This window comes from Paramormyrops kingsleyae, chromosome 5 (assembly GCF_048594095.1).
Source record: "Paramormyrops kingsleyae isolate MSU_618 chromosome 5, PKINGS_0.4, whole genome shotgun sequence".
NCBI classification, from domain to species: Eukaryota; Metazoa; Chordata; class Actinopteri; order Osteoglossiformes; family Mormyridae; genus Paramormyrops; species Paramormyrops kingsleyae.
The window spans coordinates 28,279,860-28,351,406 of record NC_132801.1 but is presented as its reverse complement, the minus strand read 5'-3'; the positions used below and the strand labels follow the sequence as shown (position 1 = coordinate 28,351,406).

Genomic DNA, 71,547 nt, shown 5'->3' with positions numbered 1-71,547 from the left:
AACTAGGGCCGCCGCTGCCTGGAAATCTATACACTGAACACTAGAGGGCACTAGAAATCATCGACCATTGTGACGCTGAAGGAAAATAACGTCTGAAAGACACAAAAATATGCCATTCCTCTCGTGTGCCCTGTTTACAGAGGTAAGTTGTAAGAATGAAATAAACATCATTTATATAAAAAAAACCCCCGCTACATTCATCAAACAGTCATGATTGTGCCCAAAATGTAATTTGCACAATAAAGGCTGTGTGTTAGGATACAATATTAATTTAAAAACAGGAAATACTTAAAATAGGTACCATTCAGATGACATGTGCACAGCTGTTTGCTACTGTTATGCCAAAAGGTTTAATTAAAGCTCAGCACAGAGTCTGCCTGGTGTGGGTGTGGATTTTCTCTCACAGGGATCCACGTATTCCTTATGTTCCCTGGAGAGACTGATTATGATAAATCCTATCCTGTCTTTTACGACACCCATTTCTGTTATAAAAACTTCCTTGCATTGTGGGTAAGTTCTGTGAGGGTCCGAGGGCAGGATGTGAGGCTCCCTGCTTGTGGACAGGAAGAGACACATTCCCCGCCCCCAGAGTGATTTTTCCATGTGGGCAGTCAGTTTGGCAAAAACCTCCAGCGGGCTGCTAATGAATGGGTGCCGGGGGAGGGGGGGTTGGCAGGGGGGTCTCCCAGCAGGTCCCTGTGCCCGGTGCCTGCTTGCTGCTCAGAAGACTCAGCTTCCAGCTCTCTGATCTCGTAAACATCTCATTAGCATGGGCGCTGTTTGGTGATGCAGCACATACTCTGCCGGAAGGCGGATGCAGATCACAGGCCCCGCAATCGGAGAACAGCTTCCTGCCCCGCCGCTCTAATCACGCTGCACTCTCCTCGTTCATCTCCACGACGGATTTACGTAGAGGCGCATTCTCTGCGAGGCGTCGATGCAAGTGCGTGTGTGAGGCCGTGTATGAGGCCGTGCGTAAACGTGTACATCTCACTACATGCCGGCCTCTCATTTAAAGAGGTACGTCCAAGCTTTGCTGCACCACAGGGCGTCAGGAGAAGACATTTCCAGAGAGGACTACTAGTATGTCGGCTGCCTCGTCTCGTATGGCTGAGTAGCTGCTTTTCATGATCTGTAAGAAATGCTGAGAGCACCACGGCCATTAGACGCGGTGTGGCTCACTTGTACCGACAGCCTGCATTTGTTTTCACGCTGGAGGTGAGAACAGGTAATAAGTAGAGGTGCCCTTCAAGCTAAGATGGGAGATGCGAAACAGTCATGTGTTTCCAGCTGCCCATGAGCTCGTCTCTGTCTCCGGTGGTGAATTTCGTTCCTGCACCTTACTGTGCGTTAGACCGAGGCTCATTACAGCCGAGGTCACTCTTGAAAGGGCTTCAGAGCCGCCCAGAGAGCAGCAAGTTCCTCTCACCGCGCGTCTGGATTTGAGCTCCTGTGTGCACTCCTGTGTGCACCCCCCACCCCCCCATGCAGGGGTCAGATGAAGGTCAGATTCCCACGTCCCTCTGCACTGCCAAGCTTGCCGGTTTTGCACAGATTAATCAGGGCTGCACTTGAGCTCCTGACACTCCTGTTAGTGTCCGTATGGGGGGGGGGGGGGACGGTAAGAGTGGCGGATACTCACAGATGGGGAGTTTCCTAGGTGACGGATCCCTTTGGTTGTCGGAGTACTTGATCTCTACTCAGAAATGAGCACCTGCAAGATGAAAAAGCAGGAGTTATATGCAAATTACGGCGCATTCCTGTGACCATGGACATTTAGCCTGTTTCACATGTTGAAAAAGGGACACAGTTTCTCATATATTCTGACCTCCAACCAGTTAAACAATTTAATGTATAAATGCAACCTACAGAATATTCAATAATTATTTTACCAACTTATCAAGAGATTAATTAAATGTGCAACCCTTGGATGCAACAAGGCAGACAGTTCCAAATCTGGGCTTTTTAGCAGGTGGCGTGTGAGAAACATCTTAAATGGTGGGGTTCCACACAGCCCTCACAGAAACATGCTGGCATGAAGAGCTGAATGGTAATAGCTGTAGATGAGAAATGTTAATGTGTCCATCACAGAGATGAGATGGTTGCCTGCCATCAGACAGAGCTAATCAATCCTATTTTCAATGCTCGTGAAGATTAACCTCAGGGTTAAAGTCATACTCTGCTGGGCACTGGCCCATTGTTTCATTTTACCACATCCTCCCACCGCATAGCAGAAGTACGCTGTCCGGTCTGGCCCTTCGCATGTTCTTAATCCCCCTGTAAGCAGAATGGTTAAGTGGGACGATGCCACACATGTAAGTAAACTTAGACCTTAAGGTCTAAAACATAACAGGTGGCCTGAGTCATTGGATGATGACAAACAGGCAGATGAGGACCCGATTATTGCATTGGTGCAAATGGGCTTCAAAGAAAGGATGCAGGGATAAAAGTTACCTCCAGGGCGGCGCTCTTGATATGCATAATAATTACAGGAAATCATATCATTGTGTGGGCTCAGATTGTTCTTGTCCTCCACAGAGTTCATTTTGCAACCTGGACTGTCCACAAAGCCTGCTTCTAAAAGGCTGCAATCTCAAAATTATATTTAATTACCGTACCCCATAATCAAGACTAATTAAGCAGCCTCTCAGAAGTAAAGCATTTGCAGACAAGCTATTAATTGCCACGGCCAGACGAACAGCAGGATGAATGGGGCCCTCGCTGAGTCTTGCCCGTTTGCATGTTAAAATGGCCACTCGAGGAGAAACAGCCGTTTCGCTGTGTTTACTGAACAGCCTGCATCGCAATCCAGATTATAAACAAGGTTACAGGGAGTTAAGGACGTAATGGTTAGTTGAAAGGGGCCAGTGTTACAAAAGGGTGCAGTTTCCCCTCAGACACGATGGGGAAACGGAGGCTGTTTAACACGCTAAATGTTATCTCATCTTCAAAGCCACTCTTCTGTCTCTTTGCATGCGTAAAGTGAAGATGGGACCCACCCCCTATTCTTTCATTTAGGAAGGATTTGGGAAGGTAGAACGGCGCCGTCGACGACGGGTCCAGCTAATTGGCTGGATGCACACCTTCTGCTCCGGAACTCCTGCTCAGTGGCTGTCAGGAGCGGATGACCTCATTAGTGCGTACGATTACACATGGCGGAGTCACGGGAGCGCGGATGCCGGCGTCGCTGGCTGCTGACAGCACGGACATATGGGGCCCGGAGCCTGTCGCTTTGGCCCTGTGTCAGCACCACGATCAGGGAGGCGCTCTGGAGATGTTCGCTCCTAATTACAGGCCCCCCCCCCTCATATGGGAGTCAGGAGCCAGTTGTCTGCATCCCTGAGCCCGGAAGGCTGGCCTGCATAAGACGCCAGAATCAATTACGGGCCCGTCATACAGGCCGGGGTGACCAGGAGGATGTGCCAAGGCCAGAAGGTCAGCAGGAGAGGGACTCCTAACAGGAAAAGCCAGGAGATCCCAACATCTCCAACAAATACGGAAGAGAGATTATTAATACCTTGCAGCAGGTCCTTTTAAAACCATTAACTTGAAAACGTTTAAGATATTTTCAGATAAAATAAATTAAGACCAAGTAAAGCCCAATGCTGGGAGACCTAAACATACCAGCTGGGCCAAAGATAGAGCAAAACAAAAGGTACGGCTTAGCAAAAGACGGCTTCTTCTTGGTCCTGTGAAGCCAACCCAGCACATGCAGATGGCAGAAGCTGGCACCGACCCAGCTGGGGTCTTGGCCCCCTCCAGAGACACTGGGATGGTTAGGTCTCGTTCCTCAAGGAGACATGCTTGGACTAGTGCCAGGGTCATAGCAAGTAAGGCTTTGGGGGTCAGAAAATACTTCATATTTAGTGGGAGCATAAGAACAGGATGTCTGATGTCTTTTGAGTAGATGTTAGAGCGTTTCTGGTGGCAGTGAGTCTCCCGGCCAGTCAGGAAATCCCCGTCACAGCGGGAAGGGGAGGTGATGCCAAACATGGTTCTGAAGCACATTGAAAGCAGCTCTGATCATTTGTGAAACTTACAAAATGACTATTATATTTGCACCCCCCAGCTTCACAGCCTAACTGTAACCGTCGAGCGCAAGAAACATGCACACCAACAGACAAATAAAAAAAGAAGGCAGTCAAATAATTAAGGAAGCCAAATAACATCTGTCTGAAGAAGCAGCCATGGACAGGTGGAGGTGGGAGGTAGATGGTGACGAGGTGAGGAAGAGGAGGGAGCTGCCCCAGGCCGTCACACCACCTTTCCGTGCCAGGATGTGCCACGGTGCACGAGAACGCTGTTGCTGGCATCCTCTTGACAAGCCACATTTAGAGGAGATGTGATTTCACGCCAGTGATTTCCGTATCAAAAACCCACATGCTGTCGACAGCGGGTTTGGCAAACACGCCTACACGCGTACGAGACATGGGAATTCCCCAGCAGTCACTCCTGGCCGGTCGGGGGGGCGCGGTGAATGGCGGTTTGCAGCTGCCGTTAGCCTGTGCATATGCTTGAACTTAATTAGTGCCGCTTGGCACGGAGCCTATGCGATAGTACCAAACAGCACACTGACAAAGGGGGGGGGGGGGCACTGCAGACGGGGAGCTGGGCAGAAATGGGGACACAGACACGGCGATTCTTCAGCGGGTTCCAGACGAAGGCCGGCTGGAGGGGCCCAGAGGGGGATCCGCCTCAGAGAACAAATTAATGAAGACAGCAAAGGAATAAAGAAGGACGGCATTTCCTCATGGCCGTGTCCGCACCCGTTTGTGTGTGTCCCAGCCCCCGGAGCCCCTCAGAAAGCAGGCTGAGCCAGAGGCAACGCCCCAACTGCGGAAATCAGGCACATAGCAATGGTCCTCAAAATGCATGCTGATCAAGCTCAGTGGCATCCATGAGAACCATGCATCTCTCTGCACGCCAACATCAACCAGAGAACTTAGGAGGAGCAAAGCAAAGAGTAATGGAAGTAGCCCCCCCTTCAACACCTGACAGCTTATGCAGGAAGCCTGGCAGAGACGAGCAGGAGGACTGCAGTTCCTCGCAGCTGCTTTTGTCAGGGTCAGTGCCTGTCTGACCCCATCCCATGTGTCTTGTCCCCATTTGGCCAGCAGATGTCGCTGGCCATCCTGCGTCCCCCTTTTTATCTTGTAGCCGCTCAATACCTAGTGTGTTTCTCTGCTCCCTGGGTCTCTGCGTAGCTCAATGAGTTGCGTGTGAGCCAGAAGCCAGCCTCACCTTTGGTTTATAGGTTTTATTTTATCCTTTGTGTTTTGTATTGTTTTTCTGTCTTTGCTTTGTGTCCCTGATTTTGCTCTACCCTGCTCATGCCCTATGTTCTGCTTATATTTTTGCTCCAAGTCTGTCCTACTGTTCTTAGCCCTCAGTGTTTGTTAATGCTTCCTAGTTCCACTGCTTGTTAATTGTAATTTAATCCACCTGTTGCTTGTTGTCCTGCGCATTTACCGATTAGTTTTTTTTGGTATATTCCACGCCTGCCCCCCACGTTATGTTACTTTTAGTTCATTCTTATTTTTCCTGTTTTATTCTAGACCCCTTGCGATCCCTTTATTTTCTGTTTTTCTCTTTGAGTTCTGTACAATCCCTTATGCTGGAGCCACTCTATGCATCGTCCTTCCCTTCGCCATGCCCCACCATAACAGCCTGGCTGTGTTCTTGAAGTGGTTGAAGAGGCATCCAAATGCAGCGAGGTATAGGGCGGTTCGCTGTGCTATGCAGCTGGCAGCGCAGACCCCAACACAAAACAAACAGCTCAAGAAATGAGAGCAAGCGACTGCAGAATGCTGGACATCTGCCACGCCTGCGTCGCCATGAGTCAGTGCTTGGATGGTTTCCAAGGACAAACACAGACTATGGAGCATCTGCACTCGTTGGCATGCCCCCCCCCCCCCCCCCACAACACACCAAAGCCAGGGTACTGTCAAATTCACAACAATAACCCCCCCCACACACACACACACATAAAAACAGGGAGTCCTGGGTGGGACCAAGTGGATGTCTGAGGAAATGGAAGGCTGAGGATCTCTGCTTTCCTACAGTACAGTGGCCAGGAGGGGAGCCAGGGAGGAGTGAGGTGGAAGCCTTCAGGAGAGGAGAACGGGGCTCTGGGCACAGGCAGGGAGGAAGGAGCCAGGGAGGAGAAAGGGGGAGTTCACAGACAAATTAAGATGTAGGTGTGCAGATCAAGGCAGAAACAAGCCCCCCAACTGTGGCAGCAGCCCTAGTCCTGGAAGGGAACATACTGGAAACCAGTCAGCTTAGCCATTTCAAAACCTCTGCTAAAATCACCACCAGCAACCGTCCAATACACCCACGTATTTTTTGACTCGGCCAGTAGCACACTTTGTATAGATAATCAATATCTTATTGACTTTTTAAACTAATTAAATTAATGGATGAACTGAGCTGGTTGTGAAATTTAATAAATACATGGAATAGCAAGGGTGCCACTGAGGAGAGGTTTGGGATCAGAATCGGGTGGGGAGTGGTGGCTTAATGTTTAGGGAAGCGCCCATATAATTCAAATATTGTTGGTTCGAATCCCTGACCAGCAAGGTACTGCTCCCCAGGTGCTGAATTAGCTGCCCCCTGCTATGTCATGATATCATATATGAGTTAAATGCATTATGTTGTTGTGTGTCAACACTGATTATTAAATTCTAAAATTCATCAAGATATGCAATTAGACAGCATCAACTTTTTGGAGAGTGGAAGAAATTTTTACTACTTTTTATTGTGTTACTCTTAATATGCATATGTTTTTTGTTCTGAATAAATGTGCATTTATTCGGCAGATAAATAGCATTAAACATTTCTTTTGACTGCCGAAGAATTTTGCACAGCAAACTTACTGTGCTGGCAGTAAAGTCACGATGAATTAAAGCTTATTGCTTCAAATGGTTGGAATATCTCATTCAGTACATGTTTGCATGAAGTATTTTTTTCCTGCGTAACACCTATGCAAATTTAAACTGGAAATTCAATGTATAGATGTGCGTTACTGTCTGAATGCTTTATTACATCTGATTCATATATCCAGAAAATGCCAGTTGTTACATCATTTAATTCTGGAAGGCTTTTCTTTTGATGGCTAAGAGGGATGCCGTATGTATGCCATACAGGAAATATATCCATTCAGGCAAAATGTAACGTATTAGCAAATCCATTCTCATGACATTGTGCTGAATACTGAGGATGACTCTCTGATTCACTCTCCTTAAGCAGCTATATGACCTTTACCATTATTTTTAAAATTACAAAAGGAATGAGAGAATTGGAATAGAAATAAATTACTGAATATGCAGACAGCACATCATTTTCACATGAATAATTAGATGTGGATCTTAAGAATGGAAGGAACACTTAACTGGCAGGATGGAAAGGTGTAGCGATGACACAAGTACTATGCTTGGGGCAGAACGTGGGATATTGCCTCATAAAGTCACGTAGGTGGCAGGTAAGAAATCCACAGTAACAGAAAACTGCCTGAAAGCATTCAGCTGAACAGAAGTACTTTCTGTAAACAATATCCTGGGCAAAGTGACAGAAATGCAGAATATAAAGTGAAAGCTATGCTAATATACTCTACTGCAAATGCAGACAGCGCTGGATTTGGCTCTAATAATTCAATTTTAATTGTACATATTGCTGATATAGTAGGAAGACTGAAATAAGCTATTTGCCTTGCGGTTGTCACAGCTTACACAGCTTGCCAATTTACACATTCATTTACAATTATTTATCTGGCAGACGATATTGTCGTACAAGGTGACGTACAAATGAGGCAGATACATTAGAAGGGTATAGCCACCAAGGAGCCACTGACTGACCAGAAACAAACATAAGAGATATGAGTGGGTATACAGTAACATCCATACAAACACTGTGTAGAATCACACGCACTTGTTCATATAATTAAGAAATATAGGTAAAAAGCAGAATGGAAGGGCAGTACTGAAAGCGAAGCTTATGTGACACCGGCTTTGTTGCACATTAGTTGTATGGGGTGGTATGCAGCTTAGTGGGTTTGGGGCTCTGACCTCATGTCTGGAAGGTTGCAGGTTCAAATACCATATGTGCCAGAGTAATAGAATTACTATTGGGCCCTTGAGCAAAACCCTTAACCCTGATTACTAAAGGGACTCTGGCTGACGCAATCCTCACTCGCGTCGAGCTTTCATTAAATATAGAAAAACCTAAGTTTAGTTAATCTGATAAATCTCCAGAGCAGGGTACCCCAGTTCTGGTCCTGGAAGGCCAGTCTACCACACAGTTTGCAGATTTCCCAGCTCAAACATTCTTATTCAGCTCACCGGCCAATTGCCAAATTTAGTAGGTTCATTTGAACAGGGAAATCTGCAAAGTGTGGTGCGGACTGGCCCTCGAGGAAATCGGGGGACCCTGCTTTAGCGCGTAACCATTGTGTTATAGTGAAACCTAGGAAACCAATTAGCACTAAACATAGACAGAGGAAGGAAATGTGTTAAAACACCCAGCAGGTACATAATGACACTGGCAATGTATAGCTTTGACTAAAGAGCTTTCAAAAATCAGCAACATCAACAGCTCCTTTTTATCAAATAGCACTGGAGGAAGCCTAGTAAAGCACTGGAACTTTATCATCCAGTGATTTATACCACAGGATGAGCTGTCCAGTGAGGTTTGGCTTCACGGGCTGTTTAAGAGAATAATGAAAAGCGAGCAAGCCACGGGTGAATAATGTGTGCAGTCTGACACCACTAATGGAAATTTCCTAACATATGCAACTGAGTAATTAAACAGCCAACTCATAAATTACTTCACAAAGGATGCAATTTACACATTGGCTTAGAAAACGATGACAGCCAAAGGAGGAGTAAGAGAACATAATTTATTTGATGATGAGCATTAGCACTATTGCTCTTAATTTGCTTGTTTGCGATTAGGACACTGGCCTGTCAACAGCGTCCTTATCAACACCAGCGAATCGCATTAGCCGATCCAGCGCTTAATTGCTGAATCCATGACACACATTACTGTCATCAGAAAGAAGTGCTACATGACAGGATTTCAAACTGGGAGCTGGGGGACCCCACTAACCATGACTTCTGGGTGATTGAACACCTTTCAAAGGAAAACCAAATCCCCAGGGGAATCTCAAGCCATCTTGCTTATAGGTCAGTGTCTTTTAGTAAAGTTGAGCAGTATTTTATTCATATGATAATGATTGGGTATTTTTTACATGTCCCATCCATCTCTCCATGACAGAAACAGACACACATATATATAGAGCACAGGTAAGATCACGGGCTGAACCCACAACCTTCAGGTTGTGAATGATGTCATTTTTTATGGGAAATATTGTCTACACAATAGGGTGAGAGTTGAGCAGGGGAAGCAATTGCCCCCCCCCCCCCCCCCCACCACCTCCAAATTCAGGCTCACATATGAGTTTGGTGATCAACAGCTGCTCTGAACATAATGCAAGTCTGTAGCTCTTTAATAAGGAGACCCAAATGCAAATGTGACCATTAACCCAAATTAGCACAAGAGACAGTTAGTGGGGCCAAAGAGAGACAAAATATTCTCCTTGGCAGCAAGATGCCAGCAATGCTTGGAGACGGAAGAGATTAATTGGGAAAGAGGGGAACGGCAGGGGGGCTGGGCTGACTGGGCCACTCAGCGGGCAACACTGCTGCCTCACACCTCCAGGGTCGGGGTTATGGGATTAAGAGCAGACATATGCTGACAGACTTCATTTACATATATGTTAATGATCCATACTGTGAATAGCTCTTTTGTTCAGCCCACAATTCTTCATTGATAATTTTCTAGACTCTCATATAAAGCAGTAAATTCACAGGCACCGTCAATTTTCTCGTCCAGAAGTTGGGTGATGTATGAGCCAGTGGTCTGTACCTACATCTAAAAGGTTATGGGTTTGAATCCCCTGGCCCTTTGAGCAAGGTCCTTAACCCCAACTGCTCTGGTGATGTTGGCTGACCCCAAACCTTCCTCTTTTGTTTGTTGCTTTGGACAAAAGTCTGCTAAACAACAAACCGTAAACAGGAAACACCAAAAAAGTTATGGCTAAATGCATTCATCAATGGAGAAAAAAAATTCCTGAATGTCTACTTCAGAAAAATGAAGTGAATAAAACACAGTGGCACATTGCACACAATGCAATGCTGCTGTATCTGAATGTTCCACATAGAGAGCGTGCGTTCTTCTGTACAGCAGTGAGGAGGTGGTGAACCCTTCACGAAAGTAATATGTACTAGAATGCAGAACTAATTCAACACCAGATGCCATCTAGTGGTAAAATAAGCTACATTGGTGCACTTCACTTCTCCAGTACAGGCTAATAGCAAATGTAGGGTCTGCTTATACTATATCATCTCTGGGCAGCTCTGCACCACACATATCCAGGATCAAGAGTGTCAGTCCTGGCTGTGTGACGGACTGGCATCCCAGGTGTCCCTGCCTGGTGCCCTGTGCTGCTTGGGATAGACCTCATGCTCATTGCACCCTGGTGTTGGGTAAGTAATTCACATAGATAGATAGGTAGATAGATAGGTGGGTGAGTGGATGGAAAGATGGATGGATAGAGGGAAGTCCGACATGAGAGTGGTAGATATATTTAATCAAAATACACTCAGTGAAAAAAAAGGTAAGCACATAGACAGAGTGGTGGAAATGAAATGAATCTGCACGTGGCAAAGGGTCATGTGACACCCCCCCCCCCCCCCCCCCCCGGGCCTGGATACATGCAGCGATACGGTGTGGAAGGGAGTCGTACATCTGTTGTATCCTCTCCTGTGGCAAGTCGTCCCACAGCTGTTGTAACTGGCCCTCGAGATCCTGCAGACTGGCACTGGGTCTGAGTTGACGTCTGAGCTGGTCCCACACATGTACAATTGGGGAAAGATCGGGGGACCTGGCTGGCCATGGAAGGACCTCAACATGACGCAGGCAATAGACACACATGCCGTGTGTGGATGGGATCTTGCTGAAAGACTGTACCAGGGTGCTGTCTCAGGAGGGGTAAGACATGCGGACGTAGGATGTCACTGACATAGTGCTGTGCTGTCAGGGTCCCCCAAATCACTACCAGAGATGACCTGAAGTCATACCCTATGGCTCCCCACACCATGATGTCATACCATATGGCTCCCCGCAACATGATGTCATACCCTATGGCTCCCCACACTATGATGTCATACCCTATGGCTCCCCACACCATGATGCCAGGAATAACGCCGGTGTGTCTCTCCACAACATTGCCAGGATTGGTCCTCTCCCCTCAGCGTTGCCATACACACACACGACGTCACCTGTGTTAATGCAGAACCGAGACTCATCACTGAACATGGTACGATGCCACTCGTCATTAATTCATGCCTCCTGGATACAGCACCACTCCAAACGCAGCCGTCTCTGCACTGGTGTTAACAGCAGCCTAAGCATGGGACAGTGAACCTATAGTCCAGATGATGCCAGTCGTCAAGTCACGGTACGGGATGACAGGGGGTGTTGTAGAGACTCCAATACCTGTGTCTGGATGGCAGGCGCAGATGTCATGGGGTTCTGTAATGCTTGCCACACAATATGATGATCCTCCCTTGGTGTGGTCTGTCTTGGGCAACCGAAACCTTCGCGACATGTGTGGGTGCCCTCATGTGTCCACTAATTCCAACTGTGACATCTGCATGCCCCACATGCCGGTCATTTGTACAATATGACCACCCAGCCTCATGCAAACCCACAATGTGACCCCTATCAAACTCCGTCAAGTGCTGGTAATGCTGTCTAATGTGCCCAGGAGGCATCTTCTGTGTCTGGTGACTATACATGCCAGCTCCTTGGAAACCGAATAATTTACATACCCATCACTGGTCTGCACGTGTACCAAATTACTGTACATCCAAATCCGACCATTACACGTACTTCTGGGTGCTTAACTTTTTTTTGTCACTAAATATAAATGAAAAAAATGTAATCAACGTTAAGCAATGTATCATGTCAAATATGAAGTACATTTTATCCTTTTTAATGCAGTCCCATGAAAAGAAGGTACTTTCACCATTAAAGTAATTTATGGTGGGTTAAGTGTTTTTGCTTATGGTTCAAGTGGACTCACATCAAGGACGGATAGGGGACTTGATTTCCCCGTAATTGGTTGTGCGTGTGGAGTTTGCATGGGTTGTGCTCCATGCAAAACACATGTATATGTGTGTGTGTGTGTGTGTGTGTGTGTGTGTGTGCCCATGCATCACAGGGACAGCCTCCAGGCCCCATGTGACATTGGCTAAGTGATTACAATTAGTCTCACTTTTATCCATGAACACATTAGATAGTGAAGGACAGGGAAATTTCCGCAAGCTTTGCTTTCTGTCCATTTGGGCCTGACTGACTGATTTCTCGCCGTTTCATGTTTTGAGTTCCTCATGCTTCACTTCCCTGACTCCCCATTGGCCGCCTGAAGAGTGAAGCTCCTGCAGACACGACCGCCTGAGGGGACACGGCGGAGGCCAACACTGGGACCAGTGCCGGGCTCTTTCTCCATCCCTCATCAAAGGCAGGAGCCAGTCAGTGTGTCCCCTGGGCCGGGTCAGAGGAGAGATGCCTTAGGGCTTGCTGCCGGACATTCAGCTCTGTCATATTCACTTCTGTGGTTGTGCTCCTTGCCGCCACCCTCTTGACGGTTTAGGGAAATACAACCTGGGAAGTTTTCCTGAATGCTGCAGTCTCTGTACGTCACATCTCTCACTCCAGCTTTGTAACATGACTGTCCTTGAGGCTTCCTCGAAAGCCGGAGGGAATAAGGAGATCAGCATCGATGAGAGTCTGATCGGTTTACTGAACGGAACCATGTGATGCAGGGAGTTTCTGGGTGACCATAATTGACCCATTTCAGAGATATAGAATTAAGGATGGGGGAGAAAAATCAAGTAAATATGTCATTCTGCCAGGGAAAATACACAAAGAGCACATAACACTACCAGATACTGCGACATTTTAGTAGGGTTATATGAATGAGGCTTTAGCTGGAGATTCGGTCAAAACAGAAGTAGATCACAGAAAAATATAGTTACAAGATGATGTAGATGATGAATGGGTCACCTTACACTCTCACAGTCCCTTCTGACATGGAAAACAAATTCCCCCCCCCCCCCCCCCCCAATACACACACAGACACACAAACGCACGCACACACACATGTAGGGTAAACATATCCTTATGGGGACCTCTCATTCATTTCAATGGGAAAAATGCTAATGCTAACTATGACAACCTTAACCCCCACCCTGCCCTAACCATAACCATAAGTAACCAAACAAAATACAAGAGTTTTTGCATTTTTAGTTTTCTCATAGCAATCACCGATTTTTATAAAATAGAGTTTTCCCTTCTGGGGCCAGGAAACCGGTCCCCATAAGGGAAAAAAAATGGATATTTATCATGCTATGGGGACATACACACACACAGACAGACACACACACACACACACACACACACTATCCTGGTCAGTGTACTCTACTATTCTTCATTATACTCCACTGTACTCAAGAGCATGGTTTGATTTCAACATCGGTAGGGACCAAATCAGACCCAAACTCCCTGCCCCCTATATGTACGACACTCGGACAATATTTGTAGGGACATGTTCCTTGACTGTACTCCGCTATACTCCACTATATTCCACTGTACTTCTGCTTCCTTACTTGTACTCTAGATTCACATTTTAGGCATTATACTTATAATGCCTGAATAAAATACGTCCATGATTCGGTATAAAAGGATCTTGTGTGACTGTGGCGTTGACAGCTGCAGAGGAGCAGAGGAGCAGGTCCCTGCACCTCAACGCGTTTGGCCAGAGTTGTCAGAAGCCAAGTAAGACTTCATGCCAATGTATAGAAACTCTTTGGAGCCCCACTAGCTCAATTAAAAAAGAACACACTGATTTTGTTTTGGAACAGCTCTGGAGTTGCTTTTACTACAGGTTTTCTCAGTTGCTTTGGCACATTTCTTAAATGATAATTAGCATTTGCAGAACAGCTAGTGCAATACACACCATAATGACACTTCTGCACAGCAGAACATCATTTCTCATTGTTTCACACAAATTTCCAAATGTTTTAGTACATGTATGCATATGGTCTTGTACAACTGTCATCATTTGATAGTTATCACTTGATTTAGTCTTGCTGGTAAAAATGGATTATGCAGTTCCGCATTGTAATAACTATACACCCAACATTATATATGTAAGGGATCATCATTTAAGTCACCACATGCAAAACAGTTGACCAAGCATTCAAAATAATTAAAAAAATTAATTCCATAAATTGCTGTGATACAGCATTGTTGCATTTTTGGTTCCCACAGTACATGATTTTGTTGCCATTTTATTGGTCTTGTATTGCCGTTTTGCTGTTCTGGTGTTATACTGTGCTGTATGACTTTTCTGTTTGCTATTGTGTTTTGAGATGTGAAAAAAGTTACATATGCATGCGAGTGTTTTCTCTTGCCAGTGAATGTCACATACTGTACTGTAATGTAGAGCAATGGTAAAATTGCTGGTGTTTCTGACATGAATAGGTATCATTTTGCTAATAATAACAATCAGTCAATGACTGGGATTAAGTGGTAAACGATTATCTTTCAGAATCGATGAGCTGAGGAGCATACTTACACTGACATTTTGACAAAATATCTAAGCATTTTGACTCTCATGGTTAAAATTATGCCGAAGATACTTTTCATTTTGGTGGCACTGACAAATTCATCGACAGAATTATTTGCTTTTGAAACATGAGTGAATGGCTTTGGTTGAGTTAGGGCCTTTTGCAGCTGAACCATAGCCTTGCGCTTAGGACTGCCGTGATTAGTCAACATAGCTGATGACATCGATACTGAAAATAGGTCGACATCAATATTTTAAATAAACGCATCATTTTAATTTAATTATTTAAATTAAATTACCTTTATGATTTCTAAGATACTTCATTATAACAAATGTTTCCCTTTAATATCACTACATAATTATGAGAGTACAGTGGTACCTCGGTTCTCGAACTCACTAGAACTCGAATTTCTTGAAAGTCGAACAAACCAGTTTGACCTAGAACTCGATCTGAATATCAGAAGTCGAACCGTGAACGCTGACCTAATATAAATTGTAAGCGCCAGGAAATGAGTTGATGATGTGTCCAAGTAGCACCAAGAGGTGTATTCCAGAGCTAGTCATACTACAATGCAATTCTTACTTGAATGCCTTCTTCACAGGCTGGACGATTAACCAAACAAAGCAGTGCAACACTAACACACTAACTTACGTGTACTATTAGAGCATTTATGTCATTTATTTAAACTTTATTTTACCAGGTAAATTAACTGAAAACCAGTTCTCACTGCTTTACGTGATATTCGGGAGAAATAGCAGATTACGCATCGGAACTGCCTGGGATACAAACGTCATGCGTGTAACTAAACTCTTCAGCCAATAAGGGCAAAGGTGTGTCGTCACGGAGGCGGTTCCAGTTTGTGCAGCCGGGTGAGAGGTCGCAATGCATCTAACCGTAATGCATTGCGTCAGGATCAGAATGCGTTGCTTTAAGCCAGCGCTGTAAGCAAGTCGAACGCATCCAATGACCGGACTGGGGAAACAAACTGAAACGCGGACTTAATACAGAGAACTAATGACAACAACCAGAAACAGCTGATCACATAGGGATAAGATCTTTATCGTTTTGGCAGCCATTAAGAAAAAAAAATGTTCTTCTTGTTTTATCCTGTTCATTTTGTGTTTAAATGCTTAAAAAAAACCAAAACATATTTAGGTGTAATTTTCGGGGGCCGGGAACCAATTAATTGGTTTTCCATTATTTTTTATGGGAAAAATTCGATCAGAACTTGAACTTTTTAGGATTCGATCCGGAGTCCGGAACGGATTAAGTTCGAGAACCGAGGTACAACTGTAGTTCAAATTATCACAAACAAAAAGGTGGTTAGAACACTGTGCAAAGTTTGATGGCATACCATAGTGGCACTAGTGCTTAGCACGAGCGCCTGAAGAGACAACACACAGGAGCTATTCTGGATGATGGGCTGTCAGAGAAGTCAAAGGCACCCTAACCCCTCTCTATTCATGTTTATTAGCTTGGCAATTAGTATGGAGAGCTTTTTAATATATTTTGCCCTTGTAGCTACTAAATACACTCATTATTAAAGCCATAAAGTTTTCTGCCTGCTACATTAGAATTTCCACTGAAAAAGTGTAAAAATGTTTAGGCTAAAATCTGGGCTTATTCTACATTGACAGTGCCGGTGTGCATGATCGTGCGCATTGGACTTGTTGGGACCAGTGTCGCAATGTCATCATAAACTAAAACTGAAACAAAAACGAACACTAAATGAAAATAATTTGTGGACTGAAATAAAAATGAAAACTATATTTAAAAAAAAGGTCATACTTTAATCTGCAAAAAATACCACCACAGCAACTCTTCTCTTTTAAAAGATGCTGTGTCTGCTGATCTGTCCCTTTCTTCATCACAACTTCAGTGACGTGCTCCGCTAACTGAATTTCGTAAGCATGAGGATACGCTAAATTTATACAGATTACTAACTTTTGGGCATCACAATATACATCTCCTTAATATTTTTATACATACTACTAATCATCTTATTGAATTGTGGGTGAAGATAATGTCTGTATAGTGTCGAAAATCTGGAATACATTATCTAAAGCCCTGCAATAACATACAATTTGTTGTTGTCAAAATAAAGTTAACTTAAAGGGTAAAGTCAATTTTCTGGAGGAAAATTAATCGTTTAGATTAATCGACCAATAGATTAAATACTTGATAGATTAAAAATAGTCTTTAGTGGCAGGCCTAGTTGTGTTATATGCATAAACTGTTTTGAGAATTGCTCTTATGTAAAGTATGTTTCCTGAAATGCACCAAAGTAATCAAGACAAACTGTAGTATACATTTTATGTAGCATTTGTAATTGCTCCACTGCCACAAAAGGGCACCTCTGTGTGCTGGTTGGCATATTTTCTTTTCCCTTCTTATTGTTATGGGTCAGCGGGCCTCCTTTCCGAAGCGTGGCGGTGATCTCACACTGGCTATGCCTGCTCCCTCCTGCCAGCTTTCTCTTGGTAAGCTGCTGAATGAGAGCAGTGGTTGCCTTGGAGACAGATGTAGTGTCTCAGATTATGACCCCAGCCTGCTCTACTCAAGTAAACGTGTGATTTGGAGTGGGATGGGGACCTGGGACATGAAGCTGAGGTAAGGCTGCCTCCAAGATAAGTGCCACTCGAACGGGCAATAGAAGGGAGAATGTAGGCAGCAATGACCTTCAGAAATGTCCTTGTCAGAAATGACTGGGTCTGCTGGTGGTATTGTATTACATTGCCCTACAAAGTGGCGCGTCTAGAATAGACAACCATAGTTAAATAGGAGGGGGTCTCGGGGAGTTCAGGACCCCCAATAAGCCATAAAGGACCATCAAAAGAAATTTTATGCCATTCAAGTATACTGTGATTTTTAGGGGACTTAAGAACACAACAGATATACATAAAATAATACGTTATGATTTTTTTAATCTGCAAGATAAATATATTACACTTTAAATGTTTCTTGGATTTAAAGCTTTCTGTAGTACAAAAACAAAAGAGAAAATACGCCGTAAAATGTCACCTTTCTTGGCAACGGGGGAGCCGACTAATGGGCGGCGGTATCTGTCTGCGCTCCATGGGGGGGGGGGGGGGGCGTCGTCATTCATGGGTTGTTTACAAACGGGGCTCAGTAGCTCGGCTGCCAGCTGACTGCTGTCGTCAGGAAACACGACCCGTTTTAGGAGAGCGGGGGCTTCTCCTGTCGTCAGGAAACAAGGCCCGCTTCGGGGGCAGCGGGTGGCTATCCTGTCGTCAGGAAACAAGGCCCCTTTCGGGGGAGCGGGGGCCTATTCTGCTCAGTCCTCTGAAAACAGCAGACCAGCCATTGCTCTGCGTGTGCATTATACAACAAAGACAATTCACTTACTGTATATACATATTGAGGTAATTTGAAAAAAAATAATACTACAGCTGTTTTAAAACTTAAAATGTCCCTTCTCGATTATTCGTCAATATGGCAGAAAGTCAGCTCATAGCGGATGATGGCCCAAATAGAGAAGCAAAATTTGTGTGCAAGCACATTAAAAGTAAATGAAAATGCAGTCGACTGTTGGTATTGTAAAGCAGAACTTAAACATCACCACAGCACAACTGCAATGGAAATACATCTTAAAATTAGACATTCAGGTTTGACTGACTCGCCCAATACTGCAAGGTTAGCCATAGATATGGCTCATTTAGCCTCTCGGAGTAGCCTAGCCCGTCTTTCTCGTCACTTTGACTTTCAAAAATAAAAACAGCGCAGCATCAATGCGCACACTGGAGAATTACACATATGTCTGGACACCACCTTTCACTGCAGGTTGTGAAAGTAGCAACGTAAAACAGAATTTTGGTCAAGGTGGGGTCTAATTTTCCATAACAAAATAGAAAACCGACAGTAAAGGGATACGGGCTTCAATGTCTGAATAGTAGAGTTGTTGCTGACAAGTGATAGGATGATTTAATGCCTTGATTGACTCATGTTGACAGTCTGATCAGAGAGTCCCTCCCTCCAGTGCACAGAGCCTTCATTAGGCCAGTGGGATGCTCTGGAAGACCCAGGCCTCAGCTTGGATGTTGCATGGCCTTGTTATTCCTTTTCACAGAACTCGCACAGAAGTGGTTCACGATCTGTCCCACGATTTGCTCTGAGGGGGTGAACAGCAGCAAGCAGGCCGGCAGAGACAGTGGCCTCCTCACTGTCAGCTGCAAGACGTGCAATGGGCTCATGACTGGCAGCCAGTAACTGCAGCAGCCAGAGGGCAGGAAAATCTTCCCTCAAACAGTTTAAAGCTCATACTGGGGAAAAGGTGAGGAGAAAGAAAAAGGCCAAAATAACCGGGCATGTGCTTTCTGAACATGCGACCACACTGACCAGGCAATATGAGCTCTAAAGTGATTTCTGCTAACTTCATATGATGTCTTGGTGTAAAGACAGCATTTTGGATGCTTGTAGAGTATATTAGCAGTAAAGAAGTCACTGGATATATAAAATGTAAGACAGTTTCTGTTTCTGGGTTTATGCTGGCTGACATTTGCCAATTTCTCACTCTAGCATTCCAGTCTCCAATGACCAGGCACATAACGTGTTTGTCCGTCTTGTCCATTGAGAGCCAGCAAGTAGCCTATGTGCATGTCTTTGGACTATAGGAGAAAACCATGTGACCTGAAGAGAACATGCATAACCCACCGCCTTAAAATGGAAGCAGGATTTAAACCTTCAACTGTGGAGATGTGAGGCAACAGTACTGGGCAATCAAATATATTTGAGCTGAAGTTTAAATACGTCAATATTAATCTAGCTAATACACATTTTCACGAAATTACGCTACATTATGTATGAATATTGACACTATCCATGTAATTAAATAAAAAATAAGCATAGCACACTAGCTTCCGGTTCACTTGCCTCTAACCCAAACAGTTGCGTCGTTCACGGTGACGTCACACCAAAAACGGCGAGACTTTAATGATCTGGTGCGAGGCGAAAAAACAAGCGGGCGACACTGAAAGCGGAGGTGGGTGGTGTGTCTCATTATTTGGAAGCGTTTTGTACGCCAAACCGATATCCTGTCGAATAGGTAAAGAGTGTATTCATGCAGGTGCATTTATCAGTCACAATACATCTTGCTTATATAGTTTGCATAATAATAACACGAACGCTGTTAGACCACTTCTGTTTAGAAATGGTGCTATTTTTTCCCCATTGCCCTTCATGCACATATCCCATACCAAGGAATGCTCGTGCACCTGAGAATCATGCAGGGATCTGCATGTTCAGTCTAAAATAGTTAAATAGCCTGATTAACACACTGTGTTCATATTCAGTTTCAATATAAGTTTCACATTGATTCTACTAATAATTGTTATTTAAAAAAAAATAAAAAAAATACGACGAGCCATCTCCAATGTATCATGTTTATGTTTACTTTAAAACATGTTCGACATGTTACCTGTATTATATATATTACGGTGTACCTGGGATGCAGGATCGTTGATGCAGGTTTATATAGGGGAGCACAGGCTTTATGTAGGATTACCATACGATCTTCTTCTTGGGACTTAAAATTGCCTGAAATGACCGGGATTTCGCTTTGTTTCTTGATGATATTTGCTTACAGCGGCTCCGGTGTCATCTTTTTTGCAAAGCAAAATATGGTCACCCTACTTGAAGATGTGTTTTTCACTTTTGCGCGCGTCTCCAGGAAATATTACAGTGGCGAGGAATGGGTGAGAGGAAGCCCGATGTCTTATGTGCCAAGGCATGCCAGCACCTCAGCAGGCAGGAGTACCAGCTGGGTCTGCAGTGCTGTGATGAGATCCTAGCCGGCTTGCCCAGTCCATCCAACGCCCCCTGCTGCTCTTCCTCCGCCACTGATCACAGTGTCCGACTGCAAGTCTTGCTTTACCGTGTCTATGCACTTGTCCAGCTGGTAGATTCTTTTTTCTTTTTATTTCTATATCGGTCATTGGGTTCATATTGTACTTAAGTTAAATGAAATTAAAGCGGGTTATTCTAACGTTTAAAATGTGAGACTTTTTTTATTTGCAGAAAAAATTCACTGAAGCTGAAGAGAATAGCAGCAGCGGTAAGATGTGGTTTAATGTTAAAACTTAATTATTTGTTACAACTGAATTACTGCATTTAAAGGTTGCATTGTTACTATTAATACCAGAGATTATACTTTGTGAGGAACAACAAACTTGCAAAAGTATCTGTTTCCATTTAAAAAGCTGGCACCTACAGTATTTATAATATATACAGTATGTATATACATACATAATATTATATCTGTGTGTGTGGTGTTAAAGGTCCCGGGTTTGAAGTTTGGTTACTTTTAAATAATCTCTGTGAGAGTGTAAGTCGCATATTATCCAGCATGATAACGGGCTTACTCTCCTGTGCAGTGATGTGTCTTCAGCGGGAGCTGAGACCCGACACCCTCAAAGAGCTCCTGGTCTCCATGCTGACAGACGGCTGCTTCAGGGGGATGTGCCAGGCGCTGTTCAGCTGTCAGCCTGCAGAGCACATGGTAAGATGCTGTCGCTGATGCTGCAGCCGACTGGAAGTGGTCATACACAACCAGAGTAAAAGAGGCAATTTAACTAAACCCTGTTCAACACAATAAAAAAGCCTCATGTTTAGAAACGTGTACAAAACCTACATAAAATTTCAGCTGATTTTTTTTGGTCACACTCAGAATGAAGATATGAAATATTTTGGACAGTTGCTGCTTCTATTGACAGAATCACAGGTAGTCATTCAATCTCCAGAGCGTTCTATTTGTAGTAAATGTATTAGTGTTTTTCATACAGTTCAACAATTTTTATGGATTAAATGTTCTTGATAAGCATGCCCAGAACAGGTCTCAAACAACGAAATTATATATTCACAGTGGAACTGATAAAATGGTTCTCTTGTATTGGCATTCAAACTGAGACTTTATACAATGTTTATACATTTAAGGTTACCTGAGCAAATGGAGGGAAGATAAGCCTTTATTTAGCTTGAAAGTTCATTGAGAAATGGCTTCAGAGAAATGGCTTTACTCATTAGGCAGTTGTTTAGTCAACTGTGTTTGGATTAGGGGTTTGGTTTTGTACCTTGTACGGTTTTTGGGCTCTACGGCGAGCTGACTGCATAACTGCTGCTTTTCCTCTTCCAAACTTGCAGGCTTCCTGTACAGCTGCTGGAGGTTCAGTCGAGACTGGAGGGGAAGGTTTGTTCCATGTCTTCCTCTTTGCTTCTGCTGCGTCCTGCCATTTCGGGCCTGACTGTTTCAGCCAGTGAGGGAATGTGACTTTGTGCTTGCAGACCGGGTGCTTTTGAATATTCTTTTTAATCTTAGTGCCAACTTTCAGAGTAATAAAACAGAACACCTGTGCTGTCAGCCGGGACAGTGGAGGAACCCACTGAAATGCTGTCTCTCCTCAAAGGCACTCGGGTTGAGCGACGGTGGCGGATTCGGGACCCTCCCCGCGGGATCCTGAGCCTCGATGAGTATACTCTGTGTTTCAGGTGCAGGACTTAAGAAGGCAAGGTTATGGCCTGAGATTCATACAGGTCCCTAGACACAAAGATGGTTGGGGTCTGGTGTTGATGGGGGTGGTGTGTGGCCAGCGGGTTCGGGTGATTGTGATCATAAGGTTGCCAGTTCAAATCCTGGAGTTGGCAGAATGATTTCACTGTTGGGCCTTTGAGAAAGACTCCAGGGTGAAATCGACTAAAAGGTAATGGGATATAATAAAAGTCCAGTGTACATGTGAAACGGACATCCAGCTGTGGTTCGTGGGGTCTCTGTCTGTGTGTGCAGGTTCCTGCGGGACGGAGGCTGCCCCCTGGGGGATTTCTGCGTGTCTGCGCACTCTCACGGCGAGCTGCGGGAGTGGAGGGAGAGACTGGTGCGCCGACACTTACGGGAGCCACGCACTGGTGCCGTCGCCTGCTACGGCCAGCAGCTGCTGGAGAAGTGGACAGGCAACCCGTTGCCCCATGCTGTGGTTAGAGCCGCTCACCGCGCGACCGGAACCGCGCGACCGGAACCGCGCGACCGGAACCGCGCGACCGGAACCGCGCGACCGGAACCGCGCGACCGGAACCGCTGTGCCGCTGCAGCATCTCTTAATTTTATTCATGATTAACAAAGATTTTAAGAATGAGTTCTTGGTCATTGTGCCCCTTACTGCTTACATGGCTGGTATTACATGGCTGTAATACCCCCCCCCGGCAGCTACTCTTCCCTCAGTATGTCATTGTTTTTCCTCTAGGTGGCGCCCTCACTGCTGGGGGTGACTGTCACCTGCGTACCAGACCTGCGGCAGGTCGTCCAGAAGAAGAACAGCTCCCTCTGCTGGATGCTTCAGCTGCATTGCGATGTAAGCCGGGGGAGGGGGGGGGGTGGCGTGGTCACGGGGCCGGTGTTTAAATGCTAACCTTTATATTGCTTCCCCCACAGCCCCCCCGAGTACTGCGCCGTGTGGCCCTGCTTGGCGAGCTCCACCGGCCCCTCTTCTCCATCTCGGAGGTAGCCACCCTCACTGCCACCGGCCCCCGCCCCTACCCTCTGGGCCCGGAACCGTGGGAGTGGACTGGGCCGGGCCACGGGGCCGAGCGGGTCTACCAGCTCAAGCTGCGATTCAGCACCCACGCCTACGGCAACTTCCAGCAGGCCGTGGCGCTGGACCTGGGCTCCGAGCCGGTGCTCCTCCAGACTGTCAGGGTGGAGCAGGCCACCCCTGCAGGTAGCGTAGCGCTGCTCCCCAGCTGGGGCTGTCCGCCGACCTGCAATCAAACCTCACTTTAAAAATGCAGTCAAAAGCACATGGATTCTGATTTTAATTCAGATATAATTTCTGATTGATTCCTAATAATCTGGATGTTTTGTGATACGTTCCTGTCTTGCAGACGTGGGGCTGGAGCCACCGTGCCCCCCAACAAGGGGGTCCTTGATGCGCTGGGACGTGGGCTGCAAGCAGGTGACCGTGGTGGCCTTCCGGCCCTGTGACCTGTCCCCCCTGGATCGGTCCCTCCTGCAGTCATACCGGATCCCCGCGGCCGCCGACCAGCTGTTCACACGCTCCGTGCTGGACCACAAAGTCACGCCGCACAACTACCGCTCACGGCTGCACGACCTGCTGTACATCGAGGAGAACGCCCAGTACCGCCTGCTCTGCGGGTGGGCCGCTGCCGTCGCTGGGGTCACGGGGTCACAGGGTCATGGGGTCACAGGGTCATGGGGTCACAGGGTCATGGGGTCAGGCCCAGGACTATGGGATGCTTCTCAATACCAAGAACGCAAAGATAATACTTGTGGTCTTGGCAAGGCTGGTCTTACGGACTTGCCTCCCAAGAATGAACCTGGGGTGCAATGAATCATGGGATTGGTCCGATGTATCCTTGATATTTGGGGCAGAGCAAGAACAATATTTGAGGATTTTTACCATCCTCTGGACTTCTGTTGTTAGTTTTGTAACTGTTCTGTGGTAATGGAAGATGATGTAAAACGTGTACAAGGTAACACAAGTTCGGTGAAATACGCATATTGAAAAACACCCCTAGACTTAGTGCCTAGTGTTTGCTGATGTACATTCTAGCCATCAGGGTCCAGATACTGGTCAATAATTTACAATTACATTCATTTAGCAGACACTTTTGTCCGAAGCGACATACAAGTGAGGCAGAAGTATCCAGCAGTCAAGGAACCAATTTAGGGTCAAGTGTAGCCAGGCTGAGCTTCAAATTAGTGACCAATTACAAGTGTAAGTAGTGTTAGAGCAAGAACTATAAAAGATTACATAACATGTATGATGTAGGAACCTCACATCAGAAGAAGTTACTGTAGGCAGACCAAGAGGACTGGGTTTCTGCTAGACAACTGCAAAATACAAGAGTGTCCAACACTGCCAAGAGGCCATACCCAAGGGATAGCTGGCCAGGATGGAGCGGGTCAGTGGTCAGGTGAGCTAGTCAAGGTTTTTCCAGAAATGATGGATCCTGAGGCATTTCCTGAAGGTTGAGGTACAGGTCAGGTATTCTCATTAGTCTGTCTTTGTGCCGTGCTTAATTGAGTGTAGTAGGTCCTGTTGTGAGACACTCAAAACTTTAATCGAAGACTCTAATAAAGCTGTAGACTCCTGGTACAGTTTTGTTCCCCAAGGAGCAAACAACATTAATATACCCCCAATGGTACAAAAATGTTCCTCCATTTCTGTACCTTAAATTAGGCTAAAGGGTACATTGATCTACAGCTAGGGTGCAGTTGGCAGACTTTTGAGGGTACAGCCCCAGTGACAATTGTACCCTTTTTTTCTGACAGTTAACATACATTTAACACAATATTGCCAGGAATTTCAGGGGAAATAGTAGCTATAATGAGACTAAGGGAATTCGTCACTATGGGCAGGCCTGCACGACCATCCTCTGTAGCAGAGAACATGGGATTTAGACATTTATTTTTACACTGCGAATAAGCATCTCTCTTAGGGTTTGTTATACAAAAACATTGCCTTTTCTATGGTTCACAACTGTTGCTAATTGTTTTTGCAGTTTTAATAATAAACGGTTAAAAACAAATTTCTTTTTCCCTGCTGTGCATAAATTGCACTAAACCATAAACTTAAAATAGAGGTTTGTGCCACGCCGTGAATTTTGTGTACTGGTTGTTTTTACAGTGTTGAAATTTCATTGTAGATTGTTTATATTAAATTATGTTCATTAATCAGTTACTAAGAGAAGTGAAGGTCTTAAATGTTTGCCGTATTTTTGACTGCGACCACTATATCATGTGATGCAGGGAATCTGATGGATTTCATTTGCCGCTCATATCGCCCCATGCAGGTTTAACCTCCAAACATGCCTGCGCTTGATGACTGAGCCTTCTGCACCCGGACTGCGGGGGGAATACGGGCCCCTTCTGGCTGGCCAAGTCTTTGCTTTGCTGAGCCTGCATGAGACCGGGACCGAGCCGGACAGTTCTGCGGGGCGGCTGGTGCGCGAGGCAGTGAGCAGCATGCTCCTGCTGGCCGAGTCTGGTACTGCGGGCCGGGAGCGTGTGTACGAGGTGCGGGTGGAGGCGTGCGGCCCGGAGGACATGTGCCTGCGGCTGTCTGAGGAGTGCTGCCATGACCTGAGGCTGCAAGCGGGCACAGACCTGCAGGTCTGTCACAGTCACTCTTCCGATACAGACACTCCAATCCTGCTGTCCATCTTCCTGCCAACTGCCCAGCGCAGAGCTGGGGGAGCCTCTTCATGGCAGCGCGGGACTCACAGGGGGCAGGGAACAGGATGCCAGTCTGGCACAGGCACACACACACACACAAGCATGCTTGTGCACAATATGGCCGCTTTAGAGAACACGTGTGACTCATGGAGAACATGCAAACTCCACACATGGACATGGGATTTGAACCCCTAACTATGGCAGTGTGGTTGTGCCACCCAATGAGTCCTGTGCCATGTATTAATCAAACTGCCACAATATAGGAGATGTGTAAAAGGACATAACAGTCACTGTCTGTCTGTTTCCTTTCAATGCTTAATTTCCCCAGTGGGGCACAACATCTGCTGCGTTCAAAGCTCAGCCTCAGCCTATGAGCACTCCAGAGGCTCGTTTGTCTGTTAGCACATGTCTGTGATTTTTCAATGGTCTGAACCTGTACCTGAACAGATTGATTAATAAATTACAAATCAAATTAAGGACTTCTCTGTCAGACTAAAAGCAGTGAAAACTATTTATAGTGGCTCATTTTGCATTGCATATGTATTTCTGGGTTTCTAAATAGCCTCTATACCTTTTAACAGTTCATTGACTCATTTGCTAGATTAAGATCACCCGCTTTTGCTTAACCCGCTCGCATGTCTGCATCCCTGCCACAAGGTGGAGCTGCAGTTCCAGCTGAACAGGTTGCCACTGTGTGAGATGCACTTCGCCCTGGACGTGATCCGCGACTGCGCCCTGCTCTTCCCGGAGCCCCCCTTTCCTGAGTTGCCCCTCCGCCCTGAGAGGTACCTCCTGTGGGCCGATTACTCGGTCGGCGTCCCGGCGCGCCCCTCCTGGCCTGACCGCCATCTTTGGCCGCGTTTCAGTGTTGACGGTTGGGACTCCCGGCTCAGCGAGCGGCAGAGGGACGCCCTCTGGGCCGTCATGTCGGCCCCCTCCCTGCCGCTGCCCCCCATCTTACTGTGCGGCCCCCCGGCTTCCGGAAAGACCTTTGTCCTGCTCGAGGCCGTCGTGCTCCTGCTGAAAGCGGATGCCAGTCGGTGTGTGTCCGGAGCTTGTGACATGGGGCACGGTGGGATGCCCTCTGGGGGTGCCCCGGGTATCCTCACCCACGTGTTCCTGATTGCTACATCCTACACGACCTTAAGATATGGGGTCATGACCCCTCAAAGCACTACTGGTCCTTTGCTGTGTCTTATGCCGGCTTCGTAAGCCGTAACCCGCATTCCGCTCCCTCCTGGGCATCCAGGGTGCTGCTGTGCACGCGGACGGAGGCGGCGGCGGATTCCCTGGTTACTGAGCTCGCTCTCGCTCAGGGCTGCCTGCTCAGGTAACGATGGGGGCCAGCGTGATCTCAGACGACCACGCGTCTCCCTTCTGTGGTGGAGAACCCTATAACATGCATGTGTCTTATCTCACACACACCCACAGGCTGTGGGACCGGCGTCAGGGTTCGAGGCAGACGGAGATGCCCCCCCAGCATGCCGGAGCTGAGGCCTCGGCCCCAGGAATGGAGGAGGTGAAGAAGTCCCGGCTGGTGGTCAGCACAGTCCGTCAGGCCAAGCAGCTCGTCCACTTGGGGCTTGACTCTGGTAGCTGCAGCCTCCAGCCTGTTTATTAACTAAACCTTTGGGTTCGTAGTCGACTGCATTTAGTATGTTTTACCACATATGGCCACTAGGTGGCAAACGCAGATTCATTCTTTATGCTTTATGGCGATTTATATTCGCTTGGTTCCTCGTGCGCTCGGCTTCGCCGCCGTAAATATGCGCCTTTACGGAGGCGTCGCCGCGGCCGCTGATTCTGCTGCCTTCTGTCAGGCTTCTTCACGCATATCCTGGTGGACGACGCCTCTTCCATAGTCGAGTGCGAGGTCCTGATGGCGCTGTCTCTGGCGAGCCGCTCCACTCGGGTGGTGCTGGCAGGAGATCCCCATCAGGTGGGGCTGCCCGTTTGTGACACATGCATATGGACGATGTGTCTGTTTACATTCCTGGGCCTCTGTCTCCCTTCCAAGCTGTTTACACAGCCACTGCTTCGTCTTTTTTGGTGCTTCATGTAGTAAACGCGCAAAGGAGGGCTCTGACTGCCTGCCCCCTTTCTGCGGCTTTCAGCCCCCCCCCTTGATGCACAGCGAGTTTGCCTGTGAGCGTGATCTGCAGCGCCCCCTGCTGGAGCGCCTGTGTAAGCTGTATCCCCCTGACTGCGGCTGCATGGTATGGCTGACGGAGCAGTACCGCACTCAGCGGCACATTGTCGGGTGGGTGGCATCCTCCTGGGTTCGAAGAACGAGCTATAGATGCTTCCGGAATACTTCTGTTGATGACGAATGCAGTCTGCTTGTATCGTGTCTGACCCGGGATTGTCTGTGATGCTGCGTTTACTCTTCCAAGAAATGAATTTGCAAAGTTGTCATTTTTACTTTGCGAATATTTTTGTGATTGACACTGCAACCTTCCCTCTCTCTCTAGCCTGGTCTCTGAGGTGTTCTATGGGGGCCAGCTGAAGGCAGCCAGCAGCCAGCCTGCACACAAAGACTTCTTCCCCCTGTCTTTCTTTGTGGCCTGGGGGGCGGAGAACAGCTCCTGCGGATACTACAATCAGGCTGAGGTGAGCAGGGATACTCCACACCCATCATGTTTAGACCACGCCCATCCATCATGTTTAGGCCACGCCCACCCATCACGTGCCACACCCATCACGTTTAGGCCACGCCCACCCATCATGTGCCACACCCATAACACATCCTGCACATCTTACGAAATGTGTACTTATGCTGTGAAATGTTTCTAATCTAAAACATTACTGTCATTACTGGTGATCTTTGAGTCACATCTTAAATACAGTGATTTTAAACCTCATGAATGTAATGATGCTGACTGGGGCCTGTGGCCTGACCCGGTCCCCCACGTTTGAGTCTCTCTCCTTTACCTCTTTCACACAAAGCCCTGGCCGGAGCTGGTGCTGGTCCTGGTGCTCGGCCAGAGCTGGGCTGGAGCTTTCGTCGGCCCCACCGAAAACCGTCTGGCATTCACACTGCACTTGGTTCTGAAAGGGTAGAACTGTGACATCAGTGTGTGTGTGTTGCTATGGGAGGGGTCCTGTTTCAAAAGTGAAGGCAAAAATGAAGGACTGTGCGAGATGTGATGAATGCAAGACTTTTTTGAATTTACTGCAAATGCTTACATTACTTTTAGCTTTATTTGTTATTGTTCCTGGGTTTAACCCAACACAGTTCACTCAAAAATTTCTGAGTGTCCCACGAATCGTTATTAATACATCTGCCAATGACTTATTCCTGCACTTCAGCGGTCCAACACGAACTGCCGTTTGCGTGTTCCAGTTAAAAAGCGGGTTGCAATCGGAGGTGCATTCGTGGATGAACTGCGAGTCATTCATGCTAATACACGGGGATGCACATAACTGTCATGCAAGTGTGCATTCACCTTTAAAAGCGATACGTGTGGCAATAAATTGTTGTAACAGCGCAAATGGACATAAAATAAGTACACGTTTGCGTTGCTATGACAAGAAATCACCATGTGTTTTAACCTTTATACCACAAATGAAGTACGAATTGGCATATAAAGGTTAAAATGCATGGTAAATTCTTGTCAAATCAGCGCAAATGCACATATAAAAGTACAGAACGCTGAAGGAAGTACTGTGCAATATGCATTAATGGACTATTTTAATAGGGAGACTGAATACAAGAACAGAATGAAACATTTTAGTAAACTTTTATTTTACAAATATACAAATAATCAAGAAATATATATGTAGTGACTATCCAACATCGTCTACTCCACTTTGAAGGTGGCTAGATCCTGATTACTCGCCATGCCAATAACTATACCAAGTAAGTTAAGATCCACATCTGTTTAACCTTTGGGTCAAGTTCCCATTTAATAGTGATATTATGAAAGGTTACAATAATCACAACGTAAGGATTACTATCGTGTATGGCATATGAACGGTAAAATCGTATGATCTCCTTGCCATCTCTCCTTACGCCCCTTGACCCCGTCCTTTTAAGGCTTTTCTCTCCCCTCTTGCACCGTGACCTATAGCTTACTCAGCCCACACTGCCACCTAGTGTCAACCTCCACCACCACAACAAATAACGAATGGCTCCCACAATATAAATCTTTCATGCGGAATAAATGAATATAAAAAGTGATGCTCCTGTCCATCTGCATTCTCTTCCCCTGTGTTAAAGCAAGCACATGAAAGACAGGATAGGTCAATTTTACTTAAATTACTGACATTTCAAGCAAGACAGCAGGTGAGTCTTATTTTCATTGCTGTACACAGATGTCAGATTCTAAGGGAAACTTATTAGTCAGCTAAGTTCATAGTCATTTTACAAATAAACAGAACAATACCAACGATTCCTCCAAAGCGGTGGCGGAGATCAGTGCTTCAGTCACCTAGCAGGTTTCTTTCCAAACACGGATGATATTTGTTTTTAGGGCAGCTAGCACCATTTTTATTTAGATCTCTTTTCGACTTCCTGTATTCTTTTTCATTAAAAAAAAAAATCGTATTCAGGACTCGTTCCATTATTCTGTTAACTCCTGCCTTCTCCAATTCACTCCACATTGCTTCGTAAATGTTTGCTTTCCACTCTGACAACTTTAACCCTGCTTCCTGATGTCACACTCCTACCTCTGGCCCAGCAGTCTTTTGGGGCCGGAAACATGAGCTCCGGCCCGGCACCGCTGTAATTTTTGGTGTGAATGCAACGCCTGGGCTGGAATTTTGGCTCAGCATGGGCACCAGCCCTGGTGTGAAAGAGCTGTCGGTCTCCCCCCCGTGGCTGCAGGTGATGGAAGTGGCTGACCAGCTGGAGAGCCTATGTAAGACGTGGCCGGTGTCCTGGGGAAAGCTGGATGAGAGCAGCGTGGGGGTGCTGACCCCGTACCCAGCTCAGGCCGTGCAGCTGCGCTCCGAGGCGCGTCGGCGTGGCTTAAACTGCGTCACCGTGCACACGCTCCTCGCCCCGGCCGGTCAGCATCCGCTCTTTCTCACGTCCCGGCTGTCTCGGCCCCATGGCTGCCCGACACTTCTGTCTGCATTAGCAGTGGGTGATGCTGAGGGTGGAGACTGGGGCCCATATGCATTCAAGGTTTTGCTGCAGTTTGGAATCTGTCCTCCTATTGTGGACACACACCATGCATTTCCTTGGGGACCCCTTGGTTTGGAGGGCCCCCTATTGGCCTCATATTGTCACTACACTCCTCGGTCTTTCACATAACACCTGCCACCCCCACCCCCCTGGCTGGCTTTGCCTCCCTCTCTGACTCCCACAATTTTACCCCACCTTTCCACCTGTCCCTCGTCCCCCCGTGTCTTCCTGCTGTAGCTCCACCGTTCCGCGTGCTGTTCCTCAGCACAGTGAGGACGCGGGCTTCCTGCAGGCAGGGGGCCCCTGGTAGGGGGGTGCCCGGTGGAGCCTGGCACAGGGGCTCCCTTCTGGAGGCTGAGGAGACGACGGAGGATCGGGAGCTGGGCTTTCTCTCGTCCCCGCGGGCCCTGCACTCTGCCATGCTGCGCGCTCAGTCCCTGCTGGCTGTCGTGGGAGACCCTGTGGCCCTCTGCACCGTCGGCAAGTGCAGGTATGTCCCCATGGTGTCTCCCCCACTGAGCGAGTGCTGACGAGGGCATCCCTGCCGCTTCCTACTCATCACCGCTGTCCCGCAGGAGGATCTGGGAGCACTTCTTGCGCCGGTGTGCCTTGGAGGGAGGCCTGCACGGGGCCTTGCTGTCTGAAGTGCTTGAGCAGATCGATGCCATTGAAGCGAGCCGTGCATGCGTCCTTAACCCCCTGGCCCCAGAGTTTGTTCCTCGCATGCCCCCTCGAAGGACCCCCGTCCAGTCTCCCAGCACCATGGTATGTCCTCAACCCCCTGGCCCCAGAGTTTGTTCCTCACACACCCCCTCGAAGGACCCCTGTCCATTCACCTGTATCTTGGTACATCCTCAATCCCGTGGTCCCAGAGTTTGTTCCTTACATGCCTTCTTGTCGGACCTGCACCGAGCCACCCTGCATTTTGCACCTTCCTCAACCACGCTTGCTACTGCCATGATGCCAAGAAGGCAACATAGGTCACATGATGGCTTGAACCCGGAGTGCTCTGTTATGTTTTAATTGGATGTGGTGGCTGGGAATGAGATCAGACTGGGGGAGTGTCGACTTTTTAGGCTGAGTTTTCTGCTCTGCAGAGATGTGCTAGTGATGTTTGAGGGGTTTATTTTTCATCTTGTAGGAAATATATTTCATGTGGTGTTTTTTTTTATTTTTTAGGATTTACATAAAAAGCTAAGTGCTGATGTCACCGTGCTGTTATGGAGAGATTTAAATTAGTGATCCCATTGGCTCTTAGGAGTAGCCCCCACACAGATGCGTGTAAACCCCCTCCCAGCTTAGCCCCACCCTGTCCTCTGAAAGCCGCCCAATCAGGCAGACTTTATTTAAGCGGCTCTCCGGTTCTCCTCCCGCCGCGTGTTCACGCTCTGTGAAGTGTGGCTGACTGGTGATGTCGCAGCCCCGTGAGGCCGCCCGCCTGGAGCCACCCCCCCCGTGTGTTTGTTTGCTCGGCCATGTCGAGCTGCCATCCCCAGGGACCATAACCTTCATCCCCCAGTTTGTGAACTCGGATGCGGATCCGCTTCAGCACTCACAAACAGGCCCTGCCCCCCATGGGAATTGCGTCGCATGGTGCCTGTGTGGGTTCTCTCTGGTCTTCATGTGTACTGGTTTGTGAAACATGACTTGGGGGGGGGGGGGGGACTGGGGAGTGATCACATGTTTGTTTTGGTTGCTTGTTTTGGTTGTAGCAGCTGCTTGGATGGATCCGTCCATGTTCGGTCCTTACATCCCCATATCCCTGTTCAGTGTGTGACCCAGCCGCCCTCAGCGCGTCCTACAGACACTTTTCCCCTTCCAGTCCGGCAAACCTCTCAGATAAAACGCTCTGGTTCCCTCTGTGCCCGTTCTGGATGGGTTCCTTTTGCGGATGTGTCTCTTTACCTGGGTTCTGAGGGCCGGTATCGCTGTGACACCCGCTCTTCTCCTTTCCCCCAAGGTGAAGCGCACCCCCCCCTGGCACCCGAAGCCACCCTCCCCCTCTCCCAGGGGTCATTACGGTAAGCCCGGCTCCCGGCTTCTGGGGCCTGCCATGGGGGCCCATTGATCTGAATGGTGCTGATGGGGGCCACCGGACCCCCCAGGGGGGGTGGCACTGATTGGGTCATTCACCAGGGCACGCCGCTGACTGAAACTGAGTAAGGGGGGAAAAAACTCCTGGCTGTTCACAGGCGCCTCTTGTTGCTACCCGAAGGTGGAATCTGGGAAAACATGTCATTTTGGCTTTAAGATGTTTTAAATAATTAGGGTATGGGCTCACCTGGGCACCTTGCTGCTCCTCTTTTAATTTGTGTCTTTCACTGGACCTGATGGGTTCACCTGGCATACTCCCCCCACCGTGGACTGCCTGGCCGACCATGGACCCCACCCAACCCTCCAACGGACCTCGGACTGATACCTTCCCCAGGGCACGATTACACGAGCCCCCCACTTCATTTGAACTTCGGGCCGTTTCGCTGGTATTTGTTGTCAGGCTCAGCTCTTCTCCATCTTAGGCTCCATGGCGCCCCCTGCTGGTCCCCCCTACCTCGTGCCACTGACCTCTGGCCGCCACTGTACCTACAGCAGGAGTCTGGGTGCGGCAGGGCACCTAGACTCCCTGAGAATGAGCATCCCCTACAGCAGCGGCCTGCTGTCACCTTTCCCTTTGTCGGTGAGTGTGATGTCACCCTCGTGGCATCCCGTCATGTGACAGGCGGTGTGTGACGGCTGTGTCCCCTCAGGTGGCTGGCCAGGCGGTCATGGCCTACAACCTCGGCCTTTTGCGGAGCCCCAGAGCGCCCCCTGCTGCTCTCCCCCAGTTCCTGCACTCCTCCCCCATGCTGTGCAGAAACTCCGTGGATGATGTTCCTAATTGTGCCAGGGCAGGTGAGTCCTTAATATGACGCTGCACGTGTATCTTGGTACTTTGGTTCGCAGGTGGCATCATGGAGTCAGTAGTTTGAGGTTTGACTTCTGTCTCCAGTAGCGCATTGGTTCCAGTAAATTACCTGCTTGAGGCTGTTTAATATCCAGATGTAAGAGACCATTTACAAGTGTACTCATGAGCAGCTGTTCTAGACCTTTGTGTTAACCTGTTAAAAATGAGCATCTGACCTTGTGTTTATGTGCATGGTTATGTGCCGATTTTATGTAGTTTTATGGACTCTATTGTGCAGTAATGCTGTTAGACCCTATTATTCTGTCTGTTGTGATTTCTTGGGAAGGCAGTGAGGCTGGTATCAACCACTAGTGTCTCAGAATTGCCTGTTTTACACGTAGCATTGCGTAATGCGTCTGCCTTTGATCTTCAGGACGCAGTGACTCTCACACAGCTCTGGGGGCGCTGCAGCTGTGGGGAGAAGCAGAGAACTGCAAGCAGGTGGGAACCTGAGGTGCCACGTCGGGGCCACGCACTTCCCTGCTCCGACCCTCTGATGTACAGCCCCCCCCCAGCCCCCCAGCCCCCCGACATCTCTCCTGTCTCTCTCCCGTCAGGCTCGCACAGACAACATCTTCAGTCCCCGCTGGAGCTGCCCCCCCTCACCACCTCATGTCTGCCGAAGCTCCACCCCTAAATCCTGTGGGTCTCAGCCCCCGTTTAGCCCGGAGAACTCCCCCATATCCTCCAACCACTCCCGCTTCGGGCTTGCCGGGAGGAGTCCGTCTGTCGGGCCGTGCCACTCGCTCTGTTCTTCGCCCTCGGCGTGGGACGCTGGCCACGGTATGGAAGCTGGCTGGCAGATGCTGCCTTGGGTCGAGGACGACGATCTCATCAATCAGCACTTGGCAGTGCTCCTTACGTTTACAGTTTAGCTTTTACTGATGTGGCTGATAGTTTCATCCTAGGTGAAAGGCCCTTAACATTTTGGTGATTCAGTGACATGTTATGGCAGCTTGATAGCAGTGAGAATGCACTCAGTGCATGCTTTTGGCAATGACCCCTTCACAGGAGGAGTTTCGAACCCTTTTTTACTGTATGCCTGTTTTTCTTGTGTTGAATGTGATGAGTAAATTCTGTTTTCTCTCTCAGCGAACGTTAGGGACAGTGTGAGGAGGCCCTTAGGGGACACGCTAAGGTATCCCCAGAGGTCTGAGCACCTGGGCAGTCAGCTCCATTCTCCACCTTTTCATGACATGCATGCTCCCCCGGTCCCATCACACAGCAAGCCCATTGGTCCCCTGACCCAGAGCACTATGGGTAGCCTGGCTGCTCTGGAGAGGTAAGTCTGTCCTGAAATGTTCCCAGCAGTCTGTAAAGCAGCAGCTGTGCGTTTAGTCTGCCGTCGCTGCAGCACCAGCCTGGCTGTGTATCGTCCCTTAGAACGTTCTTTTCACGATTTTAAGTTGTTTTCGGTCAGACTCTTACTGATGGACTGCCCAATTACCCAAAATCCCGGTGGAGTATCAGCCTTGCAGTTTGCTATGTAGGTTGGGATTAAAGTGGATTTGGAAAAGTCCTGTTACCAGCAAAGGAAGTCCAGACCATGACATGTCCCCTTCACTTCCAGCAGGGGGAGCCACTCATGCGAGCCCCCCCATCTTATTCATCTATAGTGGTTTGACCCAAATACAGTACCAGTCAAATGACTAGACACATGTACTGAAAATCATTTGTTTAACAGCTCTAAGCACACCTTGAGGATATGTAGTAAGTATTATCTTCTTAACATGGAAAGAGATGCAGTGCTGTGATAGATGACCTGGCCCACAATCTCCTGCCATAAATCCTGCAGAGCTGGTTTGGGATGAGTTGGATCAAAAATTAAGAGCAAGGTAGCCAACTTCTGCCCAGAACCCAAGGAAACTCCTTCTGGACTGTTGGAGAGGCATTCCAGGTGGCTACATCTGGAAGCTGGTTAAAGGAATGGCAAGAGTCTGCAATGCTGTCATATAGGCAAAAGGGGGATACTTTGAATAGTCTAAGACTTGAGAAAAATTTGAGATGTTGAACGCTTGTCTTGGTCATTGTAGTATTTGATATGTATTACTTCATTGCCTAAAGACCTTTTGCTATATGGTGGTTAACAAATGCATTAAAAGAAGGTGTGTCCATCTTTTGACTGGTGCTGTATTAACACTCCGGATAATGGATGAGTGTGTAGGACTCCAAACCCATTTGATGACCATGTACTGTACGTTGTGCAAAAATGTCACATACAGGTAAAAGTTGGCTATGGGTTAGGAACCCCAGGTTTAAAACATGATCAAGCAGCTATTCTTTTGGTAGCTTATAACACATTTTCCTGGAGGAAATTCAATTGAGACTTAAGTGTTTCAGTCAAATTATATAAAAGATACATATTCTCGCTACTTATCTGCTACTGGCTCGTGGTGAGCTTGCTGCCTGTCCCCGGCAGCTCAGGGTAAAAGAGAGAGGGTGCCTGTCCATCACCTGGTCCTGTGAAACACAGATAGCCACAATAAAAAGAGTATAATATAAAATTATACGGTGCAGATCCTGGTTGAACTCGGCATCACTGAAATCCTGGTTATTTTTAGATCTGCATATGGTTAATGTTCACTTTCTTGCAGTTTAATTTGAGTGATTTTGATTTCTTGAAAGCTGTGTGTGAATCGCAGATGGAAACCTCGCTGGCTGAACTCAGGCCTGTCACCACTTTGAAGTGCTTCAGTGTCACAGTGTCATCTATGAAGTAGATTTGCCACATTTCAAAAGGGGGTGCGGGGGCAAGGACATCTGCCTTTTAAATATTTAGCACAATATGGCTGTCGTTAAATTTAGTAACAATGCTCAGACTGTAGTTGAACTGCTGTGGTGGCTTACAGGCAAATTAATGAATTTGTTAAGCAACAGGAATGACGCAGACAGGCAAAATGGGTCCTCCCGGGATGGGAGTGGTTTATGAACACTGGGAAGCCTTCGACGGTGCGGGGTGGATGTTTCAGACAGCGCTGCAATCTGGAGATCCTTACAGGTGGTCGCATAGGGGTGGGGAAGCTGGGGGGGAGGCCCTTCAGTACCAGCGTTTCCAGAATCTTCTCACCCCGTGTGCCCTTGCTGGGTGTTGGGCCTGTAGGCAGAGGGGCCCCATGGCGAACCAGCAGGGGGCTGGAAGACAGCAGCTGGGGCCCGGTACTGGCCCGTGGGGAACACCTGGGCTACCAATCCGGTGCAGTTGGAGCTCCTCCATCCTGCCACGCCTTTTTTATCCTTTAATTTTTTTTCATGTCGTGCCTAAGAGACTCGCAGAGAAGTAAATGCCTGTTGAAGTAGCGTAAAGGTTATTTTATTAACGTGCCTATGTTTTTTTTAAATGACGTGATTTCACACTATACCTTAACCTTTTCATAGCAGGTGTTCCATTTAGTACAGATGAAGAGCAAAGCTCTTCTTGGATAGGTGTCTCTGCAGGGCTGAGCTCAGATGCCCTCAGGGCTCCTCCTGAACCTGGTTCAGCTGTATGAATTGGAATATGTTTAATACATTTTCAAATTATGAATGTGACTTGCATACCATCCAGTATGTGCTCTGTGTTTCCTGGGAAAGGGTTCAGACTAGCTGTGTGCCAGTACAGGGTATGTGGTGGTTGATGGATGGATGGTTGGATGGATGAATGGATGGATGGATAGATATATCTGTGTGTTTACTGCAAGGACAGCCACACCTGATTGTGATGAATGCTGACTGGTGGATCGACCACAAGCCAGATGATCATGTGATTAAGTGTGAGAGGTAGCTGAACCTCATTCATCCAGGGCCCATGTGGAGACCCAGGCAGCTTCCGTGGAATTTGAGGGTCTTGAGTAATGTCCTTCTGTAAAAGTCTTTCCTGTGGACCTTTTCTCCAGCAGAAAAGGCACCTGGAGATGGGAAAAAGGCTGAAATATGAGCGATTTGAAAAGATCTAACGTTGTATAACGTTTGAGAAAATGAGAGAAACCCTTGTTTGTGTCCGTATGTTTTTCTGTTTGTTCCTCTGGTTTTGCCAAGGCAGCTTTGAGCCAGATGGTTTTTGATGTTTTCCAGCTTGGAGAACCCGGCACCATGTGGCGACATTAGGGGCCCTGGAGCACGCAACGTTTTCTCCTGGAAGAACCTGCTTCAGCACCCCACACATCCTCCACAGAACCCTATGGTCCCACCCAGCATAAACACAATAGCCTCCCTCCACCCCCACCGCATGGGACCCTGTCCTTCCCTTTCTCCCTGCTGCCCCCTGCTGGAAGCAGACATCATATCCTCACGGTTTGATCTGGCTTGCACTTTCCAGAATGTTCCTCCCGAGCAGCAATCCTGGCCCCCTGCAGACCCCTACTCCAGCGCTAGGCCCCAGCACCCTGGGCACATGGTAAGGCCTCCTTATCTTGTGGTGCTCCGTTCTTGGCTCTGTTCAGTTGAGCATCTAGAGCAGTGGAGCTACTTGTACAAAGAAATTAATCTGGGGAGCTACCAAGTCTCTATGGCCGTGTTCTCCAGCCCGGTCCTTGGGGACCTCCAGACAGACCACATTTTTACTCGCACCAGGAGCTGGGAAGAAGCAAAAATGTAGACTGTGGCAGGGAGCTGGGAGGGAGCAACAACATGGTCTGTCTGGGGATCCCTGACGACCAGCTTGCGAAACGTTGCTTTATTGTATCGCTAGTAGATTTTACCAGGCAGGGTGGCATTCTCCTCAGTATAATACTTCCTGGGGGAACATTAGGTGTTGGGTTCCACTATCGACCTGTTGCCAACCTCTGGTCTAGAGGCAGGCTGTGTTGGGATAGGCTTCAGGGGAAGGAGAGAGGGTCATGGAGGACTAGGCCGTGTGTGACAATGGCGGCACATCAGGCCCGGTTCTGCTTCTAGCTCGAGCAAGCGGTACCTCCTTTACTCAGCTGTTCAGTGGCAGGTGGCGTACAGGTGCTCCTCAAGCTCTGCAGGCAGACGGTTCTCCAACCTGACAGGTCCATCACTGTTACCTTTTTAAGGGTCTGTTAAAGGGGGGGGGGGGTAATTCAGCATGATTGAGTTCTTAGTCCTGTTGGGTGGCCTGCATGCTGTAGGTGAATCTGCTTTAACTGAGCACTCTGACTGTGAATTAGGGACTCCGGTCAGCCGGTCGCCAGCACGTTTCCGGGGCGGGGCAGGAGTGTTCCGAGGCCTCTCAGGATTCGCCCCGTCACCCTTTGCTCTCCTCCTTTCAATTTCCCTTGCTGTGCGGCCAGCGCTCTGTCTGTGCCACATATTGATGTCATTGCCCTAAAAGCACGTTTCAATTTCGTAACTTCTTCCGTGTGTCATGCAACGTGTTATTTCACACGTTTATGGCAAGTGCGTTTATGTTGTCGCTCTCCGCTCACTCAGCCCCCGATGCTGCCCACCCCCAGCAGCCACAGCCCTGCTGTTATCTGTTTACCTCCATTGACTGTGATGCTTTCTTGGCCCTTATCTCCGCCGGGGCTGCCCCCCCCCGGCCAGGCGCGCGTGAAATTCATTTCGGCTTCGCTCATGAATAGCGACTCAGTCGCTTAACTCGCACCCGGGGACGCCTCCATGTCCCGCCCGCCCCCACACCGCCATCCATGAGTGAGATGGATAAATATAGGCATGGGGGGGGATATGGTATGTAAATCAGGAGGGAGGGGAGATGTTCTGCCCCAGGGCCGAAGTAGTGATTGTCGGAGTAGAGTCCGACTGCAATGGTGTGTTTCTGAGTGAAACTTGCAGGAGTAGCACATTGGCTTTGTGCTTGATTACGCGATTTAGCCAGACGAACAGGCGGAGACGTTCTGCTTGGTGGCACTGCGTTGTGTGGCACAGCCGGTTTGGATGCTACGTCTGTGATCAGAAGGCCGTCGGTTCAAATCCCGTGGTTGACTGAGTGATTTCTGCTAAATAAATAAAAAAGTAAATGTAAAATATACTGCCAACCCACTAGCCTAAGGAAGTATGACCAGCAGATGATCTGTGTGAGGGAAACTTAAGGCTTTATTTTGATGGTGGTGGGGTAGCATGACACTGACAGCAATGCTTATTCCTAACTGGGTCCACACAAGGCCGTAAATTTGACCTCTGCCTGCCCCCCCAGCAGGAAGGTGGACGCAGGCTTTACCAGCGCTGTTCCACCCGCCTTCACCCCCCAGGGGGGTCTCACCAGTCGCAGATCAGCCTTGACTCTGCTTCCAAGGACAGCATCTCACTGAGTATCTGCTCAGCTTGGGAGGAGACGGTGGGGGAGAGAGCGGCTGTGTCCTCCCCAGGTAGGTGGGGGGTGTGTGTGTCCTCCTCCAGTAGGTTGAGGGGGGGGTGGGGGGTGTGTGTGTCCTCCTCCAGTAGGTCGAGGGGGGGGTGGGGGGTATCCTCCCATCCTCTCATCCTCCCAAGGTAGGTCATGGCTGTTGACCCTTGTTAGTAGGACATGGTGTAACTGAAGCTAGAGGACCCCTCCTAGGCTGATTTACGCTGCCCACCCAGAATTTCCTGGCCTTAGCTTGTGAAAGTTTGTGGACTCCATCTTGGGTATGATAGTCGGGATGACTCCCCAATTTATCCATGTGTGTGTGTGCACTGGATAAGTCACCAAAGCCTGTGTAAACATGCATCAAATGCGTCCCTACACCTCGCATTGGGCATTTAGTAAAAGTTGCCAATTGTCAACGTTTAATGCTTCATTCTGAAAATAGCACGACATTGGTCTTATCAGTGAGATGACCATAAAGTGCATTACGGTCTGTTGTCGTCTGGCAGGGCGGAAAGTAGCAGAATTGGTGGAGTGGGTTAGTGGGGGGTGGGGGGAGGGGTTCGGTGGACTGGGCCTCTTTCTGTGAGACTGGAGTCACCAACCTTTAGAGGTTAGACAAAGCGAAGCGTTTCGGAGTTATGAAGCATTTAAACCAATTGCTTGGGAAAAGGTCCACTGCTTTGAACCCATTTCCCAGTTAGCAAGGGTGTTACTGTGTGGAGACTTGGGTTTTTGGAACACTGTGTTTCCTGTACTTTTAAGCCCATGGGCCCACCAGCAAGATTAAAAAGGGAGAAACACCATAACGATATCCAGTAATGTGAAAGGCAGTCAGTGGCCTGAACACTATCGCTAACCCTAAATCCCCGACCATCCCTGCACGCTGATCAGTGTCCTTTCTCAGGTTTGCCATTAGGACCTCAGACCTCTCACCCTCTCCCAAGCTGAGGTGTCCCTCTGTATTACACACAGGGGAAGGTGGGAGGCGGAGCCTGTTTTTGGGCAGTGGACACACCCACAACTCCCAACTGCAATCCTGTATCATTATTGAGCAGCAATACCAGTATCTCTTAGGCTGGGGACAGGAGACCTATTGATTTTTAGAGCGTGGCTGCCTGTAAGCCCTAATCTCTCCGACATGCTGCATTTCGAGCTTTTCTGGCTTCCTGATGGACTAGGCAGATTGCTCTCATTCATCCCCCTTGTCAGAGCTCATTACCTACAGCGAATTAGTTTGTCTGCTGTCTTGGGGTGAGGGTACCCTACGGGTCCAGGGGTGGAAATTTGCATGCTTGTGCTGATTTTAAGAACTCGTGAATAGAGATGTGATTACCGTGATACTGGTGGATTTTGGTTTTACCGGTGAGGAATTAGGAATGGTCTAGAGGCAGCAGGGTAGAAATTCCCACATTCCCTTTAAAAACCGTGAAGGTTCGCGCTAAGCTTAAGGGGGGTGTGCTGTGTTTTCCTGCCTTGAGTACATGGCATGTCAGCCTCTCCCCCCCCCCCTCTCCGCTCTCTCGCCTCCTGCATCCAGTCTGCCTTCCTGCAGACCCAGGAGATGTGTGTTCCCAGGAGGTACCTCTGCAGATGGCCTCCAAAACAACCGGCGTCCCCAACGGCCTGGAGCAGGGCTTCGACTCGCTTAGCTTGCTGCCAGAAATGTACCACGATGGTGACAAAGGTGACAGCGCCTACCACTCCAACGTCCAGTGATCTCGGCGGGTGCTGCTCTGAGCTGGCGGGGGAGGGGGGTTTCCTTTCTACACTGCCCCCATATATGTTTGACGTAAATGCACTTGTTTTTTTGCCTTAATGTTTAATATGGTCTCGCTGCTAATGGAATATGTGATGATAATTTTATGTTAGGGATTTTTTTTTCATGCAGAGATTTTGATTTTTTTGTAAATCGGGGGGGGGGGGGTTATTCTCTAAGTGGTGGGTGGGTATTTATTTTTAATGAAAAGGTGTTTGTTTTCCATGTGTTTGTTTTGACATCTCAGTGTAGAGGGGCACCTGTGTAATTTGGATTATCCTCATCATTAAGGTCTGTCCTTCACACAACACAATCCTCCCCAAATCCTGCAGTTCATTTACCTGCAGACAACATGATCACTATCAAATTCTGATTATCTCATTTGAATTGTGGGCCCTGTTAACAGAGACAGAGATTTTTCTAACACTTTGTCTACTGTATTTTACTTTGACTACATGATCACTATCAAATTCTGATTATCTCATTTGAATTGTGTGCCCTGTTATACAGAGACAGTGATTTTTTTAACACTTTGTCTACTGTATTTTACTTTGACTACATGATCACTATCAAATTCTGATTCTCCCATTTGAATTGTGTGCCCTGTTATACAGAGATTTTTCTAACACTTTGTCTACTGTATTTTACTTTGACTGCTTCTCACCTTGTGTAAAATGTTATTTAAAATGCACAAAATGTATTTAGTTTCATACAGAAGTTACTGAACATGTGGATGAAAGAATTTGCACATATCCTTACACTTTGATGCTTTTGTTTTCCAAAGTCTGTTTTATTCATTTATTTGAAATGTTTATCGCTTTTTTTTGACTTGGACAAATGGTTTTGGGAATAATGACTGATCTTTTATTTTTGCTATCGTTTGACTTCTGTTGATTAATGGTTACTAAAGGAAAATGCAACAAGTAAAGGTTTTTGGTGAACAGAGATAAGTCTGTTTGATTTATTTGTTTAATGGTGGACCTGCAGTGTACTATTAAGGAGGTGCTGCAGGAGGGAAGGAGGAATGAAACATGCTTCATAAGGAGAACGGAGGGGGCTTGAAAGTGAGCTCCACCTGAAGCAGAAATGCAGGTATCCTGTTTATTGGGTTTCATTTTTTGAGGATACGTTGGGGTGCTTGCTCTGGTCACCCGTCTCAGGGTTTTGGCCAGATGGGGAAGGAAAGAATGAATGAGTAAAGGATAGTTTTGAGTCATCCAGCACAGACCAAAGGCTGTTTCGGGTAGGAGAAGAGCCCTTGTCTGGTGCAGATGTGTCCAGCTGTTGCTGACTGAATTCCTTCTGGCTGACGTTGTGTCTGGTTGGCTGGCTGAGGTTGTTTCTCTGGCCAGTTGAGGTTGTGCCTGCCTGCCTGGCTGAGGTTGTGTTTGTCTGCCTGCCTGATGTTGCCTGGCTGAGGTTGTGTCTGTCTGCCTGTCTGCCTGGCTGAGGTTGTGTCTGCCTGCCTGATGTTGCCTGGCTGAGGTTGTGTCTGTCTGCCTGTCTGCCTGGCTGAGGTTGTGTCTGTCTGCCTGGCTGAGGTTGTGTCTGTCTGCCTGGCTGAGGTTGTGTCTGTCTGCCTGTCTGCCTGGCTGAGGTTGTGTCTTCCTGCCTGATGTTGCCTGGCTGAGGTTGTGTCTGGCGGGCATCATGAAATACAACAGTATTAAACCATACCTAACCACAGACTCACATATTGTGGAACATGAGCATGTCCACATCAGTCCAGCAACACAGAAAACATTACCAATCATAGAGAGGCTAACTTTATTGTTCTCTTCAAATACATTTTTCTTATTGCATAATATGATACTACTGACTTGGTAATAGGACAAAATGGCTTTCACATCTATTGGAACCAAGAAAAAAAGGGGACATCCTGGCAGACATTTAGGGGGGTACAAAGAAAAACAGTGAGAGTCACATGGTCAGGGTGTTAGCGGTGACATCTGACGCCAGCCTGGGCTTAGTGCTCATGTACAGCCCATAGGACAGCAAAGGCTCCTGGGTAAAGTCATCTGCAAATGAGGCACTCAGCCCAGATCAGACATGCAGGGCTGCTCACTGATACCTGAGCAGCACGGGCTTCTCAGCCAGCAGATACACCTGCACTACAAACACCTTTCCTCCCCCCAACATCACACACTGCTCACCTTCTGAAGGAGAGCCCGCTGAGATATTACATTTTCACACTCTTTTAAAAGTTGGAGGGGAGAAATGAAATTGTTCCTTTTTTCCAGTAGCTTGTCCTTGGCGGGTCTGACCACGTGTGGGGTTGTAACAGAAGATAAGTGACTGGAAAAGCTAAATCAAGGAAGCACCAACATTTATAATATATATATATATATTTATATAAAGAAGTTCCAACCCTACAGACTGTGATAGCAGCTGCTTGGCTTTTGGCCTCAGTGGTTCTGTTTTGATAGCCTCAGCAATACAGCTAGCATCCTCCTCCTCCTCCTCCTCTGCTCTCGCCTCCCTCCCTCCCTCCCTCCGTCTGTCTGGATGGCTCTCACACCGGGGTGGTCCTCCTGTTGGCTGTGTTACTGTGCAGACTGTCTTTGAAGTCCTTGGGGATGGAGTTATGCGCCTGCAGAAACTCCCTCTCCGAGTTGAGCAGGGCACTCATGGCTGCCTTACTGGGCTCCCTGGACAGTGTGTACATGGAGATGTCAGTGGCGCTGGCGGGGGGGCCCGCGAAGGCCTTGCCCAGGGGGGAGGTGTCGCGGGAGCGCGGCTCGCTTGACGGGCAGCTGGAGCGCCTGCGGAAGCGGTAACGGTAGCTGGGGATGCGGCCCAGGCTGGACTTCTTGAGGAGCTCGGTACGCGACTTGGCCCGCAGCTTGCGGTGCCGCTCGATGAACATGTGCACGGCGAGCACGCCCACCATCTCGGCCGCGATGAAGGAGAGCGCGCCGAAGTAGAAGCTCCAGCCGTACGAGTAACTCTTCTTGGAGTCACTCTGTCCGGGGTCGCCGGAGTTGGCCGATATGTACACTATGATGCCGATGATGTTGCTTAGGCCTGGAGGAGGGGCGTAGAACATGCAGCCGGTTACATCACACAGTTGAACCCCCCCCCCTCCAAAAAATTACACGGAGAGGAGTAACACATGGATTTCCCATAATTCCATATGTCTTCACAGTGGTGGACTTCACAGATGTACACCAAAACGCTCCATGTGAGAAAAAAGAATTCTCCTCCCCTAAAAAATAAGCTAAACTTTGCAGCATGAGCAAGAGCAGATTATATTTATATTGTATTCGATGGCATCAAAACAGGCACAACATTTTAATTGCCTGACATTACGTGGCGTCTCCATCAGGGGCTTCAATTAGCCAGATTTCAGCATTGCTACTGCCTAATGACACGCTGTAAATATTTAATCAACAAGGAGATTGCAGATTTGCAGCCCGCTGTTTAATCAGAGCCAACATTCCCTAGCCATGTCAACAGCGGGGTTCTCACATTCACACGTTCCAGGACGGCGCTTTCAAAGCCATTTTGACCCTACACACATCTGTGAAGGCAGCACAGAGACTAAGGATGGAGTGCTGTGCGTATAACCAGAAGGTCAATGGTTCAAATCCCATGGTTGACAGAACAATTCTGCTGTTGGGCCCCTGAGCAGGGCCCCAATCGCTCCAGGGCCTGGGTGACGCTGCTTTCTCAATTATATGTTTCTTTGAATAAATGCATCCGCTAAATAACTAAATTGGAATGTAAATATCACCGTGTGTGTGCCACCAGGAATGAACCCAGCTCTCTTTCTGTCTTAAAGCACCCACTACACTCAGATCCATGGCCCTTAATGAGCTTCCTGAGAGGGTCCCCGACCCCAGTGAAGATGGAGGCCTCCTCACCGGCGGACACAAAGAAGATTCCGGCACTCAGGACGACGTTGTGCCGGTTCCTGTAGAACTCACTGGCAGCCACACAGAGCCCCCCGAGGAAGAGCAGCGCCACACTGAGGATGGGGAAGATACTGGATGCCCTGACGGCCCCTGCGGGACAGACAGACACAGGAACAGCGTCAGTTCAGGTTACAGGGATCTATGGAAGACAAACTGTGCCTGTGCATTTCAACCGAAATGAAGCTGACCATTCAAACAGGACTCCCCAAGACATGATAATCCACTTCATACACTCCTGGGCAAAAAAAATGGGCCAAAGCTTACAGGGAACATATTGTGCTCATTTTCACTGCTCATAATTTTATTTTTGGGGTCTACATGCTTATGTTCCAAAAACACATCTTTCTCTCATACTGTGCATCTCTATTTACCCCCGATGAGCCCAGTGTGCTCTGATTGGTCAGCTTGCCCAACTGCTCAGCTTGCCCTACACATTTTGCCCCTGTTCTGGAGAGATCCTTGCAGGTAGGCCGCCAATAAGGATTGTGTTACAGGGTGACCTCACCATGTCGCAGAAGCAAGGCCGTTTCAAGCAGGTTAGAGAAGAATGGTTTTTGTGGTGAGAGATACTACCTATGGCGTGTACTTTGGGTCTTAAGACTTTGCAGATTGTTTACATGCACATAAAGCTACTTAACACACTAAAGGAAAGGGAAAAACCAGAAAGGCATAATAGGGTCCCTTTAATGTTGTGCAATTTGTGTTTGGCCTATTTTTTTTGCACAGGACGTATGTTAAAGGGCCAGTCTCATTCATATTCCACTCTCCTTCCCTTTTGACTCCCATTATGCATACTAAAGAATGACTGACACGTCAAGCGTCATCTTAAGTTCTCGTATTGATTATGATGAGGAGAAGGACAGGGTCTGTCAGTCATTTAAACATGTAACAGAGTTGAAAACACAGGAAATGTCCTACACAGAAGGTACATTGTCAGAAAAAAGAGGAAGTACCCCAATGGTACAAAAATGTTCCTCAGAGTCCACTTCTGTACCTTTAAAGGTACATTTATCTACAGCTAGGATTCAACTGGCAGACCCTTGATGGTACAGCTCCAGTGACAAGTAATTGTACCCTCAAAAGTGCAAACTGATACTTTTTTCTGACAGTGTAGGTGAAAGGTTTCGGTCTCTCTGTCTCTCTCTATCCATCCCTGCAGCTGGACTGAACCCTATGCTATGTCTAGCACTTTAGCTGACTCCTACCCTGTTTCCAGCTGGGACAAAGATCTAAACTCATTTCAGGGAGCCGCGTGTTGACAGGTCATGGAGCAGAGACCTGTGGCCGACTCCTGCAGCACACGCAGGCAGCAGGTCAGTGTGCCAGGACAGGGAGACCCTCGAGGCCCAGGGTGAACACCCACGGCGTCAGCCTGTGCGTCAGTGAGCATAAAGCCCTCATCTTACAGCCGGAGGGCAGCCAGTTTGCTCAGGTATCAGCAGAGGCTTCAGGTTTTCATCCCCAGAAGCGGGCCGGCGCAGGCCCAGCGCACCTCGCGGGCACCTGGAAGCGGTATCGTCGCCTCCGTCCCATAAACCCGCAGCTTGCGCGGCTTAGCGAGGCCTCGCACTGTCCCAGTTTCCCGGCACGCCGTCTCCCTTTATCTGAAGCACGGCGCATAAAAGGCGAACCCAGCCCTTGTAAACAGAGAGAGAGAATAAATCGCTCAAGGAAATACGAGCCCGCACTAAGCATGTCCCACTTATTCTCCCTCACACGGAGTCCAAGAATTTGCTGGAAAACATTAAAGAAATGTAGAGTTCAGCTGAAAGTCATCTACTCAGAACTATATATTTAATTCAAATTTATCCTTCATTTAAACATAATCTAAAAGGGAACTTTGACTTTTTACAGTCTGTACACTCATCTAAATATAATTTAACATGCAAGCAAAGACGGGAACAAACCCTTCACAGGAACAGAAGTAACAGCAAACAGTCACTGAGGTATGATCAGCGGGGCCTCTCACACAAAGCTTGTTATACCACATTTCCGCATCTAAAAGGAACCATCTCACGGCTCCTGATTCAGGTGCACATCTCAAACAGTGCTGTGTCCCATTTTGTGGCTGTCAGTCCCAAGCATCTTCTCACTCTCTCAACACAAGCCCCTACTTCTACACTCTCCCTGTCTTTATCTGTGTGCCTCTTTATTGTTTTGGTGCCTGTGGGGGAGGGGGTACATATCTCCCCCATCTTCCTCATTTCCCTGGTATCCTTCGAAAGTTTCTCACTGCCCGGATCGCCTTCACCGCATCTTAAAATGGCCAAAATTCATCCCAGGAAGGTGTGGCGAGCACACAGAGCTGAGGAGCCGGGAAGGTGCAGAGATCAGCTTCATGTGGGTCATTCATTGGATGAAAAGGTCAGCTGCACCTTGTAGAAACAGTGGAAGCCCTCAGAGCACCATAATCACAGGGGCAGATAATCAGAGGCGATCCTTGTTAACAGAGTGTTTGATGGGCATCTAAGGGAAAAAAAAAAGATCTCTGCCGAAATGTATTGTGTCATGTCGAGATACGTCAGGGATGACGCGATTCTTGCGGTCATCACATCAGCAAAGGGTATGTCCCTCATTGTCCTTCTTTCTCTTCCTGCACCGAGCTGAGATGTGCACCCAGGGCTGGAAGACGATGGCTTTGCTGCTCTAAAGTCCCAACCTGCATCCACTGGACAATACAGGATTTGTCGAGTGTATAAAAATGCAGCCCCAGAATTGAGGATTCTGGGAAATTATCCAACCTTTTATTTACATTTACCATCACAGGGCATGTCATGTCAGTACTAATACATAAAGCATGCTGTTTGTTTTGCTCTTTGTGTGACTGTGGGTGGGTCAGAGCCCAAGCTGTTATTTAAATTCGGTTCAGTCCCTCGTCGATTCGCTGTGTTCCTGAGAAGCCCTTCCTCCTCACTCATCATCCTCGTCTTTCCTCCAAGCCTGCCCCCTCCCCCCATTCGCTGGTATGTCTTCCATGTTCAAACGCTTCTGTTTATAGGCTTGTTTGAAGCACGTCATTAGCGGCAGCTACATTCAACACGTTGGTGCAGTGAGCTCAGGTCTCTGATGGAACACTGTGCTCGCACAAAACTACAGAGAAAAGCAGGAAGTATAAATATCCTTCTTTAAAAGTCGCTATCCATAAGCCGTTATAAATCGCTTTTTCTGCAGAGTAAACCAAGGCGAATTTTCAGTAATAATTATAATAACTATGAGACTTGAAATTGTAGTCTTAATATACTGCTACCCACGTTTAAGGATTAATCTTACTGCGTGTTAAAATCGGGCTGATATATAGCATTAATCTATCACTCATTTAACTAGCCTTCAGAATTTGCCATGTCATGTTTCAGTGAATTTTCTGAGTGAATGACACACACACACACATCACACACTCACAGTCTCCCTCTGAGATGCCCATTCTCTGAGACTGACGCTCACTGTCACAATATGCCAACTAGCATGGCTGTGAGACTCCAGCAGAGCATTCTGGAGGAATAACGATGGGCGACTTAACTGCATCTGTCAGGATGGTGAAGCAGATTGTGCTAAGGGAGAGCATTCGGTCGAGGGGTGCCCAGCACACCTCAGGCGGCTTCACTAATAACCGGCGTGGAGTCCTAGCGTTCCTTCGCTTAAATCATCCGGTGTCCAATCAAAATTCAGAGCATGAAACGGTAGTAAATGAGAGGCTCCCTGCCTTCTGTCTACAGCCTGATGGCTGACAGAGGACGGTGAGAGACCCTTACTAGGAAATAGCCCCCACAGGCTCTAACCATGTGATGATGGATCCCCACAAGCTACCAGGAGCCATCCCACAATGCAGCTCTGTTTGTCTTTTCCATGGCCTGTAGCAAAACATCTATCCATCTTCTTCTTTCCAAGTCAGAGCCACAAGGGCTTCTGGATGCTATTCTCTGCAGCACAGGGCACAAATCTGAGGTACACCCTATTTGAGATACCAGTCTACCACAGGGCACTAGGCAGGGGACACCCTGGATGGGATATCAGTCCATCACAGGACATGAGGTAGGGGGCACCTTGGATGGGATATCAGTCCATCACAGGGCATGAGGCAGGGGGCACCTTGGATGGGATATCAGTCCATCACAGGGCATGAGGCAGGGGACATCCTAGACGGGATACCAGTCCATCACAGAGCATATATAGGTTCACTGACTATGGTCAATGAATTAGTCTAACTGCATGCTTTTGGACTGTGAAAGGAAACCAACACAATGTGGATAAAACATGTAAACTGCAAACACATGGAGCCAAGGAGGGACTTGAACGCCCAACCATGTTGATGTGAGGACAGTTTTGCCCACTGAGCCGCTGTGCATGGAAGCGTTGCCTGAGATGTTTCATAGAGAGCAGGAAATGGGAAGACTTTTAGGTCTGGACGCGTTACCCACGGGAAGGTGATGTCACCAGACACCCAGCTCGCACTAACCAGCTGTGGCACAACGTCAGCGTCACGCCGAGGTGGTGAGTCCGCCCATGTGTATGTGTTGGGGGGGAGGGGAGTTTCCTGAAGCCAAAGATTGCTCACTTTTTCAGAAGCAGAAAGCTGTACCCTGCTAATCTCTTTGAAGGAAGCTGCTGCTAAAAATGTTGGAGGTAATCCTCAATTCTACCCCCGAATCGGCGATCATGTGCCTGCAGCGGATGGCACGAGGGCCAGCCTTGCTGCTAGAGGGTTCCTGGTGTATTTGTCATGGAGAAAAGTTAATGGGGAGCTTAACAGGAAGTACCAAGGGCTGTGGTCCGCGGAATAATTCCAAGGCGGAAATGTAGTGCATCGGACATAGAAAACACAAATATACCAGAATGATTAAATGTTTCACTTCTAAACATATGCAGCACTCCCATTGCCTTGTGTACAACCAATCCTAAGGCATGTGGATGTTTGAGCGTGCGTGTGTGTGTGTGTGTGCATGTGTGAGCATGCATATGTGCGTGTGTGTGTGCGTGCATGTGTGAGTGAGCGGGTATACCTTACCTTATGGGGACACAATGTCCCCACAACGTGATGAATTCCTGTTTTTTTTCCCTTATGGGGGCAATTTCCTGGTCCCCATAAGGCAAAACTCAATTTAATAAAAATCTGCAATGAAATAACTAAAAATGCAAAAGCTGTTTTATTTTGCTTGGTTACTATGGTTATGGTTAGGGCTGGGTAGGGGTTCAGGTTGTCATAGTTAGCATTAGCATTTTCCCCATAGAAATGAATGAGCGGTTCCCATAAAGATATGTTTACCCGACATGTGCGTGTGTGTGTGTGTGTGTGTATGCATGCTTGAGTGCGTGCCAGGTAGACCAGTCGCACTCACGCAGTAAGTACTCCGCAGCATCCTGCTCGTAGTCAGCATCTTCAGGAAAGTGGTCGATCCTCTTGCAGACGCCTCTGAAGGTTCCTGTAGGTAGGACAGAGCATGATGAGGAGGGACTGTTTGGGGGTGTGTGTGTGGGGGGGGGGGGACGTGTACGCTGTGCTCGCCCAAGCAACAGGCCAAGGTGGCAAGCGAATATTCCTCTAAGCAGGCTCCTGTATCCCTCTGCCCTTCCAAATAAAGTGCACTTTGATTTTTCTGTCATGGCCTTGGGAAAATAAAGCGTGCGTCCCTGAGCTATCGGTGTGTCTTGAGGCATGTGTGGGACCCCCCCCCCCCCCCCCACCCACAAAGCCCATCACACCCAGACAGGTTTATTAGCTCCCCTTCTGAACCCCTGACAGCTGGCCTCCACTATTTGCCCCCTTACACTTTATGGAGCATTGATTGCCCTTTTGGAAGCAAATCTGTCCGTAAGAATTCCCCTTGCTCAGCTCTTACACTGAGACTATGAAGTAACTAGCCAATAAAGGAATCCAGGCCCTTACAATACCAATACAGCAATTATATTTAACACTGTGAATTAACAGTGTGTTTTAAGGAAACCACACCAGTGAAACACGTTTTTACTATTGTACATTTGGTAGAATACTCCCCCACAAAGTGGCCATCATCAATCACACCCAGAAAATGTTCAACTTAACATCTACATGTTCGCTGAACACTTAAGATGTCCGTACACCACTGTGGGACACTAATCCTCTTTCCTACAAATAGCTTCATCCAATGGGGGGGGGGGGGGGGCAGTTATTTCTGAGTGTGTGATCTTGGTGAGTCGCACACGCCACTGTGAAAGCTGAACGGGGGGCTCCGGAGAAGCTGCCAGGCAGGGAGGGGTTTTCCCCCAGCTGAGGAGAGCAGCGAAAGAGTTTACAGCTAAGGACTATAACACCTCCCATGGCCATTCAATTTTAGCCAAGGGTTTTACTTATTCACAGTTTCAATGATAAAGCCTCAACATGTCTATCTACATCTTTTTTCAAACCTTTCTCTTTGAGTCATTGTTCTCAATTGCTCTCATGGGTGCTTATTAGTATCTTCAAGCAGAATTTGTCTGCAGAGTCACAGCCATGCTGTCTGAAAGGCTTCTTCAGAAGCTACCAGAGAAGATTCAGACCTTCCTATATGTGACCAGACAATCAGATCTGTAGCATCGCCTTGGGTGGTGAACATGTGAGTGTAATACAGACGTGCTGGCTTTGTGTCGTTTATGGCGAGTGAGTGTAATACAGATGTGCCGGCTTTGTGCCATTTATGGTGAGTGAGTGTAATGCAGACGTGCCGGCTTTGTGCCATTTATGGTGAGTGAGTGTAATACAGACGTGCCGGCTTTGTGCCATTTATGGTGAGTGAGTGTAATGCAGACGTGCCGGCTTTGTGCCATTTATGGTGAGTGAGTGTAATGCAGACGTGCCGGCTTTGTGCCATTTATGGTGAGTGAGTGTAATGCAGACGTGCCGGCTTAGTGCCATTTATGGTGAGTGAGTGTAATGCAGACGTGCCGGCTTTGTGCCATTTATGGTGAGTGAGTGTAATGCAGACGTGCCGGCTTAGTGCCATTTATGGTGAGTGAGTGTAATGCAGACGTGCCGGCTTTGTGTCGTTTATGGCGAGTGAGTGTAATACAGACGTGCCGGCTTTGTGCCATTTATGGTGAGTGAGTGTAATGCAGACGTCCTGGCTTTGTGCCGTTTATGGTGAGTGAGTGTAATGCAGACATGCCGGCTTTGTGCCATTTATGGTGAGTGAGTGTAATGCAGACATGCCGGCTTTGTGCCATTTATGGTGAGTGAGTGTAATGCAGACGTGCCGGCTTTGTGCCATTTATGGTGAGTGAGTGTAATGCAGACGTGCCGGCTTTGTGCCATTTATGGTGAGTGAGTGTACTGCAGACGTGCCGGCTTTGTGCCATTTATGGTGAGTGAGTGTAATGCAGACGTGCCGGCTTAGTGCCATTTATGGTGAGTGAGTGTAATGCAGACGTGCCGGCTTTGTGCCATTTATGGTGAGTGAGTGTAATGCAGACGTGCCGGCTTGGTGCCATTTATGGTGAGTGAGTGTAATGCAGACGTGCCGGCTTTGTGCCGTTTATGGTGAGTGAGTGTAATGCAGACGTGCCGGCTTTGTGCCATTTATGGTGAGTGAGTGTAATGCAGACGTGCCGGCTTTGTGCCCTTTATGGTGAGTGAGTGTAATGCAGACGTGCCGGCTTTGTGCCATTTATGGTGAGTGAGTGTAATGCAGACGTGCCGGCTTTGTGCCATTTATGGTGAGTGAGTGTAATGCAGACGTGCCGGCTTTGTGCCATTTATGGTGAGTGAGTGTAATGCAGACGTGCCGGCTTTGTGCTATTTATGGTGAGTGAGTGTAATGCAGACGTGCCGGCTTAGTGCCATTTATGGTGAGTGAGTGTAATGCAGACGTGCCGGCTTTGTGCCATTTATGGTGAGTGAGTGTAATGCAGACGTGCCGGCTTTGTGCCATTTATGGTGAGTGAGTGTAATGCAGACGTGCCGGCTTAGTGCCATTTATGGTGAGTGAGTGTAATGCAGACGTGCCGGCTTAGTGCCATTTATGGTGAGTGAGTGAGTGTAATACATACGTGCCGGCTTTGTGCCATTTATGGTGAGTGAGTGTAATACAGATGTGCCGGCTTAGTGCCATTTATGGTGAGTGAGTGTAATGCAGATGTGCCGGCTTTGAGCCGTTCCTGGTGAAGTAAGTGAGTAAATGACCTAAGGCCAGCAAATTTTACAAGGTGAGTAATTTACACAGGTTGGGATGGAAATTAATGATAAGTGGTCACACAAAGTTGCACCAGGCAGCAAGGTGCATTCTGGGAGCTCCCTGTATCACGTCACTGGGATGCTGGGCTCGGTGACATTCAGTTCCAATAAGAGGCTCTGTGCCACTATTGCTGATCTAAAGTCCTCACGTCTTGATTTAGTGCAGTTGGAAATGAAACATGTCAATAATACTTATTTTCTCATTTCTGCTACAACCATTTGCTGGCTAGGAACTTTTTGCTGACATTTTAATAGCTAATTACCTGCAAATACGAAATAGCTGCAAATGAAATCCAATTCCAATGGTTATCAACACTAGCCCTATATCTTATGTTATCAAAATGTAATATATAAGCAGATTTATGCAATATGTAACAAAATTACCATTGAGAAAAGGTATCACTGGATGACATTGGCCAGTCATCCTGAGTGCGGTTTGAACCCGACTCGAGTCACTCGACGGCCTGAATTCTGATTAGGATCCGCTAGTGAGGGGACAAATCAGCCATTAGCTCAGGCGAGAGATGGAGGGACTAATCAGCTAGAGATTCCTGGGTGGCTGCAGACAATTGTGCCTGAGAAATACACATCAGTGCTCTGAGCCGCCTGCCCTCAGACAGAGTGGCTGCTGCACTCAGGAGTCACTCACAGAATTGCTTATGAGCCGTGGGGAAGACAGGCGGTGTGGTGGGTTAGAGAGGAAATTCACAGCGTAAACAAGCAGAAACTGCCAGCCAACCCCCTAATATTGTCATTTCATGGGAAAACTGCAGGAAAACGAATAATAAACTAAGAGTTTAAAGCGATTTTTTTCATTAAGAATGCATGCGAGGAACATCTCACAATAGTTCGTATTTAGCTAGATTCCTGGTGATGTTTTGTGAGTGTTTTTGAGACAAAGCTGCTCTGACTTCCTTCCTGGAAGGGATCGCAACTTCCTGTCTGATCTTTCTTCATTAAATGCTGCCATGGAGACGGAAGGCCCAGGAGAAAATTGTAACAAATTCAGAGTTATGTTAAGCGGGAGTCTGCGGCCACACGTGTTTGGAACGCCAAGTTGACAGGGGCCGAAGATGCAAGTGTTGCAATTACAGTGGCCCCAAGTCAAAGTCATGACATAGCTGTATGAGATGAGCAACGCGGCCTTAACAAGCAAGAGAGGGAGGAAGGATCAATCAGAGACTCGGCGGCTGGAGTGAGAGAGTGTACATGCCTTCCTCTAGGTGGCAGCGGTCAGATAAGAGGACAGATGCTGCATCATAAAAGGTCAGTGAAGAAGAAAATAAAATGAATACACTGTCCAGTAAAACATGGCCTCCATCGAATACTGACAACACACATTCCCAAAGCTTCATATGAACGACGTAAATCTGAATGCTAAGTATCACACGCTAACATGTCTTAAATACTAAAGAAGAAACAGGACAGATGCGGGGATTCATTCTGCAGCTGCCCTGCAGAGCAGCACAATTGCTGTGATGAGGGGGAACCCAAGCAGCCACCCGGCAGCCTCTGGGAAGCAGATCTACCTAATAGGCAATTAAAGCGAGGCAGCTGGTGAATCCTGGGGCCCCACAAGCCGACCCGGGGCCACTAATGAACACTGTCACCAGGTGCCTTCACGGGGCCCCCTCCCGAATCACGGCTCAGGCTTTGAGGCTCCATTAACACCCCCTCACCTTTCTGTGATTACTAATCCCCGTCCGACAGCACAAAATGGGAACAAGGGCTTGGGGGGTGGGGGACTCGCCATTATTGGGGGAATTACTGAGACCCGGCCTGGGGACCACAGGGCCTCAGGGACTATGGGAGCGGCAGATCTCCTACAGCAACGTTTTCCAACCCGGTGCTCAGGGACCACCAGACAGTCCACATTTTCTTTACCTCCCAGCTCAAAATGTGGACTGTCTGGAAGGGAGCTGGGGAAGCGCAAACACGTGAACCGCCTGGGGCTCAAAGAGGACCGGGTTGAGAGACACTGTCCTACAGTCTCTTCCGACTCACAGAAAATGGGAGATATGACCGCGTTTCTGATTTTATGGGAAAACGCTGTTTAATTACATCTTCAATCAAAGTAGGTTCCTTTTTGAATATTCAAGTCGTACTTCAAGGTCACCTTCGCTCCACATCCCCCGATATTAAAAACAACCCCTTAAAACCTGTCAAAGCAGCCGCTGGCTTTTAGGATCTATTATACTGCATTTAGGGTGAACGAATATAGTGCCATTTTAAAAGCTCAAGGAACAAAATGAGCCTCTTTACCAAGGCCGCGTGTCTCTGAAGGTCAAATAATCTGCATTTAGAGAGGGCCCTGCCTTAAATAAGGAAAGAGTTTACCAGCTTTTATCTGACCAAAGCATTTGCTGATAGATTATATACAAGGATAGCAGTCCATTTTAAAGGAAAGGCAATTATCCTCTTAGAGTAACCAATGTTATTACCTTATTAGTACAAAACACACAGCCTGGCCAAAATTTATAACATAATACTTTCCCGTCTCTTTTTAGCTGAACAATGAACGTTTTAGAAAAATATAAAAATCCTACACAGCATGAATGTCAGTGTCACAGTCATCAAGGTTGCTGTGTCCAAATTAACATTTTAAATACAAATATTTTTATTAGATAGTGTGATTATGTCCGGCGGTGGCATGAATAATGTCTATTGTTGTAAGCTGCATGTCTGAACCTCTGCAATCCTGCAACAGGTTGTACTGGGACGTCTGTGGTTCTGGACCCGCTAAGCAGGGAGTACAGAGAACTTCAGTGTTCGGAAGGATCCCACTAAAAAAGCCACACGGGTGCCAGGCAGCACGTCGCGCCAAATCCGACAGCCCCCGGATCCGGAGGTGCAATGCAGAACGAGAGCTTGCGAGAAGAGCCGCTTCTAGCCGTGATGCATTCGTTTCCATGGCTGCAATTCCTGCTGCCGAGCAAAAGGGGGGCGGGGGGCGCTGGCGAGCGACGGACACTTTGGCGGGAGGGAGCAGACTATGCCATGGGAGCCAGCGGATGGAATAATTCGGCAGAGACACAGTAAAAGACGGAGGGGATGGAGGGGAATTAAATGCGGATGACGGCGATGATCCTCAGCAGTGGGCGTGAGCTGGCCCACCCCCACACATCACCCACCCCCTTAGAAACATCCGCCCTTGGGGGCTTCCACAGTGCGGCAGAAGCGGCACCCAGCGCCATGGCTCTGCCTGTTGAGCCCAGGAAGGGGAGAAGTGCCAAAGAACAGTGAGAAGAAAGAGGCAGGAACGAGGGAGGAGGAAAGGGGGAACAGACCTGGGCGTATCATCTCTCCCTGCTTACCTCCCTCAACAGCCATACTGTTACTGATATCCATCCATCCATACATTTCTTCATCCGTCCATCCATCCCTTAACCTGGCTAATAGCTAATGTTCAGGTTGAATTTCACTGCAAGCTAGGTAGCAAAACAAACAAACAAACAAACAAATAAATAAATAAAAGACTAAACTCAAGGGATTTCTAAGCAAAACAGGGAGAAGCCTCTGCTCACATTTGCCCCTGGGCTACAGAGCACAGCCATCCATAATTCTGGGTTCCCCTTGGGCACAAAAACAAAACTACCTTTTTTTTGGAACACGGAGAAAGTTTTATCAGGATGAACCGTAATAACTGGATATTTAACTGAAAAAAGACACGACTGTACTCCAGCATGTTTATTCACAGTGACTGTGTTCTGAGGTCTGCATTATTGGACTGAGATAAATAGCTGCTATTAACCAGTGCAGGCCACAGACATGGATAATGTGCCTCTGGTAAGCCTGCTGACAGAGACGCAGCGCCGTAAACAGAAAGGGATAAGGGAGCGTTTCTTTAAAATGCAGAGGGTGAGCTGTAGTCCTGAGGGGGAGGCGGAACACCCCTCATGGGTGTGTGGGCTTCCAGGGGTGTGAATGTGAGGGAAAGCTTCAGATAATGTAGTTTTACCCTTCAACACGTCCTACGATAACTGATGTGAGACCACCCCGGGAAAACCCATAGAACCTCGACGGGCCTGGCTGAGAGAAAGAGGCGAGTGAGACGTCCGTAACATCGTGGGTGAACTCGCCTTGGAGTTTTCTCAGTCACTGAAGCACAATGCAGAGCTCGCTCAATGTGTCTGCATTGTACCTCATTTTCCCCATCTAAGGACATGACAACATATCAAAGTGCAGGACCAAGCTTACTCCATATACTAACTTTGTCCATTATGGGATTAATTTTCAGAACCTTCCGGAACATCATAATAATAGTTTTGTTTCCATGGCAGATGTCACAGTCCAAGTTAGCACAAACGGCTTCCAAACATAACTGTTTACTGGTAGTATTGCAGTTCTCATTCAGACATACCTTTTTGGTCCAAATTACATTTCCTTGATGATCTGATATCAACATTCTATTCTTTGTATTTTACCAGTCAAAGAACAGAGAGAAAAACTGGATCAATAAGTTCATGTATCTCATTCGGGAGGTCAGAGATCCTGTCACCTTTAGGAATCCCTGAACTTTCTGAGATCCCATCACCTTCAGCTCCCCCATTATACGATGCAATGCAGTGGACACAGCTCTGCTGATTACCTCACAGGCAGCAAACTTCTGCAGACAGCCCTCGGAGCTTCAAAGAAATCTTTGTTGTGGCACCAAAAGCCTCTTATTACTGTATCTTTTGTTCCAGGCACGCTTGAAGATTACCGTCAGAGCTCTCTGGGCAGGCAGGCAGGCAGACGCCGCCTACCCCCAACTTTGGCTGCGCCTCAGTGTAGAAATTAAAAGAGAAAGAGGCAGACATTGTAATGACGTCTTGCAGGAAGCAAACGGCGACCTTCTCATTGCTGAAGACTTCATATAGCGTTTCGTACATTTTGCAGATGTAGACAGAATTTATGGCCAACTATAGAGGAGTGGAATCCTTTAGTGTGTTGGGCAGCACCACGTCTTTACATATTCATTGGAGGCTTTGTTTTACTGAACAATGAAGACTGGCGAGCTTCTCCAAGCACTGCATCTATATTATATTGATATTTAAAATGTTTTTTTCTTAAATTGCCAGGGTTTATGGTACCCTTTGTAGCTTTACGGTGTATTTACATGTGTTATAAGACCTGTCTATGACAGCAATGTTATTTAGAGAACTTTAGTGGTGCTACTTCTTGCTCTGTGGAGATCATCATAAACCGATCATCCATAATGTCAAACAGTGCGGAAAAGGGCAGGTAATGATTTAACAGTTTCATACTTAACTCTTCTCCTCCCAGCTTCACTTCTGTTGTCTCTTATTTTGGCTCAGAGTAGGCTACCTTTGCTCAGGCTTAACAAAGCAGTTTGGCTAAAATCGTTCCCCCAAACAATGTTCCAAAAAGGAGTGGATTCTTCGCTGGCAGGAGGAGAGGAGGCCCTCATTCACCTCTGAGCAGGGGAGCATTTTAGCTCCTGCTGTAATAACAGGGACTCGGTGGGCAGCGGTCACCGCAACCTCGCGGACGTTTACTGTAATTGAACACCGACACCCGTAATCCAGTGAATCCCCCACCCCTGCAAGGTCCGGTGTCAGGCTCTCTGAGGTTGACTCTCATTCCCCGAGTCCCAAAGCCCCACAACAATTAACTCTGGCCAACAAACACGCATACGTGCTGGAAAGAAGCTGTAACGGGCTGCAAGTGATCTACCTCAAAACTCGGCTCAGCTTTCCCAATAAAGGAGACACTCAGACAGCTCCAGCGAAAATCACTTACACCGTTTTAAAGGTACGGTACTTCCTTCGTCCTGTCACCCCCCCCCCCCACAGCTCGTAGCTTTTGTTAGCATCCTATGTGATCTTTGAGGAAATGCAAAAATCTCAAAGACATGAAATTCCACCTGGAGGAGGAATGGCGCAAGGCACATCGTAACAGCGTGTAGAAACTGCTTATACTGGTCCTTTGCCTTATGCTGTGAGTTTGCTGAGGTCTGAAACACTGTAGAGAGATTCCAGAGTGACTCACTCTCAGCTATGAATGACATTGGAATCTGGTTCATGAAGGAGCTGACTGAGGGCTGGTGCGGGAGAGCAGCCCTCTGGGTACAGGCTTTGGTTACACAAACAGTATGATCCAGGTCACGTCAGTGTCCTTCGTCGGGGCAAAGGGCTTCATGTAACTCTCTGCTGAAATACTGTGATAGAGAGCAGGGGGACAGGCCACTGATTTAGGTCAGTCTGTGAGAGCTGGCATCTCCAAACGAAAGCTTGGGAATCGAGTCGAACGAAAGGCCATCATTAGTGGCCGACAGGGGGCACAGATGCATGCCTACATCTACCCAAGCCTACATCTACACCTCACACACCACCAGACACTGGGATGAGGGTGTGGCCTTGCTCACCGTCCAGGAGATGAGGCTGGGCCTTGACAAGGGTGGTGATGTTATAACTGACGCTTTCGTTTGCCGCCAATATCACATTCTCATAAAGTTTTTCAGGAACAAGGGAGGACTAAACCACTGTCTGACAGCAGGATGCCAAGCTCAGACTGCACATTAAGAGTGTGAATCACAGGGATGCGGCACCCCACCCGAGATAGCCTCTAAAACTTCATTGATCCCCAACCGGCAGAGTAAATAATAAACTATTACTGGCCAATAAACACAGGTTTACAGCGAGTCTCATATTTCACCGTGACCAGTCGTGGCTGCGAGGAGCAGTGCGATCAATCGTAAAGCACCCAGAGATCTGTGGCACAAACGGGAGGGAGACTGTTAAAGTGGACAGGAGGTTCTGATAGACCTCTAGCTTCAGCGTGCCACATGTGGCTAGGCGGTTATCCAGGCGGTTTATCTTAGCACGTGGCAAACAGCCAAATAGCGCACAATGATAAATGAAGACATTTGTATGCTGCCTGTGACATTCACAGAGTATAAAACAGTCAAAGCCTGACTGTTTCGGCTAACCTTAAGTGAGGACTGACCAAAGAACTGACTCCTTCAATATCACTATCAGCGTCTGAGCACATCTTATATCGTCATTAATGAATATAATTCTGATTTCAAACACAGTGCAACCAGTAAAACCTTTTGTTCATCTTTGATATTTTCACTGACATTCTGAATAAGGAGTTTTCAAACAAATCGCATTCATGGGAGGCTCTCTGACCCTGTACGAATTAATCAGGCATTTTGTGGGATTCCCAGGCATGATGCCCTGCTTTCCAAAGAATATGTGGGGTTTATCACAGAAAAAAAGACAATAATTATCTTCTGCTAACAGTAAGACATGGTTCTATAATCCAGAAATCTTGCAATAACTATTAAATGTTGATTTAACTTACCAAATGTGCAGAATTCTGGTTATAAATGTCATTTACAAACTAGTTGCATACATAGATATTCTACCATTTCAAAAAAATTTATAAACTATTATAAAATTTTAAATCTAATTTAATATATATATATATATATATATATATATATATAATAAATATAATATAGCATTCATTTAAATTAAGAATTATTTTTAAGATCGTGGGATTTTACTTACACAAAAACGTTCTGAAGGCAGGACGAAAAATCCGAATGGCTGGTCCTGCCTCATCTAGTTGCTTGGACCCACCCCCTCTACAATCTGATTGGTTATCTATCTGAACCAATCATTTTTCCTTTTGCCCTCAGAACATTTTTGTGTAAGTAAAACTCTCAGGAGCGATTTTGAATTTTACAATTCAAAACTATTTTGTAACTTTATCAGTCTGACAGTATAGAAATGGCTGACACAAATGCATGCTCTCAGGTGGACTTAAAGTATAAGGTTTCCAGTATTTTCAAAATATTATGACACTAAGAGGCAAAACTAAAATTTGCCTTCATATCTATAGGCTTCCTGTGCACTAATTCTCAATTTACATACAGTACTTATATTATGAACATTTTGATTAAAAATGCTTCACAATAGACCTAAGACTCACTATAACAGACTTTATAGCCATACTGTGGACGTTTCATTGAAACTTTTTCTGACAAGTGCAAAAAACTGCGTCCTCTCCCCTAGGCTAATGTGCCCTTTCCAAAATTTAGTTAGTAACAAATGTCCCCCGAATCTCCATACGGCTTTCCAGACCACAATTATGCACAAAATCTTGAAGGCAACATGGGCGCATTTCAGACGCAATCTGGATAATCCACCGCATATTTGACAATCTGTTATATCAGGCTGTGAAAATGTCGTAACACATTGCCTATGGGCAAATGCTCTGCGATATTCCCCAATAAAACATAATTTTAGTTTTACTCAAAATATCTTAACATTTTGTCTATCTTTAGATATGGCTGTGAGCAGTATTTAGAGGTAATTAACAATCTGCTTTTAATTAAACATGCGCATTGTGTTTTTATGTGGTGAATGAATTTTCTTCTATGATGAACTGTTTTTTTGTAGCAGAATATACTGGATCAGGGGGCACACTGCTTACTGATGTTGCCCGGACTCCAGTCATTGCCCCTACATGTGTAGAGTGTGCATGTTCTCCCTGCTACTCCAGTTTCCCCCTACATTCCAAAAACATGCTTTGCAGTGTGCCCTGTGTTGGGTTGGTGCTCGATCTTGGGTTATTCCTTCCCTTGCACCTGTAGATTCCAGGATAGGCTCCAGACCCTGTAAACCTGCATAAGACAAGTTGGTATAGAAAATGGGTGGGTGGATGGATGGATCAGTTTACTGGATCATGCTGTTTTCCAGTCACCTTTGTTTAATGTACTTAATACTGTTCTTCTATGTACTGAATTGTAAAATGCTGCCAAATAAGTACCATAAATGCACTACAAAACAATATAGTTTTATGAAAAATTCTGGCATTGTATGTACCACAAATAATTTAATTGATATTGAGTGCAGTATGTTTAGTATTCATTTAGGGACTGCTTCTATCCCCATAGTACCTTACAAATCAGTTTTGTAGATGTAAGTTGTTTATCTTAGTTTATTGTGAATGTGGAGTAATTAAATATGTGTTCCCGCCACTAATATGAAACAGGAACCCGGGAGAGGATCGCTTACGTCATGAGACATTGCGGGTGCGATTTACTGCCCCAGAGAAGTCATGGGCATTAAGGGGTTACTTCGTTCTTTGGAGCATTTCATGTTACTCTTAGATGAACATATGTGATTGATCAAATATACAGTGGCAAAAAGCTGGTAATACTAATTATATCAGGAGCAGTGGCGTGCAGAGGCTTTTTGGGGGGGGAGGTACTCGAACGGGGGGTGGGATCGTCAAAAACCCATCAGCCCATACTGGAATAGTTTGATTGAGAAAAAATACTTTGTATGCTATTTTAAAATACCATGTCTGTGGTATACCAGGTCTGGTTGTATGTTGAACAAAATGTCCATCAGAATCTGTCATAGTGTTAACCTCTGATTCAGGCAGGTACTTGGGTAGGTACTCGGGCAGGTACTCGGGTAGGTACTCGGGCAGGTATTTGGGCAGGTGCTCAGGCACCCCCAGGCCCCGGCACGTACCTGAAAAGGGGGTACCTCCTAATGCTTTTAATGGGCACAAATCACTATCTACAAGATACACTTGCAGGTTTACAGTTAATTGAATTACAATACCTACCGTTGTGCTTTCAGGTCTAGTAATGCTACGATGTCTATTGAAGTTGTACAATGATAGTTATGCATGCAGCTGTCTCACACCAGCACCGCACCTTCTGTGTCCCTTTACGTGTTTGCCAACTCCTTATAATCCCAAGGACCAAAAGAAAGTGTGCAAGTGTGCAAGATTTGGGACAGGCCTCTCCCTTCATCTGACTAAGGGCCATCAATGGACTTTTTCAGCAAAGTGAGTTAAGCAAATCTGTGTTACTGGAGCTCGCTTTTTCTGACATAAAAGTGACTATTAAATCTCATAATTATGTATGTTGACTTTTTAACATAGAGACTAGTAAAACCCAAGTATAATAAACCAAACCCCTAGACATCCAGTTAACCTAAAGTAGAGTATTGATGGTTTCTCACAGTGTTTCTCAAACCTCTGGACAGTCCACGTTTTGGCTTGTTCCCTGTGTGATTGTTTGGTTCAGCTGTACTGGCAGCTGGGAGGGAGCAAACATGTGGTATGTCTTGGGTCCCTGAGGACTGGGATGAAAAACACTGGTTTATCACGTAAAAACAGTCACGAGTGAAAGTGATAATAATGTGTATTGCTTTGTAATACTGACATTCCTTGAAAAAAGTTACCCTTTGATTCGAAACCATGCTGAGGAGAGAGGAGCATCTTCAGCTCTGATCCTTGATTGCGAGGAGCACAAAAAGAAAATAACTTCATTCTTCATTCGGTCATTCTGTAATTTCCTTCACTCATTTATGGTCTTATTCGTGTCACAGGTGACGCCTGTCTTTAATCTTACTTTGGGTGAAACGGTGGTGGCCACGCAAGCCTGATGGTGATGGATTACACGACATCAACGTGTGGAATTATCGGAACACTCTCAGTCATTTAGCTAACGAGTGCCAAGCAGAGAGGAACCAGTGCTACGCTACATGAATTAAAATTAGCAGTCGATGTATGCCTGATATTAATTATAATCTTCTTTGCAGGTGAATTGTACCTTTTTCAACTTTGGATACTGAATACACGATCGTTTGTTTAAAAGTCTGAGGTTCTGTATCGTACATGCTGGTACAGTTTTCAGGCTTCCTTTATAGATAATTAGATATAGATATTAGATAGATAATTTTCTATCTGCTCTGAGCTTACAAAGGACAGGATGACATCCGTCTACCACCAACGGAGGAAGGGGAGACTGTCTGTGGAAGGTGAGTCACTGTTGCTTGAAAGTCTCCTGCTAGATTTCAAATTATGTTGTCAAAATACTCCTCCTCCTATTAACTGGCAGTGAGTTCCTCCATGGAGCCAGATCTACAGAGAACCTCCTTCTTTCATACTGTCCCCCATCCTCACTGCCATCACAGGTGTCCAACACATCATCTTCATCACAGTCTTTCTGTCAGGCTGTCAGACCAGCATGGACATGCCACACATCCACTGATCCACACAACGCTGAACTTTTATGCAGTATCAGATGGAAAAAATCGGCCTTTCTTACACTAAAGTTAGCATGCCAAAAAAGCTATTCATTGTAACTAAAACTGACCTGTTGGAACCTGATTGATAACTGAAAGCAGTCAAAGTGTAACTTAAAAGAATTTTCCCCTTAAAAAGGGGGAAAAGTGCAAAAAAAAAAAACAAAATCGATACTAATAGATTTATCTTTACGGTGTCAGTTATTACTGTAATATTCATAACTAAATAATTAAGCCAAAAAATTATTTTCAACAAAAATATTTAATGGTAACATTTCAAAGCTAGAGATTATCTTTTACAGTCATCTCACTGATGCCGCTATAGTAACTGATTTGTTAACTGACAATGATATTGGTTTATTGTTCAGATAACTGTACGTAAGAGTCGTACATTTCCCTAATTAGTGTAGCCATGTTGTGGCTTGTTGACCCCCCGGGGAAAAATGAATACTTGACGCTCAGAATCCTGAATGATTTGTGAAGAGAGCTGTTCCATCAAAACACGTTTGTGGCGATGAGTCCCGTGGGGGGGGGGGGGGGGGGGGGGCACTCAGCCATTTCCCTTTGGCATTCTGCAGTCGAGCGGCACCAAACCACTGCTCTATAGGTAGCTGCCACATCATTACTGACTCTTTAAGCAACTGAAAGTCCATGGCCAGAAAAAACAAAACCACTGGTAACAATTCAGAGGACATCCTTAATTGGGAGAGGGGGAAAAAAAAATCTATAACTCAATCGTAAATCTGCCCCTGAATTTCATGGCGCAAAGCTTTTCTTCATTGTAAACACCTCCATAAATGATAATTTGGAAAGCAGACTAGTCTATAAACCAAAGTAAATGACTATGATATCTTAAAGGCTGTGCTTGAGTACCGTAGACGGTCACATCTGAAGATTTGCGACCACAGCAGTCACAAACGCATTTAGGATTGGCCTCTGAAAATCCACAAGGCGGTTCTGGACATGCAGGTTGTCTTTTAACCTCCTCTGTGGATTGGGAAGCGAAAGGGAACCAAGGCATGTAGTCACAGAAACAGCCTTTTAGCCAAACCAGGGCAACCAGTCACCTAGAAGTGAACTGATGAGAGTATAGAAGACAGGTTATGCTTGGGTGCACACAGAGCGACGAGCACTGCTACTCTTTGCATGTCACAAACCCGCCCCCCCTCCTCAGTTTAATTCTTACTTTGCTGTGTATTTCATGATTAAGTGGTTACACACCAGTTGGGATGCATCAAACTGAAGCTTGGCCACGCCCATATCATCCCATATCACTGCACGGAGACACAAGAGGTACAGTATAAACCAAAAACACGCTGATCACGAGCACCTCATCTGTATCTTTCACTACCCTCCCATACAGTAAGTATATCCCCCTTATATATGGGAGACATTGTTACCAGAGAATATCTTGAAAGCTATAGGATACGTTAACATTTCAAAGAAGGTTTTGCTGTCTAGCAGTAATATTCACTGTATGTGCTCTAAGCATAGATGTTTAGCAGAGATAGAGACCTGTGGATATTTCCACAATTATTTAATTTGTCTGTATATAAATGATTCACAGTGTAAGAGATTTTGGTAGCTTATAATATTAAGTTTGACTAATACAATTTTCATTTTAAAAGAGCAAGATCCCTTAATTTTGTATCACTACCCTTTGATTCTATACACGCTTAATATGTGTAAAAGAAATCCTAAGGCATGCATCAGTTTAACTTCCATTTATTCTAGTCCCTGTTATCTTGGCAAATTGAATGACACATTAATTATGAGGGCCCAGAATTTCCCTTTGCTGTCTTTATACAAAATGAGCCTTTTATTCTGAAAGATTTGCTCATACCAACAATTGCTGGATATGCGGTTAAATTTCAGAACACTTTTTAAAAAGCATTTTAGTTATTCGTCAATATAAATGATATGAAAGCTCTCATTCATTACGTTTATACTGGTAAACCTCTGAAGATATGCTGTTAGGGCCAATTTTTTTTCCAAAATGCCAATGAAACATTTATGCAAATTGCACATGACAATTACTATAACATAATCCATATATGTATCAAAATATAATGTGTGGGTTTTTAATTTAGAAATATTATATATATATATATACACACACACACACACACACACACAATCCTTGACATATTTAGCCTGGTGAATTAAGGGTGATTAATATGTATTTACTGTCCATCTTTTTATGGTGCTGCATATCTTATACTTAGGGGTACCTGGAAATTCTGGGCCCCTTCATAAAATGTCACCTTGCCCCCCCCAGATTTCAAGTATTCATGGGCCCCTGTCAAGTGCTGGGCCCCCTGAATCTGTCAGGGTATCCATGCCCCTCCGTCGCTCCTGTATTTCCAGCATGCTTCATGTCTAATGGCTTGGAAAGCAGAACCAATGAGATTAAACGTGTGGTTTGCAAACTCATAACCAGGCACTATCACGTAAAAAAACCGTTCTAGATGTGATAACGAGGAGCGTGGATGTCCTACATCGCTAAGCCCCATCAGCCTCGTTTCCACGAAGAGGCGCACGGCTACCTCGCCGCACACGTTCCACGCCACTTAGCGTACGTTCCACGCCACTTAGCCCCAGTGATCTCCTCTCGGGATCACTGGGGCGGCGCACATGCGGATTCCGGCTGCGGCTATAGGCGGCGCGTAACGCCGGGCTGGCGTTCGGCTCTGTGCGAAGGGGCTGCCACACAACGGTGATGTTATTCGTCACAAAGGACCACACTCGACGAGGGAACCTCCCAGGGTAACTGCTCGAGTTGCGCTTTTGTGCCTCTGTAGAGGACATGACAGTAAGCCATGACGAGCCAGACGGTGACATTAGGATGAAGTCAGCCTGGCTCCGCATGTTATCTGATGTGCTTTGAGACTCGAGCAGGTGAGAGACGACAAAATAGGCTACATGGACTGTGTGCGAAACTCGCCTTTGTTGTGTTTTTATAACTACGGGCTTCACATAGTGTTAAAAATCACCCCTTTCACAATATTTCCGAACTTCAAATGATCGAATCGAAATAACACCCACGTTGAAAAGATTATATAGAAAAAATATTGATGCAGGAATCCAAGAATATAACATTCAATAGAATAAAATGTCAGTGGCATCTTCATGGGAATTAATACATCAAAAGCATCCTTAGGCAAGGAGATTCATTAACGGTACCAAAATGGAAGATCGGAGTGGCTAAGGTTCAAGGTCACACATCAAGGTTAAAGACAACTTTTTTGCAACAATGCGAGGTGCATTTTCAACAGCAGACAACTCGACTGCTAATATAATTGAACAACATGACTTGTATCCAAACCTGTGCAAACAGCCAACTTACACTACAGCACGTTTAAGAAAACACGCCTGAGAAGCATGTCAATGATTACTCTTCTCTCTCTCTCTCTCTCTCTCTCTCTCTCTCTCTCTCTCTCTCTCTCTCTCTCTGTGTCTGTGTGTCTAAAATTTAGCAGATTATTTAAAAACATTCAGTTTAAAAATCAGAACGATTCAGGCAGAATATAGGCTAACACTGTAAATTCAAACAATAAGAAAAATATCTTTCCCAAGAAATATATCCTCAACAAAATTGTTTTTTTTTCGTGTTTATTTTTATCTTCATTACTGGCTCACTTTCTCATAACAATACTTGCTGTGCGTAAAAGTACTAAAGTTGTATAATCTTAATTGGATTTCGATAAATAAGTGCCCAAAACACTACGAAATGCAACCATGCAATATGGTAACAAATAAGATTCTATTTGTGGTCGATGTCATATTTTATTTCCCAGAATGCTATGAAATGTTTCTTTTCCTATTACCAGAAACAGATAATTAACCACAAAAAAAACATAAGAATGATCACCGCTTTTTCAATCGAATCCCTGTCCTCTACAGCGCTTATCGCCTCCCTTCTTTGGCTCGTTCTCAGGTAAGATACGATTCCTCTCCTCATTACAAAATTTACGGATTAAAGTTAGCAGCAGCTGAATCCCACAGGTTATCACAGCGATCAAGTATTCAGATGTCTACTGAGTTTCGTTCCAAGGCAATAATTGCGTGCGACTCGAACACACGCAGTATGATAGCCTAGTAAACGAGAAGAGTTCGACACTTTGCAATAGGACTGAGTGAAATGGTTTCAAGAGAATAATTTGAAATTATTCTATGGAATACATATAGACGTGGATGAAAGATGCAAACCTGTATCCCCCATCACCAAATTAATAAAATACCAAAGACAATATACCTTCTAGACAGCAGGTCCGCCAGAGTCCTGAGTGGGTCATCACTTCTTCATTTTTCCTACTGGTCTCGTTGTCACTGGCGGTCTTAGTCCTGCATACGCCTCTCGAATAGAGCCAGTAATCGGTCCCCACCGCTATTGTCATCAAGCTGAAAGCGGCGAAAGCTCCCACGGTGGTAATGAGCATCTGAAGTCCTCTGTCACACATCCTCATCATGCTTCACTCCAGGGAGGAACCGAGTTCATCACAAGTCTTCAAGCGGGCATGGATCGCCTCCCTTTGGGTGAAAACTCAGGGCGACTTCAACGTGAATTGACATTATCTTCGAGTCGGAGTTGATGATGTTACCGGGGCGGCTTTTGCCGTCGCTTCTTAACTTCTCCGATCCGGCGAGAAGGTTAATGCCCGCTCGTCACACGTAAGCTGCTGGGAACACTCTGTCCAAAATATCGAGTAGTCTCCATTCCTAAACCCGGAATAACAGACAGCAAATGAAGGAATGGAATAAAACAGGCATTTCTTACAAATTGACGAAGGAGGCGCAATGGCAAAGACCGTTTTAACCTTATAAGAAATCAGGTTTGCAAAAGTAATAACAATCAAATAAAAATTAAATAATGCATTTTACGTCGAGTGCATTTCCACCATGAATTTCCCCTTTCCCCCTAAAATGAACACGTTAATACACCGATATAGCGGTTTTTACTCACGTATGGAGGTCCTCCTGAGCGCACACATGCTGCTGAACACACTCTGCACACGCTGTACCGGGTTCAGTTTTATGCATGTCTGAATTCAACAGTTTTTAACATTATAATCTTGTTGAGAGGAAAATGTGTCATCCTCTCGTAAGATATCCAGTTTTCCTACGATATATACCGAATATCCAAAAGGACGAATGAGTTGCGTTGTATCTTTGCACGACGAGATCTCCAAACTGTTTTATGCTCAGCCCAACAGGAGCGATGCAATTTAAACGTGGTTTCTAAAAATGCAAAATCGCAGCCTAAAATGCATGACAGAAAAAATTAAGACGAGTCGATTTCTTTCTTTCCAGCGGTAGTGGCACTTATAGTTAAAGTATCGAAGCCAGCTCCTTGCCCGTGTGACTATTGTGGCGGTTCCCACATCCCTGTGACAGCGACGCCCACAGCGGCACCGGAGGGGCGGCTGAGCATCGCAAGCAGAGCGCCGGCTGCTGTCCGTGGTGCTGAATGGACCAGTCAGCCTCTGATCTCCCGCTCTCCCCCCCGCCCCCCCGCCGCCGCCCGCACAGCGCCCCTGGCCCCACCGACGAGCTGCTCAGGCCGTCATATGCAAGGATATTGACAAGTGATGCATGGAGAGTCAGACCCTGGAGAAGAGAATAAGACTTAAAGAGCCAACAACGTTTTTAAACATCGAGTTTAAGGACGCGTCTATTCATGAACTTCCATGTCAAATTAAAATAAATGGAAGGAAAGGAACGCTCACAACGCAATTTTCTATTGTCCCACAAATAATGGCAATATAACGAACAGGCAGATTCATTTGTTAATTATTTCATTAATGAAATATCTTTATATGAAAATTACGTTCTGTTAATTGCATATACAACATATACCTATAGAAACTTGCTTTAAATTGCATTGTATGAATACTAATAAATCCACTAATACTTGGAAAATGTCAAATTTAAAACAGAACATAACTTCACTTTAACATGAAAATTGTATAGAAAAGTATTTTTCCCTACAATATGCATCAATATACATAATTGGCCTATACGTGATTTTTATGCTTATTAATAAGCCACAATGATATTCATGTGTAAATCCTGCACATAAGGTAATGTGTAAAACTTCAAAAGGTAAAGATAAGATATAAACTTCCCACAGGCTAACCCCGGCTAACCCCATACTTAATTCAAATATTAATAATTGAAATAAATCATTGAGCCATTTGAAGACCAACAATCATAAAGGCTGTATATGTACAGAGGAGAAGTATGAGCTGCGAATTATAACCATCCGTGATCCATACGTTGTTTACATCTCCACGTAACCATCCCCGTTTTTATTGTGTTATCATTCTGAAGAGCCTGTTCAGAATAGGACATGTGTACCAGGTTGCGAATGTCATTCTGCAATCCTTGTCAGACTGTGTCAGTTGTTAGCTTGGAGATTAATAGATTAAACAT

At 46.6% G+C, this 71,547-nt stretch overlaps 2 protein-coding genes across 5 annotated transcripts; one reads left to right on the top strand and one right to left on the bottom strand.

The window, feature by feature from the left end:
* Positions 1 to 19,625: 19,625 nt before the first annotated feature.
* Positions 19,626 to 42,114, top strand: LOC111845516 (probable helicase with zinc finger domain). Of its 4 annotated transcripts, XM_023814991.2 has the most exons (31): positions 19,626 to 19,689; positions 20,377 to 20,604; positions 20,724 to 20,760; positions 21,080 to 21,204; positions 21,373 to 21,426; positions 21,846 to 21,891; positions 22,109 to 22,190; positions 22,486 to 22,672; positions 22,940 to 23,047; positions 23,128 to 23,413; positions 23,577 to 23,847; positions 25,509 to 25,827; positions 26,548 to 26,675; positions 26,757 to 26,930; positions 27,140 to 27,220; positions 27,322 to 27,482; positions 27,711 to 27,829; positions 28,005 to 28,150; positions 28,362 to 28,500; positions 30,716 to 30,899; positions 31,256 to 31,508; positions 31,594 to 31,783; positions 32,979 to 33,039; positions 33,535 to 33,692; positions 33,763 to 33,907; positions 34,333 to 34,400; positions 34,517 to 34,742; positions 35,052 to 35,241; positions 38,010 to 38,331; positions 40,054 to 40,225; positions 41,744 to 42,114. In XM_023814991.2, the coding sequence occupies exons 2-31, from the start codon at positions 20,398 to 20,400 to the stop codon at positions 41,920 to 41,922; spliced, it is 4,818 nt and encodes a 1,605-aa protein (XP_023670759.2). In that variant the 5' UTR covers positions 19,626 to 19,689; positions 20,377 to 20,397; the 3' UTR covers positions 41,923 to 42,114. The 4 variants fall into 4 exon arrangements, with proteins under 4 accessions (XP_023670759.2, XP_023670760.2, XP_023670761.2 ...); XM_023814992.2 differs by lacking the exon at positions 21,373 to 21,426; XM_023814993.2 differs by lacking the exon at positions 27,140 to 27,220.
* Positions 42,115 to 44,463: 2,349 nt separating this feature from the next.
* Positions 44,464 to 70,583, bottom strand: LOC111845558 (voltage-dependent calcium channel gamma-3 subunit). The gene is made up of 5 exons (XM_023815061.1): positions 70,079 to 70,583; positions 69,371 to 69,834; positions 51,210 to 51,293; positions 45,826 to 45,966; positions 44,464 to 44,986 (listed from the first exon to the last, which is right to left on the bottom strand). Exons 2-5 carry the CDS (start codon positions 69,582 to 69,584, stop codon positions 44,475 to 44,477), a joined length of 951 nt encoding a protein of 316 aa, XP_023670829.1. The 5' UTR covers positions 69,585 to 69,834; positions 70,079 to 70,583; the 3' UTR covers positions 44,464 to 44,474.
* Positions 70,584 to 71,547: the final 964 nt, after the last annotated feature.

Excerpts from the sequence above, each read along its gene's own strand:
- LOC111845516 (XM_023814991.2), top strand. The coding sequence starts at position 20,398 with ATGGGTGAGAGGAAGCCCGATGTCTTATGTGCCAAGGCATGCCAGCAC. Across the intron at positions 26,676-26,756 it reads TTGCCCCTCCGCCCTGAGAG|TGTTGACGGTTGGGACTCCC; the intron begins GTACCTCCTGTG and ends GCCGCGTTTCAG. Across the intron at positions 40,226-41,743 it reads AGCGGCTGTGTCCTCCCCAG|TCTGCCTTCCTGCAGACCCA; the intron begins GTAGGTGGGGGG and ends TCCTGCATCCAG.
- LOC111845558 (XM_023815061.1), bottom strand. The coding sequence starts at position 69,584 with ATGATGAGGATGTGTGACAGAGGACTTCAGATGCTCATTACCACCGTG. Across the intron at positions 51,294-69,370 it reads GCGGACCTGCTGTCTAGAAG|GAACCTTCAGAGGCGTCTGC; the intron begins GTATATTGTCTT and ends TCCTACCTACAG. Across the intron at positions 44,987-45,825 it reads AATCTTCTTTGTGTCCGCCG|GCCTAAGCAACATCATCGGC; the intron begins GTGAGGAGGCCT and ends CCCCTCCTCCAG.